The 62,292-nt window shown below is 39.7% G+C and overlaps 3 protein-coding genes across 5 annotated transcripts in view; all 3 read left to right on the forward strand.

Annotated features, from left to right (window-relative positions):
* The first annotated feature begins 1,519 nt into the window (after positions 1–1,519).
* On the forward strand, positions 1,520–38,691 carry SGMS2 (sphingomyelin synthase 2). 3 transcript variants are annotated; one of them, XM_058839005.1, is made up of 6 exons: positions 1,520–1,599; positions 26,130–26,762; positions 27,589–27,706; positions 29,393–29,546; positions 33,475–33,641; positions 34,435–38,691. In XM_058839005.1, exons 2-6 carry the CDS (start codon positions 26,308–26,310, stop codon positions 34,636–34,638), a joined length of 1,098 nt encoding a protein of 365 aa, XP_058694988.1. In that variant the 5' UTR covers positions 1,520–1,599; positions 26,130–26,307; the 3' UTR covers positions 34,639–38,691. The 3 variants fall into 3 exon arrangements, with proteins under 3 accessions (XP_058694988.1, XP_058694987.1, XP_058694986.1); XM_058839004.1 differs by lacking the exon at positions 1,520–1,599 and adding an exon at positions 5,258–5,341; XM_058839003.1 differs by lacking the exon at positions 1,520–1,599 and adding an exon at positions 5,275–5,829.
* Positions 38,692–46,164: 7,473 nt separating this feature from the next.
* LOC131578518 (cytochrome P450 2U1) lies at positions 46,165–60,413 on the forward strand. Its single transcript, XM_058837274.1, has 5 exons — positions 46,165–46,690; positions 51,848–52,480; positions 55,750–55,911; positions 56,875–57,042; positions 57,456–60,413. Exons 1-5 carry the CDS (start codon positions 46,252–46,254, stop codon positions 57,632–57,634), a joined length of 1,581 nt encoding a protein of 526 aa, XP_058693257.1. The 5' UTR covers positions 46,165–46,251; the 3' UTR covers positions 57,635–60,413.
* Positions 60,414–62,169: 1,756 nt separating this feature from the next.
* HADH (hydroxyacyl-CoA dehydrogenase) overlaps positions 62,170–62,292 on the forward strand; it is a 17,118-nt gene continuing 16,995 nt past the window's right edge. Inside the window, exon 1 of the mRNA XM_058837275.1 lies at positions 62,170–62,292. This exon is cut by the window's right edge and continues 60 nt beyond it. Coding sequence (XP_058693258.1) covers positions 62,224–62,292 — 69 coding nt within the window. The 5' untranslated portion in view covers positions 62,170–62,223.

Below are 62,292 nucleotides of genomic sequence, written 5' to 3' on the forward strand. Positions count from 1 at the left end.
AGCAGAGGGGCAGAATCCCCTCCCTGGCCCTGCTGCCCACGCTGCTCTGGATGCAGCCCAGGACAGGTTTGGCTCTCTGGGCTGGGAGTGCCCATGGCTGGGTCGTGTCCATCCTGTACCCAGCAGCACCCCAAGGTCCTTCTCAGCAGGGCTGCTCTCACTCTGTCCATCCCCAGCCTGTGCTGGTACCGGGGGTTATCCCAACCCAGCACATGGTCTTGTTAAATCTCATGAGATTCCCACTGGCCCACTTCTGGATCCTGTCTAGGTCCCTCTGGTTGGTATCCTGTCCTTCAGGTGTGTCATCAGCATCACTCGGTGTCATCTACTTTCGTAGAATCACCTTGCATGCATATAGAGATGATAAATTAGAATTTATTTTCCCATTTCCTCCCTACAGCCTCTGTCAAGGAAGTAACTCCACTCTTCTTCCTATTTCTGCCAAAGCCTTGCTTCATACAAGAAAAGCATTTATTGCAATGCCACAGTTGTGTATAGAAACCTCTCTGAAGCTGGAGACAGTAATTTTGGATGCAGATATTTTAGACAGAAAATCAATTTTTGGCTTCAGTTTTTAAGGAAACTGGTTGAAAGAAACTGAACCAAGATCTCTTATTTCACAGCTTCTAAGGCATGTCTGATTTAATATAGTTTGAATACTTAAAGAATTACCAAAATCAAATAAGAAAACACCCCCGTCTTTCCCCTGCTCTGTCCCATTCCTAGTTATGTTAGGAAAAAAATTCTTCCCTGTGAGGGTGGTAAAGCACTGAACAGGTTGCCCAGGGAAGCTGTGGATGCCCTGGGTGGGGCTTTGAGCAACCTGGTCTAGTGCAAGGTGTCCCTGCCCACAGCAGGGGTGTTGGACCTTGATCTTCAAGGTCCCTTCCAACCCAAAACCATTCTATGATTTTATGATTCTATGATCCCACAATATATCCAAAAGAAAAAACGGGATAACTTTGAGGTACAGATTTTCTGCTTATGAAAGTGAAATAGTGAGGGAAAGCAAAAAATTTCTTTTAACTTACTGCTTTGTGAAAAAATCTGTAGTCTAAATCAGTTTGGTGTTTTTTCCCCACATGCGCTTTAGCAGGGAGTATAATTCCACAAAGCTTCATTTTTTTTTTCCTCTGAAACTATCCAGGGACGTTCTCAATAACACATAAGCCCTTGAAAAAATAGTTTAAAAAACTAAATATCTCTGCCTAGCTGGTGGTTATGAAAACAGCTAATATAGCAATTTTTAAGGAATGTAAACTGTGTAAAGCACCAAGGTTAGGCAAACGGGAGGCAACAATCACGGACTTGTAAGTCTCGGAGAGGCGAAAGAGAGTGGCCGGAGGAAGCATCTGCTGTCTCCCGAGCCGCCTCCAAGCTGGACCGCGCTGGGAGCGGAGCTGGAGGCGGCGGGCGCTGCCTGCCGAGCCCGGGCGGGCACCTGCGGGGCGGGCGGGCTCCCGCTGCCATTGGCCTGGCGCCGCTTCCCGCCTCCTTTGAAAGCTCGGGAAGGGCGGGCGGCAGCCGTGCCTCGGCAGCGGGGCAGCGGGGCCGGGCCAGGCGGGCACGGGAGCGCTGGGCCGGCGCAGGAGGCCGCAGGTAACCCCGGGCGGCCGGCGGGGAGCGCTTCCCCCGGCTTTTCCCTCGTGGGGACTGGGTCGGGCTCCGCTGGGCTGAGCGAGCATCGGTGGGCTTTCTTTGCTCGCGGGCTCTTCGTGCAAGCTGCTAGCGCTAAAACGATGTTTGTGTGCTTAGTATGGCAGTGCTTGGCTTGGCGGCTTAGTGCTTTATAGTAAGTAGTAGTCTTCCTTTTTTATTTGGTTTTGTTTTTAATTATTTTTGAGGGGTTGACCTGTTAAGGTAGGCTTTAAGCAGCTGAACTTGTGCTTGATCCAGCTCTGGCAATTTATAAACTTGTTTCTTAGGGCCCCAGCCTCTCCAGTTGTAGGGCAGGACTGTGTACTTTGGAACTGGTGCTCATAAAGGAGTGATGGAAAAACTTGTCTTATGATTTCTATAGTGGCTTATCTTTTCATCCACTTCTTCAGTTGCCAAAAAATAGTGACATTAATGGTGAGCTTACAAAGTAAGCTTTCTCCTTGTTCTAAAGCCCTTGATGATAAAAAATAGCTAGTAAATGGATCAAAAATAATAATCTGGAGACCTAGAATTCATGTCATTGCTGAAATGCATCAAATTCAAAAACTGTGGAACTTATTTTTGTTAGGGGGTGTTTAAGGATTGATGAAGAATCTCTTCGTGGTATAATCTATTTACATTGGGCTTTAGTGTTTTACTCTTTCATAATTGGGTGGGAATAATAAATAATTCTGGAGTTACTCCATCTGTTTTAAGGTAGAAGTATCAACTAGCACCTTCACGAATATAATGGGGCTGCCATGAGAACCAGGGTACAGAACAGAACATTAGACCTGAATAGGAGGAGTTTACAGGATTATCCTAATTTATATGCTACCTGAAGAAAAGGCAAGGAAGAATTATAAGTGACTATAATTATGTGAGTGTATGATACACTTCAATATAAAATATGTATGTTTTCATCTGCTCTTAACACAGCTGCAGTAAAGGCTACAAATGTACATGAGCTCCTTAGAACATGTGTGCTAATACAGTTAATTAGTTCTGAAACTACATAGGCTGAGCACTGGTACATAGTTTTTGCCTATCAAGTTTCTGCACAGAATTCTGCTATGGCTTGACTACACACAAAAAAAAGCTTGCTTTTTTTTCTTTTTGTAGTAGTAGTACTGTTCATTCTGTCTATAAACTGTCAAGTCAGCTTGAACTAGAAATTTCTGTATGGTTCTTGGTTCTCCCCACCACAAACCCAGTCTTGCAGCTTCAGTTCTCCCATGGTAGAATTAAGCAGGATTCTGGTGGTAGCTGCTTCTGAAAACTGCTCGAGTGTCTCTTTGGAAATAGTCAGAATTTTAATGCACAAGCTGGCTGTGTTCGTTTATAGAATCACTGTTTCCAATAATATCCCTGCTGATCTCATGAAAGGGGGAAAAAAAGTAAACAGTAATGAAAAAGATGCTGGGTTTGTTCCAAGTGAAAGGAACAGTAATTTTTTTCCCCCCTCAAAACTCTTTTTCTGTACTCTCCCTCTCGTCTGCCTCCCTGGGAGGTGAAGGGGAATGTGACTTGTATGTGAGTCTCACCATGGAATTCTCGTCTGTGTGTGCAAGGTTTCTTTTTCCTCAAAATAACTTATCATTTTGTAAGTCTTCTTGTCTTTCACATAATTCCTGTATGAAAACAATCTTCTGAAGTTAGTTTAGTTTAAAGTAAAGATCAAGAGATGTGCTGCTATTTCCTCTGGCAAGTTTTGTGACTTCACAAATTTGCTGCTTGCTTTCACAAGGTTTGTTGTTATGCAGGACTTGCAAACAGTTCTTATCAGATTAAAGACCCTCTCCTGCAAGCTTTTCCTCACAGATCCACTTCTGAGCTCTATGCTTCAACCTCTCCTCTGCATGGATGGGCTTGTGGGGTTGGGTGTGAAGTGTAGCCTCGAACAGTCAGAAAATGTACTGCTATTTTTTACTGACTCAAATGCAGTGCTTCAGAGACTATTATTTAAGAGTAATGCCAGTGTTTCAACTTACTGATCTGTCTAAATAATTTGGAAAATTGCCAGTAAAATTTCCAGACTTTGCTTTTAACCTTTCTTCAGTGGCTCTTTTTTTATCATGGAAAACTAGGGGAGGCCTCTGTTTAGCCTTTGCTGTACCTATATGTATGTTTGCCTGTAGTTACTTTTTTTTTCACTTGCATTGCTATTTCTACTCTTGATCTGTTACTCTGTCAGTTATCCTCTCTGTATAACAGGTTGAAGTATGATACAATTCTGCAAAGGCATGCATGTGATTGTGTATGCAATAAGGCATAGGTAGATATCTTTGTAATCAGTTAAAAACAAATGCCCTTCCCATGCTACCTTTTTTTTTTTTATCCTTCAGATTTTATTTTAAAGGATGCATTACTCACTTAGGAGAATTGAAGGGAGGGATCACAGTGGCAGGAAAGAGAGCTGTGAGGTTCTAGCAGCTGTCTTTGGCTCAGCACTACAGGTGTGTATTTGCATTCACCTAGCAACAGGAATAGCAGTACCCTTGCTGAATTGTTTGTCTGGTTATAAGAGACTGTTTGCATTAAGCCTACAGGAGATAAAACTTGGAAATCCTGGCATTCTGTCTGTAGCAGTGCCCTGGCTGTCACTATTGGACCAGGGTAGTTTCTCTGTCCCACAGAAATCTGAGAGTGCGGAAAATTTTTCCACTCTGTGCTGGAATAAAGCAGATTCTCTCTTCCCTTCCCCCAAGCTTTTGTGGAAAAAAACAAAGTGTGAGCAACCCAAGCAGAATAGCCAATAGCTGGGTGAAGGGGGCTTTCCAGGGGTGTGACGAACAGAGGGTCAGGTGCCTTCCTCGAACCCAGGGTTGTGTGCCGGGCCGGCGCTGTCATGTGCCCGCTGGGCGCTGCAGCCGGGTGAGTGTGGCAGGACAGGTGTGTATCGGCCAGAGCGGGTTTCGGTGAGGATGAGTAGACACCTTCCTCCCCCTCCCTTCCTCCCCCGCCAATCACGTGTTTCTTACACTGGAAAACTCCCAACAAAATCTGGCTGCTACGTAATGATGGGGGAACTCTTCTGAAAACAAAAGAGGGAGGGGGGTGAAAAAATACCCCTCCACCCATCGCAAAAAAAAAAAAAAAAAAAAATAAAGCCAAACAAAGCCCCACCAAAAAAAAACAAAACCCCGGGGAAAGGTAGGCCCAGAGGAGGGGACTTGAGAAGCAGGGGGTTTCAGTGACAGTCATCCGTCATGTGAGCAGTTGGGGAAATCAAATCCCCCGGCAAAACCGGGAAGCCCGTCGCTGCGGAGGGCGGCGGCTCTCGGCTGTGGCCTGACTGCGGGGGCGGCCCCGGCACCTGTCCCCGCGCTGGCTGCGGGGGCGGGCGGTGCCCTTCCCGTAGCAGGCGTTTCAGGGGGGCAGGGGAGCCCTCCTTTCGCGGGCTAACGTGGCCCTTGCCCGGCGGTGAGCCGTGCGAGGGAAGGTGCAGGCGGGCACGGTACAGGGGCTCGGGGCGGAGGGGAGCCCGGCCCCGCCGAGTCCCCGCGGCCCCGGCAGAGGCGCGCGCCGGGGCGGTGCGCGCGGCCCCGCCGGGAGGGGGCGGAGGGCGGCGCGCGCGCAGAGGCGCGCGTCGGGGGGGGGGCGCGCGGGCGGGCGGGGCCGGCACCTTGCGCGGCGGGCGGGGGCTCCGAGAGGTCCGGCCGGTCCGGCCGGCCCTGCCCCGGACAGCGGCGGCAGCGCCGGGGTGAGTCACGGCTTGGAAATGGAGTGGGCGGGCGTGCGCGTAGCAGAATGAATGATGTCAGGGAGAACCGCGGCGAGCATGAGGCTCGCGGCAAACACGGCGGCGGCCGCAGCCCCGAACGAACGCTGCCCCCGGCGCCCCCCGGCCCGGAGCCGCCCTCCAGCGGGAGAGCCCTTCCAGCTGCGGCACTGCTGAGGCAGGAAACCTCTGCGAGAAGTGTCGCCTCCGCCGACGCCCTTAACGCCCATCCCTTTCGCCAGGAAGGAGAAGAGGCTGAGGCTGGGAGAGGAGAAAATTGCAGGGGAAGGTAGAGGTTGTGGCAAACTTTCTAGCTGCTTCTGCGTGCTGCTGCCTCACTGGTGGGAGTGTCTGCCCATAGGAACTGCAGAGCCCAAACCTAAGAGCCCTGAGGCTCCAAGAAAGATTTCCAGCCGCCTTTGGAGGAGGAACTGCCAGCAGTGCAAGCTTTTGCATATACGGCTGAGTAGGTAAGTTGGGAACAGCATAGGTGGATTAAAAACGTGGCATACCACAGGTACAGGCTTGGAGAGTCTCTTTCACAGAAGACCTACGCGTGTCAGCTGGATAGAGACTGGGAAGAGCAATTCCGCACTTGTGGTCTCTTCCATTTCTAGACTTTGAGACCCCTCTAGCTAGGGAGGGCACCTGCTGTTTTGATTTCTCTTGCAAATAGGTGATTTACAGACTATACCTAGTTTGCGAGTAAAAATCTATGGTTTTGGTGTGGGCAACGTGTACGTAGCCCTTAGAGTGGTACCACATACCTAGCTGCTCAGGAGGGGACTTCAAAATGTGGGGTTTCTCAGGAAGATAAAGTATTACCAGACTTGTAAGGGTGTTGTAAAGGTGTTTTGTGGTACGTGGTTTTTTTTTTCCTTGTTGCATGTCTGATCTGTTCAAGCCACTCTTAAACTTCCTGAAGTGCTGCTGAACTACTTGACTTAGTGGCAGGTTGCATTTCTTTTAATGTCGTATGGTTTCTGGAGTAAATTTAGCTTAAAATCCTTGTGAAAAGTAGTTAATGCATAATCTTCTGGCAAGGTGATAAAACTAGGATACAATGTAGAACAGCTGTTGATGAGTTTAGTCAATTTCTAAACAAATTATTTTGTTTAATTTGGATACCTTAGGAAGGCAGGTGATCTGTCCTCACACCACTTGACAGCTATTAATTTATGCAATATTAATTACACAAGTGAATGGTTCTGTAGAAGTATTAGTATAAACTGAGGAGGTGCATGATACTTCCTCCGAGACAGCAGGCCTTACAGGCGTTTTGGCAGGCTTCACTTTAAACCACATTTATTAAATGGTTTGTCTAAAATCAATTTCTTTTTTTTTCATTATGTTTAGTGTAATTGCTTAGGTATATTATTATTTGACAAGACAGGTTTTTTGAGGCTCTATAGCCTTAAATACTTAATCGCTGTGAAACCAGTAACTTTTATTCCTTGTTTTGCCCTAACTTAAATAATCTAGGGCTTAATTTGCTAGAAAGGTCAATGTGCTTGCTCCCATATTTCTTTCCTTTTAGGCTGTTTGTTCAAAATCAGACATGGATTATCACTTTCTACTGAAAAACATGTACTTGTCTCTGTCCTTTAGAAAAATACTCCAGTGTACCCTGTTTAGTATGTCAGTCTTAGAGGGTGTTAGACAAATCAAGTGGTGATCGGGAGAAACTTTGGGTGAAAATGTAAAGGGACAACGATAGTAAGCTGATAAAGACCCTTAATAAGGTAGATTTCTATGCTGTCCTTGAAGCAAATTTATACAATGGAGAAATGACAACTTGAAGAAAGCAGGTTTTTTTGGAAGTTTTTTTGTTTGTTTTTTTAAATCTCAATATAGAATGCCTCTACCTCCAAATTTTAAATATTGAGCCATGGATGGCATGTTGATAAGCGTTTACTTTTTGGCATTGTAAAAGTGTGTTTTAGTTGTAATACTGTAAGATGAAACATTAAGTTCTGAATTAATTTCTAAGTAGAGATCAGAAATGTTATATCAGGGATACAGTATAGTGAAAAACTGAAGATGTCCTTATCAATGCAAAAAACTCAGTCCACACACAAACCTCCCTGTCTCTGGAAGAGCTGAATAAGAGACTTAATCTTGGGGATTTTTAATTCTAAAAACTGGAGTTCTCTATTTACATTGTACGAGTATAACATACTAAAGGTATGAAGACTAAAAAAGTAGTGTATTGTTTTTTACGGATTAACAAAATAAGTATTTAAACGAATGATGGATTTAAAAGATGAGTAGCCCTTTTTAAGGAGCAGAAAATGTAGGGTTTTTTTAAGAAATGGCTCTTTACACCGTAGTCTCCTGGAACAGAAGTAGACTTTGAAGATACAGACATCTGTAATAATATTGCATGCATCTTCTGTTTGGATTTTTTTTTTTTTTCTGATTTTGGTGGGCTGTTGGCCTACGATGTTATTTGATACCGTTTGTGGCGAGTGGACAATACAGATGTTGTGACATATTATTTAGTATGGCTATGGTATTGCACTAGTCCAGATAGATGCTGCGAAGATTAATGTAACACTAGGTCCACTGTCTTCAGAGATCTCTCCCTGCTGGGAGAATTGTTTGTACCATGGACACCACTGTCCCCAAAGATGCTGTGCACATTAAGAATGTCAGGCATCCAGGCACCACTGTCCCAGCAGATGCTGAAGACCTTAAGAGCTGCTTATGGGAAGGTTTTATGTAACACAGATAGCTCTGTCTTATATTTCAAACAGAAAGTCTATTCTGGATATTTCTTAACTATCCTGAAATCCAGCTGTTCTGGTGAGGCTCCAGAATGTTAATAACCACAAGCGACTCCTGTATGAGGATGCTTGCTTAAGTTAACAATAACAGTTTTCACTGTTTTTTCTTCCCAGAACAGATCTTGTGGGGATACGGCTGATGCTGAGAATGAAGCACTTCTTACCAATATAGTTGGTTTTGGAAGTCTGTGGCTGTTGATAGGAATTTTAATAGGACCAAAATATATAGTAAAAGTTGAAGCGGCCTTAGGGAAATATGGTACTTACCCTCTAGCTAACATACTTGCAGTATCTGTAAAACAAGGAGACTACTGTGCCTTGAGGTCATGCTTGTGGTTGCTGAGTAAAACTTCCTGATTTACCGTGTGTCAGGTGGGTCCTGCTTGCAATCTGATGGCATTTAAAAATGTTGGAGTCTAATCTGTTGTACAAATGAAGAAACAGCTTGTCAGAGTATCTGAGGCTGTTGAGGTGATCATTGCAAATAGAATGGTTCTTAATGAACCAGTGTTTGGGTCTAGATCCTTGGAGAAAATAATGAGCATCATTAATGAGGAGAACTTCACTGCATTCATTCTGACAAGAGAATTTTATAGCAAAAAAGCATGTGTTCAAGATTCGACTACTTATTTTTTCTAGAAAAAAGTTTCTCCAAAATGTAACTCTAGAATGGGAGAATGGCCTATTCATTTGAACAAAAAGTCAGGTGTCACTTGCCCGTGCTGTCACTTACCCTCCCCAGTTGATAGAGGTTAGTTTTCAAGTGCCATGTATAAATTTCAAGGACATCTCACTTATTCTTGATAAAGTTTGTGTACAAAATGAAGTTGCTGATATTAGTAGACCTGTAAGAATTCCAAAGTTTGAGTTTTGCAGTCACACACTGCAATGTCTTCCTGTTCCTGGTTTTTCACCTGGCCTATAAAGTTCCTCTCTTTCTGCTCTGCCCTGTAGTCTTCTGTTTCTTTTTCTTTATATGAAGAGATTTTCACAGGCTGAATCTTACTAGGATCCTTTGCCACGTAGTAAGCTTTGTATTAAACTTTGCAGTGTTGTTATGTCTCTGGTTACTGATGTAAATTAGGATTAGGGTTGTACACCTGTTCTTCCTTGGGGAACTGCTGAGCCTCTTGGGCACAGCACTGGGTGTTTTCAAAAGTTGCATCAGCTTAATTTGGTTGATTTAAGCTGAACTGGTGCAGAGCACTTAGGAATATGTTTGCTTAAGAATGGCTAAATTTAAAATACATTCCCTCTGGATTATTTTGGATTTAGCGGTAATCTAAAATCTTAAATGGAACATAGAGAGTTTGAGTCAGTTTTTCAGATAAGATGTAAGCATATAATGGGTGAAACTAGGTAAAAAGTTTGAAGTACAAATAATGATTAACTGTATCTTCAATTACACTAATATTACTTTGATGGTGGAAGAGATGGATATCACAAAAGAAATCAATGGAAGTGAACAAAAAACCCCAGGGAGCTATCTATATTTAAGGTGTTTTTTCTAATCCCCCATCTGAGAATTTGCAAACTGCCTGCATCAGTTTATGATCACTGGTTTTCAAGGGCCCCCAGGCAATTGGTCATGCTCTTAGTGAAATGTTTCAGAGGCCGGTTTACCTGTTAGCTGTCATAAACCAGTATGGCCCATGTAAAATTTCGTAACCTCCTTGTATTTGGGAAAGGTCTTTTTACCTAGACTGCCTATTGATATCTTAGGCCTGTGTCAGTCTTGCTGCTACTGTAAGCTTAAGCTTTCACAGAGTGAAGTTTTAAGTACTAATATGGACTAAATCCATATAAGTAAAAAAACCCACTATTAGTACATTTATTCTGACTAATTATTATATTATTTCTGTCTTTATGCAAGTTCTGATAGTAAATAGTAACTGGAGTTTGTGTTTGTAGTGTGTAACTTAGAGAAGAGTGGGTTTCTTGTTTTGCTTGATCATACATCTAGGATCATAGTTCATGCCTCCAATACTAGAACTTAAATTTGATGGGGTTTTTTTTTTGGTTGGTTGCTTTTAGTTGTGGTTTGTTTTGTTGTTTGTTTAAACCTGAGTTAACTATAAAATAAATACGAGGCTTTAGTCGTATCAGAGTGCAGAAGTCTGTCCAGCCTCAAAGAACAGGCCTCTTGGATCTTGTAAGACCTAGCTTAAAGCCCGAAGCAAATGGTAATTTTTTCCATTTATTGAAGTATTATTACAAGTATTTTGGCATATGTTACCTCCCCAGAAAATCTTTAATAGAACACTTGTGTCTGTAAAAGTCCTTTATTAAGAATCACCTGCTCTCACTACTTGTTTTGTTATGTTGAAATATGTTTGCATTTTCTAATTTTTATCTTTGTAGAGTGTGTGTTTTGCTTAGCCTCCTAAGGTCTTAAATTGTTGTGTGGTGAGTACTGAATGACTCCTCACAGTTCGTTTCAGCCATGTGAAATGTACATAACAGTGACAAAATGTTTACTTATGCACACACCCAAGTTCCTGCTTATGTTCACTCTAGTGCTGGACGGTTGGGTAGTGGAGCAGAGCTAAATAAAGAGGCAGTCTCCAGACTTTTTTTTCCAGTTTCAGCTATGTTATGCTTATGTCCTATCCAAGAAACGGAATTCAACTCTGTATGCTCCATTTAATATTCCAGACTACTGCTAAATCAGAAATAATGAGACAGTCTCCTTATTTAGGTGACATAATTTGCTGGAGAGAAGCAGCAGTAGAGAAGGTCATGCCTCATAGTCATTAATTCTCTCTTTTATCTGGAGGGCATGATATAATCCTTTAGCTTGTTGATAGCTCTACTGTGCTTCTACAGTAATTAGTTTATTTGATTATTTTTTTAACTTCTTTTTTACTTCCCCACATCAGCCTTGTAAATGGGAAACTGAACTTGCTGTCTGTAGTTGCTTTATGCCAAATATCACTGCCCATGTCTTGGTTTGAGACTGAACACAGGCTCTACTGGAACAAAGTGTTCCCATCACTGCAGTCACTTAAAAAGGATATATTAAAACCTGTAATGCTGTGTTACTGTATTAACAGTGCTAAAACAACACTTAACATAGAATTGTTTCATTTTCTGATAGTTATTCTGGTTCAGATTTATATACTACAATTTCAGTAAAGTATCAAAAGTATTTAAACTGAAATTCTGAAAGCCCTGTTTTGTCATGGTGGGATTTTTTTGTGTTATACTGAGAGGTACTAATTCTTATGACTCCAGTTTGGATTAGTTCATAGGTGCTGGTTTTTTCTGGTAACTTTTTCGGGAATGTATAGAAACTATCAATATGTTGTAGCATAAAAAGTTAACTTGTGTTACTTTTAGTTCCTGTGTATTAGGAGCCTGACAGAAGTCCTACCACAGCTTGTGGTTTCTTCTGTTTCCATAATACTGTACTAATCTCTGAGGATTTTAGGTAATAGTTCCTTACAATACCAACCAGTCTCAGAACCACGAGCTTGTCTTAATTTGATTTTACTCAGATTTTCTATGTTATTTTGAGTGTCACATGTCAAGAGTTCATTCTTGTCTTCTGGCATACCATCTTGGTCTTTTAGAGGCTAAAACTTGTCTCTAATTTATAAGTAAAAATTAATACACTTGCTTAAGCTGCTGTTACTGAAATGCAGATGCTGTTTTTCATGGAATTGTTTGCAAATTGCTTTGAAAGCATGTGTATGCTTTGCATGCAGCTATGGGGAATGATCTTGACATTTTTGGGGAAAAAAAAAATCAACTCCATCTGGAAAATGTGCCAGAAAGCTAAAGGCTGTCCTCCAAAGTGAAACTGTTTATTTCCATTCTGAGACAGCACATTAGCTGAAATGGTTTGAATCCTATTATTGACTATTAAATAATGCTCATGCACTAACATAGAAAAACAACACTCTGGTGTTTTTGTTTTCCTAGAAATTTAGCTTTCATGGTGGACCTGAGTCTTGAGAGGAAGGGCTGCGGCATCCTGTTTGGCATTGAAGCAAGAAGTATTAAAGGCATTGTTCCTTCCAAGGTGCCATGGTGAACTTAGAAGTTAATTTGGAAGTTAATGCAACTTGTTAAAAAGTTTAGCATTATGAGTTTAAGCTTCTGTGATAGTATCCTGAATTTTCAGATTATTTAAATTCATCTTTTTAGCAATAACTATGACTTGGAAACTGAATACTACACAGTTGAATGGCAAGTGTTTTCCAATGAGAAAAGCATTCTTTTTGGCCTTTTTGTTTTCTGAAGTATGGGCATTAGCTTCTTCCATATGGGTCTTAAATAAATGGCTCAGCTATTTCCATGTGTGCAAACAGGCAAAAGTGTTAAGATATGCAACATTTCTTTGTTCTGTTTGGAACAAACTGTATAAAGTAGGGTGGACTAATATATATCTCTCTGGTAAAGTCAGTAACTTGTGCTGATTTTTGAAAGTTAAGATGGATGAAATAAACCTCAGCTGACCAAAAACATCACAAGGCACAATACCTCAACTAGCAAAGCTCAAATAGTTGGGCTAAATAATTATGCTTCTTGCTCTAAAAATATTCTTCTTGATATGAAGTGTTTGGGTTTTTTTTAAAGCATAATTTTACATATTGCAGGCAGTTTATGCTTTCTTGTATACATTACTTCCTAGTCACTAGACAATCTGAAAAAGATAAGGTGCATGGCTTCGTTTTACTATGCAGAATGAATGTTCCCATAAAAAGTTTCTTGTTTGGGGTTTTTTTTTCCCCTTAATTTGTATTAAGATAAAGTTTAATATAAACTCTTAAAGATCATAGTTTGACTAATCTGTTTGCTTGTCTTACATTTGAGAAGCTCAGAACTGAATGACTGAATTTAAAATGGGGTACTATTCCCCTTCAAAGGTCTGTAGGGCAGAGAAGGGTGGCAGGAAAGCAGAAGCTCTCTGTTCTGTTATGCTGTAGTAAGGGCAAACACTAGAACCACGTTATTTTACCTTACCTGTTACTCTTTCTGAGTGTGCATGCATATGTACTTTCTTCCTGTTCTCCCTCTGCCTCCCATAGTAGTAGAATCAGGAACAAAGCTTTTAGCACTGCAAGCCTTTGTAGAACATGTGACAGAGGCAACACAGCTTAGTCAGAATTTGACTGTGATGTGTGTAACATGCACATCAAGTTTGTTCTTCCCAAAGTCTCTATTGCAGTTACAAGGACAGCTACTGGAGGAATATTGTATTTAGGCTTCCATAATTTGCTTGGAGAACCCTTGCCTTGATTAATTTTCCATAGCTCTATTCTGAAGGTGCTTCTGATTTTAATGTTTTGTATTGCTTAGCAGGTTTTAGACTGATACTGTATAGCTTATGATTTGGTCATGCATTGATGAGAATGTAGCATGAAAAATGTCCTGACACATGCATTTATAGTGATATTCTGTAGTGTTTCCAGTTAGAATCAGAGAAAAAGGCTTTCTCCTTTCATCAAAAGCCTTATAAACGGCAAGATGGTATTTTTAGTGTTATGTATTTGTCATAGTGTGATTTGGAGTAAAAGACAATTAGTGGACAGAAAATGTATTGTTATTTAGGATGACATTTTTATCTTGTCACTATTATGACTGTTTTATAACACTGTTTCCACACCTCTCATTTCTTTTTGTGAGTCCTGTAGGTGTAGGACAGTTGAGAAGTCTGAGAGGACCTTAGTGTCTATTTACCTCTTAGCCAGGCAGCACCCACAGAGTGATTACCCATGAGATACATTTGTGGATAACCAAGCTGCTTGTCAAATAGATTTTTATGCTGGTACATGTCAAAGAGGATGTAGCTTTTTACCCAACAGTTACTAAGAGTCTGTGGGTGTGTGAGCTGCTTGTCTTGTGTTTTTCTATCTCCTGTATATGTTAAGAAAGTGGTTTGTATAGTTAGACTGAATAGTACCTGTTCCAGTAAGGTTTTTTATTTGGTGCTTATTGGAAGGTTTGTTTTGTTTGTTTTTTCACTTGCCTGCTGTGAAGTAGCTCAAATGTTGAGGCTTAGTGGCAGTTCAAGTTCTTCTTGGAAAGTATCTCAGTATGTGTCTATGAATATTCAGTATTCTGGTGTCTGAATATGCCAAAGGAATTTTACTTCAAGTTTTTATCGTGGACAGTTCAGATGATTGCCCTGACTGCCTCCTTGCAAAATAAGAGATCAGTCTGTGCTCTTGCCCCATAGAAGGAGAATTGAACAAGTGTCAGTTCTGTCTAAATCTGTTTTTTAAATCTTACTGTCAGACATGAGGGAACTTTGGGAAGCCAAGAGCTTTCTCTGAACAGTCCTTTTTAGATTAGGGTAGTTACTCATGCTGTTGGAATGAAACTATTAAACTTCAATATTTAACTTGTTTGAGTGTGTTCTGTAAAGCTGTCCCAGGAATATAGGAAAATGTAGGCTTTGGCAGGTGTCTTCATTCTAAAGATGTAGCATTTCTCTTCTGCATAAGACCCATGCATCTGAGTATTCAATACTCAGTGTCACAGTGTGCATTATCTGAAAAGGCAATCAGATTTGTTCAAAGGTTGGACTTATTTTTTGGGTTGATTTGTTTAGTCTTTGCTGGATTAGAACACTCTTGTGTATAAAACTTGTTTTTGTGTTCTTTGTCTTGCATGAGATATGGAGCTCATCTGGAAAGTTTCAAGGAATAATATATCTGCTATAGGGCATAGATTCTCTTCTGAAGGCTTTAAACTGAAGTTCTAACTCAATTTGTGTCTTATGCTAGAACAGTATTTTGCATTCCGTGTGTTAAAAGACTTCTTTAAAACAGTTGTTTTACTTTTTTTTCTAGTTAAAGTATTGGGAAGGAGAAAAAACAGATCTGCTCTGGGATTTCAGATAAATTTCTTCTGTTCTTTAACAATAAAATTTACCAATGTATGGGTAACTTATGATCCATTATTTGTTTATACATATGTACAGTACGGATAACTGCACTTCATGTGGTTTAATGAAATTAACGCTGACCTGTCATATAAGTTAAACATGCATGGCCTAGATTGTTTGCATGAACTTAAATAATTACTTCTTCTGCACTGGGAGTGGAACAGCTTAACATGGACTGGAATGTGCTAGTATCCCTGCCTGACTTTTGCTTCCAGATAAATAAAATACACCTTTCTGGGTGGCAGCTTTTATGGCCTGTCCTGAACCATCCCCATCTTTGTACGTTGTCTTGATAAAGCAGTGTTAAGAGCTGGGATTGGTGTGGAATGTTTCAGGCTATCTTGGTCCACCCCAGCTGTCATTAACATCCTAGCACACCTCATGTGTTACGGTTGTTGCCTAATGAAAAGTGGATTTTTTGATTTCTTCCTGATTTGCTTGCATAAGTCTAGAAGGCTGCTGCCTCTCTCCTCTGCAGACCTGTAATTGCTTCTGTGGGGGTGTTTCTTGTTCTACAGTGTCTGTCATGCAAGGTGTGGCATTCACGTGTTTAATATTGCCCTTGTCATGTGAGTGTTTTGTGCTTCAGTTGTGCACCTCTGAAATGGTGAAGTTACCCACCTTTTAAAGTGCTGCTCAAGTGCAACTGGTGTGGGGACCTTCTAGGATAAATCCCTGTGAGACTTAATTTCCTTTGCCATATCTCTAGAATAGATATAGGGTATGAATTTAGGGTATTCTTGGTGCCACTGATACTTGGATATGACTACTCCTGGCAAGACGATACTCACCCAGAGGAGAGTAGTTGAGAGCAAAGACACCTGCAGTGGCTCTAGCTGCAAAATGGCCATGCAGGAGCAGTTCTGCAACAGCTGATTTTAGTAGAGGCTGTGTTGTGCAAGCCCTTGTCCTGGCCTGCATATTTAACTAGGTAAATACCTTAAAAAGTGGCCTGGCTTGCTGTAGTACTATGTTAATGAAACTATTGTCTCGATTTTAAGCTGTGCTCTAGACAATAATTATTTCAGATGGTGCCCATTTGTCCTAAATTTAGAAGGTTACTTATGAAGCCAGAATGTTACCTGTCCTTGCTGATAGATGCAGATCTCTTGACATATTTGGTATTTTGGAGGAAAACTTGTGCAGGAACACAGCAGAAATAGCAGTATGTAATAAGATAGTGCCCTCCTTCATGGAAAAAGACAGTTGGTAGACCAGAATAATAGTTTTTACTGTGCCCTAATTTTGCCAAGTTCTTCATTCTCTGCTTTCAAAACTGATTGGCACTATTTCCATTTGAACACTTAGTTCTGACCTTAGATTTTTGTTACCAGTTGTGTGGAATTAGTTGATTCACCACTTATTTACTGTAGACCATGGCTACTTAGCACACATTCACAACATCACTAGTCTCAGAGAGTCTAGGGATGACTGACTTTTTCCTGAACAGTTTTGTCAGCTGCAGTTCTGACTCGGAAGCATTTTGCAGAATCTGTCTGGTCCTCCATTTTCAGCCAGTCTACATGGCACTTCTTTGGCCTCCCTTCCTCTTCCCAAATCAATGCATTTATAGACATCTGCTGGAAATTGGGATAAGAAGGCCATAAAATGCTTTTTGGAAAATTTAGAAAATACTTTCTATTTTAAAGTGAGGTGTAGAGCTCTAGAACCTTACATGAAAATGTGACCAAGAATTATGATGCATGTTTGTAAATCACTTTTTCCAAATGTCCTTCCTGAAATGTCTTTCTTGATCACAAGTTCTTTATTTCCACTGGCCCAACATTTTTCATGGACAGTAAGACAGAGGTGAGAAGTGGTCCTGGTACCAGCCTGTGCGATTTTTTTCCTGTGGAAATAATCTCTTCACTCAAAATTTAAAGTGACAGTAATGTTACTTAAACAAAGAAATGAAAAATAAATGATGCTCAGTGCAGCACACTGTGCTGCTGGTATGAATGCCATTTAGCAGGCAGTTTGATTGGCCAGCTTGTATTTCCACTTGACATTCAGGCTTGATTGGTTTGAGTGATCATTTGCTTGCCTTTGCTTCTGAAGATAACAGGTTCAGTGATGACCAGAAGCCTTCTCTGAGTACAACACATAGCTTAAGGTGCAGCAGTTGCTACTTGAGGTACATGATGATACAGTGTAATATAAATCATTCTGTGTAGATTGAGAGTCACCTCACTACTTTCACACCAGATTTTACCAACTGGTAGGATAAGATCAATGTAATTTCAGTCATTAATTTAATTTGTACCTTTTTAGTTATGCTGTGTGTGCATGGGCAAGATGTAGGTGTTACAAAGCAGTTGTGTGACATTGCAATGAAAGACTCTAATGATGACTTTTTAGGAGCAATGCTGAAGATGCTATTCAGCTGTTTTCTTGCAAAAATAGTTTTACTCTTATATTTTTAGTAAGTGGGAATTTGAACATCACCAACTTCCTTATTTAAATCCTTTCTGACAAAGTTGGTTCTTTAAATCCTTTTTAAAAGCTTTTAAAAAAGCAATAGAACTCTCAAACTATTAGGGCAAGATGGGGAAGACAAATAAATTAAAGTACTGATGTGAACCGTGAAAGCCTCTGCTGAGTCTCATGAGCAGCTTGGCATAAAGGAATTTCATTATTGTCCTGGTGTTCAGTGCAGGATTGTTCTTACCAAAGTCTGCAGTTCAGCAGGGAATAATGAAGAGAGGTTTGAATTATTTTCGAGATGTTTAGATAGGTTCTTAAATAGTGGCTCTGTGAGGGGCAGTAAAAACACATTAATAGGATTCTTGGCCTCTTTTTCTGACCTCTAGGGTGAGGCTGAAATGGAGTTTGTGAAAGGTATTACAGAAAGGTTTTAGATTATAGTTGTTACTATTTTATACTGCTGCCCACTGTTACCATCCTTTCAGAAAATTTATTTAACATTGATAGCTTGTGTTGTGGGGAGATAGCTTGCCAGGCAGGAGAAGTGATTATCCTAAGGAAACAAGTGTTCTGTTCATCGGTTTGTGGCAGAAACAAAAATTAAGAAGGAAGCGTTGAAGTGCATAGTACTTAAGTGCTTAGTATTTGAAATTAAACAGTGTCTTTTCTGAACTAAATAATATAAAAAGGAAATGTTTTTTCTTGCCAGTATAATGTGGAAAGTATTTTCTTCTATTAATAGGAAGCTTTGAGCTAATGGAATACTTGTTCAAGTTTAAAGAAAACCATGGGACTGCATTGCAAGCTTAGGTTGTGATGCCTTTTTTTTAACTATGTAGTGCTTCAGGTTGGTGCATAGAACTTCAGTGGGAAACCCAGTTACATATAGAAAGCTTGATATAATTTTGGTTTATGCAAACTGGAGGCTAGTATATTATGGAAAGGTTACTTTCTGCTGTTCTAATCCTGTAAGTAAACACTGTGGTAATTGCTGAAATTGCTCAGTAATCTTAATTTCTTGGTGTTAGAATTAAATTTACTGGGTTTTAATTCTGAAAGTGTGTCAACAGAAGCTGGTGTGGGGGGAAGTGGGAAGGAAGCATCTAGTGTATGAGCTGGATGTAGGTTTGGATGTCTGAGCCTGTAAACAAACAGCTTGAATGAGGGGTCTGTGTATCAGCCATCAGCAGCTTCAACTTCCTTAGCTCCCAAAACCACCTTAAAGGTAAAGCCACCCCATGACAGTTCCCCATCTCTATTTGACTGGGGGTGCTGATTATGATGCATTAGCCTTAGGCTGTTGCTGCTTGGCAAGAAGGCCTGGCAAGAAGGTAAAGGGGAAGACCAAAATAGGGACTACATCATGTTTCTTGGTGAGTTTTAGTCACTCTGTTTACTGTGAGCGGTAGATGATGTGTTATGTCAGCATCATTCCTCTTAACTAATATTCATAAAGCTTTCCAGGCAACTACATCAACAACAACAGTTGAGCAAGCTGAAAACTGTTCTTAGAGAAGAGAGAAGAAAGTCATTGATTCTTTCCTGACCAGTTTTAACAGTGTGGTGTGCTAGACTTGTATTGTTGGCACAAAGAGTAAAACATTGGTCAGAATACCATCAGACAAAGGGGTGTGGGTGTGCAGATATTGCTGTTTCTGAAAGGGGATGTTTTCGCTGCTTGAGCCTCTGAACACAGCAAGCGTTGCTGCTGTGTACAGAGTCACAATTTGTAATGTGCCACATGAACTGAGGGATATGTGAAACCAGCTTATAGTATAATACTACTTAGTTTTAAATATGCCCCGTCCTAAGAATTCATGTGGGGTGAGGATTACAGTCCTATGCTTTGCAAGGATATTGTCTGTTTCAGTCTTTTTAAAAATGTGAGCTATGAGGTAGGAGCCTCTGTACACCTCACTGCTAAAGTAGCTTTTCTCTGGATTGTGCGACTTTGATATGTATTGCTGCTAATATGGTAAAATGCTCTGCAGATTTAAGCAACTACTGTCCTCTCACTTTAAACTTCCAGGAGGAGGGTTCTTGCTGCAGAAAATGCACAGATGTTCTCATAAATGTTCTCTTATTTTGGAGTTGGTATCGCTGCTTTTTGGAAGTAACGGGAAAGATTTGACAGGCATTATCTGTTTAATAATTATTCAAATACTTTTAGGGTATATCACTGATAAATTTACAGAGCGTGTGGCTTCCTCTTCTAGCTGCCTGATGGCTGATAAGCTGTAGCACAGTCACTTTAAAGCACACATTAGTCACTGTGACTCCTCACCGCCCTGTACTGAAAGTGGTGACTAATCTCTGGGTCTGACTTTCCATTATGAAGTGCAACCTTTACCCTCAGTAACTAGGTGGAGGATTTCACAAAATAGTCTAAAGCATTCCTGCCTCCTGTGCTGGGTCCCTCATACCTCACAGCCAGTGTTTGCAACTTCTGTGTCAGCTAGAAGAGATTTGAGACATCAGATGTGCTGCTGGGCTCTTAACAAATCCTTAGACCTTGCTGTCTCTTTAGAGAGGAATCTTGCTCTGGGTAGTGGCTCTTTAGCAGTATCCGTGAAGCTCTAGCAGAATGAAAGGAGTTAGCAATGAGAAGCCAGACTGCACATAAAAGCCTGATCCAGAGGCTTATTTTAGCACTCGTTTTTGGCATTATTTTGTCTGATGAGACTGAGGTAGTACAGTGACTTCCATACTTTGTACAGTGTTTATAATGGTCTTTTCTAATGAATAGAAGAAGGTTATGAGCCAATCACTTTTTACAATGTTACAAAATATGCAGTGATAGAGAACCTTTTTTGCCTGTATTCAAAAGTAGCTGATTCAGAGCTTAAATATCACTTCAGGTTAGCAGATCTTTCTGTGCAGATCTGAAATACTGAAACAGTCCCATTTTGGAGAGTATGGGTTAAGCAGGAAGAAGCCTTAATCTTATATTTCTGGTAGAAAGAAGTTGCAAGGGAGTCTTTAGGTTTTAGACTTTAATGTTGGAATGTGAATACTTCTTTTGGCTCCCTTGAAAAGGGATTTAGCAGTGTGCATTGACAGTGAAGGCAGCCAACATTGTCCTGAGCTGTATTTAATAGGAGCATAGGGAGCAAATCGTTATTTGTAGGGAAATGATTATTCCTTTCTGCTCAGTACTACTTAGCTGTGTCTAGAATACTGTATCTAGTTTTTGGTCCTTGATCCAGGCAAAACATGAACTGGTAGCAAGCCCAGCAGAAGGACCATCAGGGTGGTGAGGAGGCTGGAGCACAGGCCTGGGAGGGGAGGCTGGGGGAGCCTGGGTTGCTTCGGCATGAAGAAGAGCAGTTTCAGAGGCACCTGACTGCAGCCCCTTCATACCTACAAGGATGCCATCAGGAACACTGGGGCCAGGCTCTTCACAGCAGTGGGAAGATGAGATACAAAGGCTGTAACTTTTAATAAGAAGTAGATACAAAGCCACTAGGTTTAACAATTAAAAAACAAACTAGACACCAAAACAACAAAAATAACAGTCCAGCTTTCACAATGAGAACAACCATGCAGTGAAACAGGCTGCACGGGGAGGTTGTGCATCTTTGAGGCATTAAAAGTACAGCTGGATTGAAACCCTGAGTCATTGCTGATCCTGGCCAGAGGCCCAGGGATCTCCTGAGGTTTCTTCGAACTTGAATGATTCTGTTCATTCTGCTGGTTCTACAGATGTATGACTGAACATTCTCAAAACTTTTTTTTTTTTTTTTTAGAAAAGAAAGACTGTTGACCTGCAAACAAAACTGACCTTGTCATGTAGGTGTGGATTATTTCTGGAATGAGTTACAGTAGCACTAAAAGATAAGAAATATTTGACAGCTATTGTGATCTTGTTTCTTGAAAGATAATGGTAATAATAATCACAAAGAAAATCTAGCCACGTCATGGTGTCACCTTTAAAGGACATCAGCCTCTTAGTTACCAAATACAGTCCTTTGGAGCCTGGGGACCAAACATTTCAATAGTTTGAAGATGCCTTCATGCAGTTAATGCAAACCTACTCAGCAGTGTTTGAAATGTAAAAGAGCTTAAAGATACTTTTTCCTTGCTTGCTTAGTTACTGGGAACAGGTTGGATGGGGCTTTGAGGACTTGGTCTAGTAGAATACATCCCTGCTCAAGGCAGGAGAGTTGCAGCTAGATGATCTTTAAGGTAGTTTTCAACCCAAACCATTCTGTAGTGCTACAAATGGAGGGGTTTTTGTGCTTTTTGGGACAGAGTGTTTCAGAAGCCTGACACTGCTGCATTGACATCCCAGATAATGAATTACTAGGAAAATAGAACCTAACATACTTTTTACTATTAAGGGGTATGAAAAAACAGAATTCCAGACGACTGGTAAAACTTGGTTGGTATAAATGGATAATTTGTAACTTTGAAGCTTTTGTCCTCTATTTAGGCAAGTGTAGGGACTTAGTTCTTAAAGACGTCTTCTGTTCGTATATTAGTAATCCCAAATGAGGGACTTGCAAGGTAGAGGGAGTAACTGTTCTGTTTCTACTGCTGGAAAGAATTTTATATGGAATAAGTAGTTAATGCTTTTTGTAAAATGTTAACATTATTGCAAGTGATAATGTGATGATAATTAATGGATTAATTCTGTAATCCATTTACATGTAATACATTTACTTGCAGTTCTTTACCATCACAGCAGTTGTCTTTTGGAGATTTTCAGTGGTGATGGGTATCTTTTCCTCCCTTCTAGCAGTCTGCATGCTGTCAGATGTACATAATAGCCTGGAAGAAGGGATACTATAAAAATTAACTGAGACCTGGAATGCTTTTAAAAATAAAAATTAAAGAGATATCCCTAAAAGCAAGTTTTTATTCACCGCTGTCTAGATAACATCAGTAGCCTTGCTTCTTTTTTAGTTCTAGTTCCACAGGTAGTCCTAAAAATTTAACTGACCAAACTGCAAGGTACCTAACAATTTTTTCCCAGTAACTGTGATATAGATAAAATATATTAAAATGTTCTCTCATGTTACTTCAAATTGTACTTTGTTTACAGACCCTTTTTCTGCAGCAACCAAATACAAGAATACAGCTGTATCAAATGTTTGAGCCAGCCTTAACGAAAGTGTATTATGCTTCAAAATAGTACTGTCAGAAATCTTTTCCATTTTGTATATGAAGGTATAGTTTCTCTTAATGTCAGAATAGATCAGTCTCAATGGTTTGGATACTCTTGTTCAAATAGTATTGAAACAGCAGGTTAAAAAGCTGCTTATTTTAAAACCCTGTGCAAAAACTATTCAGTCCTTCATAAATTATAGAAATGAAAATATTTTGAGAAATGTTGAAGTTCCAATACTGGATGAGAAATACCAGTTGGGAGCTAACTTTATGTGAAAGTGACCTTTAGATGAAAATCGGATGACTAACAAGCTAAATAAAACTCCATGTTATTCTTAAGTTCTAGCATAAAGAGCCAAATGCAGACATGCTTTCTGATGCTTGCCTCAAAGCCATGCCCCCCATCAACTATTTTCTTTCAAAAGACAGTCAAGTGGGGATGCAGAAAACTAAGGGAGCTATTTGCATGGGAACAGGCAGGAGCTCAGGATAAAATATTAGGATCATCTTCTTTTAGAGTCTTTTTACTTAAGATTTTCTTTGAAATATGTTGTTCCTTGAGACAGCTATGATTTCTGCTGTGAAGCTGCTGGTTAAGAAGCTCTGCTTCTTGATGAGGTAACATTTATTTTTAGAAGGTACAGAAGTGTTTCCAAAAAGAAAACTTGTTCTTAAAACTTGGAGGTATCCCTTATAAGAATTCTATTTATCATTTTGGGTTACTTGGCCAGTTTTTTGTGAGTTTGAGACTTCCTCAGTAGCTGGTCTTTCATATCTAGGTGTTGGCAAGATGGCCAGATCTAAGAATTGCTGCCTAGTTGCTGAAGAATTCTAAGGCCTTCTACTAGGCAGTTTGTGGGCATCTTCTGGTTTTGATATGGGGATGTTTTGGATTTAACAACAAAATCAAACAGATATTTATCTAAAGGATCATAAGGACAAGATGAAGCTAAAAGGAACTACACCACTTATGGGTATGTGAATGGATATTTGAATTTGGGACAGGAACTTGGCAGAAGAACCTGTGTACTTCTGAGGAGTTCCTTTTACAGCCACTAGCAGAGTATGATGAGGCTGTTGGTGCTCTGTATCTGTCATTTCTCTGGCCAGTCAGATTGGCAGAAAGTGTCTGGGAGCTTCAAGAGGGACTTTTGTCTTTTTCATCAATAGAGTTGCTAATTTCTTTTAGAATATGGGAGAAAGCGGTTGAAAAGGTACTATAAAGGGAAGCACTTACCTTCTTACAGATCACTCATCAGATGATATGTAGCACCTTTAACTATCAATGTAAACAAACTTTTGGCCACAGTAAGCACTCTGCTTGAAATAATCTTGATGAGCCATCAGAAGTGGTAGATCAATATGCTTTACAATCCATACTTTCAAGTACCAGGAAGGAACGCAACTTTCTTCTGCAAGCTGTAGCTATAATTGTTTTGCTTAATAAGTTAATATGAGAACATGAGCACCACTCTGCTTTTTAGGTTCTTAGGTTATTGTTCATCTGTACTTCAGATACTCTTTGATCTTTAAGGCTTACTTGGATGTCATTAATCATCTGAAAGTAAGATCTTTCACTTATATCACCAGGCACACTAGGTTAGGTGTTTGTGGGGAAGAGAAGGAAATAACTAAGGTAGTTTGCTCTCAGTAAATGCTTAATTCTAATAATGTTTCAACTGCACAGGATGTAAAATTTACCAGGTTTTGCTGATTGCTGCCTCAGTGACTGCTATATGTAACATAATGGTGAGAAGTGGAGTCTTGACTTAGTAGATGAATGTTATGTATATGCATTCCCAAACATAAGCAATTAGGTTCGGATTTTTTTTCTCTACTGTCACTAAAGTGTTCTGTCTTATGCTTAACTGTAGTAGGCAGAAGGCATAGAAGTGTGTGTGTGTTAAGAAGACCTGTGAAAGCTAAAATATTATTCTGTTATAGTTTTGAGTAAGGCTGTTGCTTTTGTAGATGCTCTAAAAGGGTATTTTTAGTTGTAGGAAGCATCAGAGAAGTTGCTGCCTGGCTGATGGGTTAAACAGGCCCTTTTCTTAGAGATGCAGAGATCACAATATGATTGGTAAGAGGGAAAAAAAGCATCAAAAATCACCACTTGTTTTCTTGGGTGTTTGTGTGTGTTGTGTGTGGATAGTTATAATACACTTGTTGACCAGGAATTTAGAAAAGGTCAGCCAATGACAATGGATTTCAAGAAGCACTGCTGGGGGATAAATTTAGAAATGCTTCTCGGCTATTTCAGGATTATTTTTATGAATCTCATTTTTCACATCTGAACTTTTATCTCTTCTCTTTTTTGGTGGTTGGAGCAGCACCCAGAAAATCAATTGAATTTATGTGCTGACTATGTTAAATGTCTTCTCTGTTTGGGTGGGATGAGGGTGGAGGGACTAAAATACAATCACTTGACTTTCCAGGCTCTTTTTGATTTAGATTGTCCTCTAAGCAGGTTGCATGTTCTTAAGCCAAGTCCTGTGGTGTATGGTTAGGGAGACTGTCAGTTCTAGCTGCCATCATGATGACCTAATTGTACGCAAAGCATGGCAGACTGGCAGCCTGTGCTGGCATGCAGAGACTTGAGGGGGTTGCAGTGCTGAACTCCTCTTGCAGGAACCACTAAAATAAGAGAGAATCACAATTTACTGTAGATGGGGAGCAGTTTATACATCGTAATACTATTTTTGCCATAGGAGCCACCTGTTTGGTTTTTTTTAGCTTACAAAACTTTTATGAATTAGCAAATGCAGCCTGAAATAAATCCTGAGTAATAATGACTCTTTCTATTTGTTCCTGCTTAAAAACCATCAAAATAGATTTTTTTCTCAAAGTAGCTAAAGGACAAGCACAGGTTCATTTGTCATCTGTTCTGTGTGTAGTGTACCAAAACTAAGAATTGAATCCTAGGGGTATATGTCTGTTATCTGAAACTTCAGACATTTAGTGGGTATTACAGTGGCTATATAAATGCATTTTTGACCTGATGGAATACTCATTTAGATCTAATATTTAATGGAGCTATCTATTGAGTAGATTTTCTAGATGAATCTAAATTAATTTGTGCCCTACAAAATCAAATTCTGTACTGCCCGTCTGGTTTTTGTCCTGTCACCTGAACTGACAAGATTTGTCTGATCTATATGGACAACCAATATTATCTGTAGCAACCCTATGGTCAAAACCAGGATATTTTGCATGGAATATCTCTAAGCAGTAAAATTCAATGTTGCTGCAAGTATGGATTAACCTTATTTTTGATAACTAATAAAGCAAGTGATGTAATGATCATTAAAGTCTGTGGATCTTGTCCTTTAAAAAAAAACCCAAGCCTAAGCTGGTACTAGTTCTTAAACTGGTATGAGATTTTTCAAGTAGGACTCAGCTTGAATTATTTCACAGTAATTTGCCTTTTGACTGTGTTTGTAAGTAGACTTGGATGGAATTTAAATACTTAAAAATGCGTATTCTGAGAATATTTTGTTCCCTGTCACATTACTAGGTAATGAAGGTTCTCAGTATCTGTTTTGGGGTTTTTTTGCAGATGATTCAGCTCTAGAAGAAAGATTTGTCTTCACAAATTCCTTTGGAAGTACAATGAATGCATTTTAGAGTTCTACAAAAGTCATCTAGGAACAAGAACAGTGGACTTTAAGGAATAACGGTTCAGAGAGCCCAGAAATTGGTCACAAATAAAGCCTCTTTGGCCATACAGCTTGGAAATGAATACCATTGAGACAGCAAAGCTTGAGGAGCATATGGAGGGTCAGCCAAATGAGACTTCTGCTGGCTACTCTCGACCTACTCTCTCAGTCAGTGAAGAGAACAAAAATGGCACTAGCAAACCAAAGGGCTTGTCTAATGGCTTGCGAAAAACATCAAAGAAGTATCCTGATTACATCCAGATTGCTATGCCTGCTGAATCTAGGAACAAATTTCCTCTGGAATGGTGGAAAACAGGCATTGCCTTTATATATGCTCTCTTCAACTTGATTTTAACAACTGTCATGATCACTGTGGTCCATGAGAGAGTACCTCCAAAGGAGCTAAGCCCTCCCTTGCCTGACAAATTTTTTGATTACATTGATCGTGTGAAATGGGCTTTTTCTGTATCAGAAATTAATGGAATGATACTACTTGGATTATGGATATTCCAGTGGTTATTTCTTAGATACAAGTAAGTTACCGATATTTTTTTTTTTCTCTGCTGTATATATGTTGGTCAGTTTGAATAGAAGAAATTGTACGGTAAGATCCATAACAATATTGTAGAATAGGGCTTGCAGGAAAATAGCAATGGGATGGCTTGTTTACAGAATGTTCTAGTGTCCATGCCAGGTATGGAAATACTAGTTTTCTGATTATTGAATAATGATTTTGAATTCTGGATTTCTGACAATTATACTGTAGTAGTCAAATTTATTCTGAGGTTGGGCTTTTCAAAGTGTGTTCACTGACCTGGGGATGTTTAAACTGAGGAAGTCATGATGATGTAATAAAATCTCATCCAAATTTGGGGAAGAACCCACTGTCCTCTACAGCAAAATAGAAGTTTTTGCCTGTGTCTTTGTTTGCTTAAGCTATATATATTTATAGTATATTTATATACTATTTATATTATACTATACTATATACTGTATACTATTTATATATAAATACTAATATTTATAGTGTATATATATATATTTAAGTCAAGAATGCAGTTATACTGTGGGACTAAAAAGAAAAGATCAGAGTTAAGGAAAACTGTCTGACCCCACCTGTAAGTTAAATTGAAGCCATGTTAAATTGGTGGGAGTTTCACACTATAAGAAGCTAACAAGACTAAAAGCTGAAGAGGGGTGTTTTAATATTTGATTCAGTGAAGTGTATGATGAAGAGCTGGGATGAAGCTGCTCTTTCATTTTAAGGATTTAACTATCTAATGAAGCTAGAGCTCTGTAACTGTTGAATATCCTGCATGTAAACTTTGCACTCTCTTTCCCCCCTTTCCTTACTTTCAGATCAATAGTGGGACGCAGGTTCTTTTTTATAATAGGAACTTTGTATCTATACCGCTGTATTACCATGTACGTTACCACCTTACCTGTGCCTGGAATGCATTTTCAGTGTGCGCCAAAGGTAAGAGTCTTTGCCTCTTGCTTCTTGCCTTAGTCTCTGCATCAGTCCTGATGGCTCCTTAGAACAAATAGAAGATAATGTATCAGGTATTACTGAATACACAAATTACTTTCAGTTGATGTCTTCAGAAACATAGGTAGTGGTAAACCAAAACTCGTGTGATAACAGAGCCTCAAGTTGCTAATACAGTTGCGTGCTCCCTTTCAGAGCATCTTAGGTTGAAATAGTGTTGTCCTAAATCAATCAACCTGCTTCTGAGGCTCAAGCTAATCACTCTTACTATGGTAGCAATATTTTTTCTTGTACAGTAGGATACCCAAGGTCAATATTGTAATTCATAGGCTGATATGCAAGCTTGTGTTGATGTATCCCTTTAAGAACACACACTGTTATGTGCTTTGCCTGGTTTCTCACACTATTAGGTCAAGAGCTATTGCAATACATGAAGTCAGCTGCCTGTCTCTGCTTCCAGCCTGCAAAATGTACAGGAATGTGACTTAAACAAGTTCAGCTGAGTAAATTAACGGATACATACAGAAACATGGATATGCTGATAGTTTTATAAAAATATTTTTAAAATTTAATGACACCAGTTAAGTGGTGATATAAAGGAGCTGTTACTCCCACTTTAGATTACTAATAAAAAGTTAAAATTCCTCAGAATAAACTCTGTTGTGTTGGCTGTACTGAAAAAAAAGTACTGCCAACTTAGTGGGGGGATAATTTGTCACCTCTTGGATAAGATTTCCAGTCTTGAGTTACAGCATCATGGCTGTTGTCTTCTATGTTGAGACAACTTAGGGATATAGTGGATGAATTACTTCTCTTATGAATCTGTGTCTTTTTGAAAATGCTTTAACTGCTGCTATTGTAAAGATATAATGGTTTTGTTCTAATAGCTTGGGGAGTGACTATGTAGTAGAATGTAGTACTGAGGAATGAGAAAAGGTAATCAAAGGAAAATGCAAATATCTCTGCTGAAAGTGCATTTTGCTAGCATTAAACCAGGATGAATTGCTTGAACTCTGGAAAAACCCTTGATGCTAACATTTCTGGATTTTTTGTCATAGATGAATATTTTTCTGATTATGGAAAATAGTTATATATACAGTTATCCATTTTTCTTGGGTTTTTTTTCCTAGACTTAATTTAAAACAGCTAGATAAAACTGCCTAGTATCTATGAGAAATCAAAAGCTGGTTCTAATACATGCTTTGAAAATGTGCATCCTCCAAATATGAGTTAAGTCCTGACTGAGTTTGTAACTAAATCTAAAATGAAGTGAGTTGGAGGTTTTTATTCAGTGGAAATACTGGTCAGCTCTGAGCAGAATAACAGAATAATTGTTAATGCAAGGTTGTACCAGTTTTTAATGGGTTTTGTTCATTCTGTCAACTGCTGTCATGAGAGATCTGACCTTAAAAATTTGTAATGTTTACCTTTCAATATATTCTGCATCTCCTTCTCATACAATGCATATTTTAAAATAGCCTGGGAAAGCATAGACAGAATGCTAGTGTTACCAAACTGATCTTTGTCATTTGTCAACTTTTTGTTTAAGAGTAAAATGCAAATAATTTGTCCTTTTATCCCTTGCTCTCTGACTCTACATGTTTTTGGGAAAGAAGTTTACTTGAGTCACGGTATATCTCAAAATTTATTTTCTACTTCTTTCTGGTGTTACAGTTGAATGGGGACTCTCAGGCAAAGGTTCAGAGAATCCTGCGACTGATTTCTGGTGGTGGTCTATCCATAACTGGATCACACATCCTGTGTGGAGACTTCCTGTTTAGTGGACACACTGTAGTATTAACGCTGGTCTATCTGTTCATCAAAGAGTGTAAGTGATTGTATTTCAATGCACTTTCTTGTTCACATTCATTGTACTGGGAAAAAGAATTACAAAAGTACATGTAGAACTACTGCCCTCCAAAAATTACTTGCCAGTTGTATGCAGACTGTATTTATATGGGTTTGAAACACAAACTGAGTGGAAATGGAACTGTGGCTGTAGTCAAATCATAAAATGATTAAGGTTGGAAGGGACCACTGTAGGTTATCTAAGCCCAACCTTTCTGCTCAAACAGAGTTCCATAGAGGACATGGCACAGGACTGTGTCCAGACAGATCTTGAATGTTTCCACTGAAGGAGACTTCACAGCCTCTCTGGGCAGTCTATTCCAGTGCATGGTCACCTGCACAATAAACAAATTCTTCCCACATTTAGATAGAACTTCCTGTGCTTCGTTTCCTGCTTGATGCCTCTTGTTCTATTGCTTGGCACCAATGGGAAGGGTCTGATTCTGTTCTCTTGACACCTTCCATTCAGATATTTAGACACACTGATAAGGTTTCCTCTCACACTTCTCCAGTCTAAGCAGGCCTGTTTCCCTCTATTGTTCCTCATAAGAGATGTGCCCAGTTTCCTAATCATCCTCATAGTCCTCCACTGGACTTGCTCCACATATGTCTTGTACAGGGAGCCTGGAACTCCAGATGTGCCTCACTGGGCTGAGTAGAGGGTCAGGACTACCTCTTTGAAGCTGCTGGCAGTGATCTTACGTATGCCCCAGGCTGCTCTGCCCTTCTTGGCTACGAGGGCACTGCTTATGGACAGTTTGGCCACCAGGAGCCCCAGGTTCTTCTCAGCAGAGCTGCTTTCCAGCAGGTTGGCCCCCATCCTGTACTGGTGCACCAAGTTCTTCCTTTGCAAGGGCAGGACCCTGAACTTGCCCTTGCTGAGTTTCAGAAGGTTCTGCTCTGCCCATTCCTTCAGTGTGTGAGTTCTTCTGAAGGGCAGTACAGCACCACTCCTCTGAGCTTTGCATCCTCAGCAGACTTGCTGAGGATGAACTCTATTCCTTCATCTAAGTTGTTGATGCGCAAGTTAAACAATACTGGGCCCAATATGAACCTTTGAGTTGCACTAGACTGTGACACTGATTAAAAACCCTCCAAGCCCTGCCATTCAGCTAGTTCTCAGTCCACCCTAATTGTCCAGCCTTGCCTGTGAGGTTATCATGGGAGACAGTGTCAGAAGTCCTGCTTGAAGTTCACATAGACAACATCGGTTGTCTCTTTGTTACCTATCCAGCCAGTTGTCCACATTTTAGAGGCAATTAGGCTGGTTAAGCATGACTTCCCTATGGTGAATCCATGCTGACTACTCCTGATCGCCCTCTTGTCTTCCACATGCTTAGTGATGGCCTCAAGGGTGAGCTGTTGCATCACCTTCCTAGAGATTGTGATAAGGCTAAGTGTGTTGTGGGCTTTAATTAACGGCCAAATGTGGCTAAATATGTCACCTCTATCTTTATGTAAGTGTTTATTGCTTGATTAAAACAAGATAGCCTTTCATCATTTGTTGACAGGTTATTTAAATTTTGGGTGGAACAGGCTGTAATAATTGTGCACACTAGCTCTGCGCAGGTTAGCTGCAGGGCTTGTAGGGAATTTTGTGGCTTGAACACAGCATCATTGCACACTTATACTGCATTCAGAAGCAAAATTACTTTTCTCAGGTGTATTGCTTATTAGTTGCTGCAAGCAATGAAAAGCTAATTCGTGCTCTTTGGGTGTCTTGTGCTCAAGTCTCCTACATAATGCTTCTTGTAGTTGATGAGAATTTGACAGTCATGCAGAAGATGATGGTTATGGTTTCCCCGTTGGCTTTATATTGCTGTGGGGCATGGGAGAAAAAAAACTTCTGTGCTGCACCCAGAGCATCTATTGAAGTGTTAGAGAATTTAGCACTGACTTATAAATCTAATATATGGTAAGCAGTGCTTCTATCCTGGGAGCTTGGACACTCATGAATATGTAGTGGGGAGTTCCCTTCTCAGTTCAGGTGTTTGGAGTTGGAACCTTTCCTCCTATTGTTGTATCCCAAATTATGCAAATGCTAGCTTGGCTCATGGGAATGTGTAAGTCTCACTGAAACAAAAATAAGACTAACCAGCATTAGTTTGATGCCTTCCTTTTTTTAAAATGATGAGGGAACAAGGTGCTGTGGTGCTGCATTCTGCCTTACACAAAAACCACAGTATAAAAGGACCTCTTGAATAGTCCTTGATAGACTCCAAATTGCAGATTTGAGATGTTCTTCTTTGAACAGAAATTTAAGATGCTGATTATAGTCTGATGATTTAGACCTAGGTCTTCCCTGTGATGTGAATATTACTAGAGGAATGGCATTTGTAACTCATCAAAATTACCAGAGCAATATTTAAAAAGTAGTCTAATAACAGAGCTATTGTTTGCCTTGTTTTGTCTGTTACCTTGTATTTTAATGCTATTCACCTACTCGATTGTTCCAGGACAGATGAAGACAACCCAGTATTTTCTGGGCTAGTTTCTTCTGTACTTTATACTATAAAGGATTGGAGCAATTTTATCATACAAATTTTTGTAATAAGCTCTTTGCTGCCTAATTGTTAGGCATGTATTTCACTGATACTGTGCTCTATAAGTGAGAGATTTATAGCTTTCCTTTTTTTTACCTCCCATATAATGATCAAAATGTTATCTGGACCAGGGCATAAGCCCTAAAATTGCTCTTAGAGGCTGCTTATGGCAGTCTTTTTTGCTCTTTTGATAACATCTTTGGTGTAAGATTCTGAGGTTTTTATGTCTGGCTTAGTGGAGTTTTTGCTCTGATCTTCTCTTCCTTTCATACTCTGCCATTTTTTCCCTTATTCTCTGCACACCACATTTTTCACTGGAATAGTTATTGATATTTTTAGTATTTTTAGCTGTGGTCTGTCTGTCTTGCTCACTGCTGTTTTCATCAACTTCTTGAGATTGCTTGGGTTCTTATCTTAAAAAAAAAAGAAAATAAAAAAAAATCAGTAGGTGGATATCTGTCTTCAGTGTTTTGGGGAAAGTTAAGAGGATTTATTGTTTTGACACTTGCACCAAAAAGTGATGACCCTACAGTTATTATTACAGCCTCTGAGATCCTACTGGGTAGGCTTGTTGAGATCAGTAACATTTCTGCTGGTATTGTGTGGAAGTAAAGGCTGACCGTTGCCCCACAAGGCAAGAGGTGCCAAAACCTCCTACTATGAGTGAAAAGAAGCCAGTTAGCCTGTCAGAAGTTATGAATGGTCACTGTGACAGTCAGGGCGTTTTTTCAATGGGGAAAGAAGTACAGGAGAACTTTTCCACTGAAATGACTGAAATGCATTGAGTGGCTTTGCTCCCATTTGTTAAATCTTTCATTAAAGAGTATAAATTCACATACTTTCTTTTCTGTACAATGTATTTTGTTTCACAGAACTGAGGCTTCATGCAAGTTAATTAAAACCAAAGAATTAAAATTAGTGTCTTTTTCTGTTTAATTTGTGATCTCTGCTCAGGTTGTATCAGTTGTAGCGACTTGAGCTTACTTGAATATAGACTGTGAAAAGAAAAAAATTAAATACACCCAAGTTAATGAACCAAAGTGTATGTTTTACCTCATTTTTTCTCTGCACCCCAAATTCCTAGAACTTATTTAACTGGAAAACTTAATCTGATTAGAAAATGGCTGGCAGTGTTGATAACATCTTGTGCTCACTTTAAAGTAAGAAGACCTCAGTAAATTTGCGTAATTAATTATGTAGATTCATCAAAATCAATCAGGAGGTCTGTACCAGTGTGATATGAGTTATGTTTTCAAATTTAGTAGCCTTAAATTAATTTCATCTTTTCCCCTTCCTTTTGTGGAATGTTAGAGTAATAGAGATAACTTTTTGCTGTGCTTTCCCTGTCACCTCCCTGTCTCACAGATTCACCACGTCATTTCTGGTGGTATCACTTAATCTGCTGGCTGATGAGTGCTGCTGGCATCATTTGTATCCTGGTTGCTCATGAACACTATACCGTGGATGTCATCATTGCCTACTATATCACCACGCGGCTCTTCTGGTGGTACCACTCAATGGCTAATGAAAAGGTGAGTGGCAAATACCTTCACAATCAATGTGTAGCCTGCATTTGTTAAAATTGCCTAAAGGTAAAAGTTAGTTCTTAATTTCTAATAATAAAGAATAAGAATAAAAATAAGTAAAAGAATTTAAGAATAAAAATAAAAATAGATGTTCCATATTGAAGTTTAAACAGAATGAGCAAGGAGTTTCACTTCATTGTTATTTAAGAAATTAATATTTGTGTTAAAAATTTTTTTTTAGCTTTTGAGGTTTTAATGTTGTAGTTGATGTATAGACTATCCCTTCTTTGTCTCAGCTTATGAATAAACAGTAGTTGAGTAATAAAATTTCTGGCCAACTGAAATTACATAGACAGTCCTACAATTCTAGTGACAATTCTTGTGTAAATGTCATTAAGGGTACACTGTTCAGAAGGTTGCTGCTGCTGTTGTTTCAACAGCACTTTCAAGTAGAAGCATAGCTCTTAAGCCCATTTAATCTAATTCTCAACTGTTACTCATCAGTATAAACACAACATGCCTGAAGGCATTCATATTAAAAATGGCTTGAGTGCTTTGTTGCCCCAAATTTTGCACAGCAACAGAGTATCCCTTTGTGGTAAAGATGCTCAGTTTGTAGTATGCATTTAGACTATAATGTCTGTCTCAATTCTGTGTTTTCTAGGCTAAATATTCAGTCTTTGCAGGAATGCATGCAAATGCATTGTATTTTTTGTTGTTGTCTTGACTCAATATAATAGAGTATAAGCCTTTAAACTGACAGTTGCCTTTTCCTCTTTACATGCTTGTGCCAATACAGACTCTAAAGGTGTCTTCGCAGACGAATTTTCTCTCTCGAGCATGGTGGTATCCAATATTTTATTTCTTTGAGAAGAATGTGCAAGGCTCTGTTCCTTGCAGTTTTTCCTGGCCAATATCTTGGCCTCCCAGCTGCTTCAAATCTTCATGCAAAAAGTATTCACGGGTTCAGAAGACAGGAGAGGACAATGAAAAATCTACCTGAAGAAAAGAAGGAAAGCATCTGCTCTGGTTTTTTCGTTTTTGGTCTGTTTTTTTTTTTTTTTTTTTTTACCAAAACATTAATGCTGTAACCAAAGTTCTTAAGAAGACTGTAACTGAAGAGGTGGACCAAGCTGTGCAATTGATGGAAAGACAATTGTAGATATGTATTTCATTTCAGAGGTTTTCCTCTCATCAGGCTGTACAGACCTATTCTACTCTTCAGTGCTAATGAAATACACCACTGATGGGATTTTTTTATTAAAGAAAAAATGGAGCAGGACTTTGCTTTATTAACGAGATAGAGGTGCCAAAGACCACAGTAACACTTCCATTACTATCACTTATCCACAGAAGCACCCAAAAGTCTCATCTTCAGAGCTCTGGAGTGCGTAAGGGCAAAAACATGCTAAAATGTAAAGGCACGATATTGGTGTACTGAGGTTTATAAAAAATAACACAATTGTGGGAAGTGGTTTGTTGCATTATTCTTGCTAATGAAGGTAAGGCCTTTGTGTGACTGGTACAGCTGAAAGCGAGTCTGACTTTTTTTACACGCTGTGGGTATGAATATCTTATGACCCTGAAATACTACTTACCACCATTAACTCCCATGTATTCTACTATATACCAATTTTTACATTTTTATTAGTAATTTTATATTTAAACAGTTGTGCTACCTGATGAAATTGTGAATTAGAAAAAGCTGCTAACATCAGAGCTCAAGGAGCCTAAAATTTTATTTTTAGTAAGGGGACACAGTTTCAACATCTAAATTTTGAATTGCAGCTGGCCTCATGTATATAGCTATACAGTGCCTGGCAGTGTATATAGATGCATATATACACAAAAGCACACATCTTAAACTAAACTATTTACTGGAAGAATGATCGTAGAGTTCTTGATGCAGGCAAAAGTTGTACAGCTCTCACCTGCTTGAGGAATGCAAGGCCAGGTCCAAAATGGGGCTGTGTTTAAAATAAATATTTTAATTTTAGTAGCAATCTTATGCTGAAGCTATGTAGCAGGTTTGCTTGGGAGCCATAGTTCTCCATTGAATTTCTTTTTTTTTTTTTTTCTTTTACCTCTTGACACATGTTTCTGTGACTTACTTTAAAAAAAAAAAAACAACCAAACAAAAAAGTGCTAAGGTGAAATATCTACAACAGCAGCGTTTCTTCAATTACAACCTAAAATAATTTCATATTAAATGACACTGTGGTAGAACTTAAATGTAGATTCCCTTTTTTTCCAAGGGTTTCAGTCCAGCTAAAATGGCTGTTTAAACAAGTTTGCTGATAATGGGGAAAATTACCATGAGGTGAACATTTAACAAAACCACAGATTAACAGCTACCTGTTTCATGTTGGTTTATGTTGTTTTGTATTGTTGTAAAAGCAAAGTAGAAAATTAGCACACCATGTTTAGCCTTTTATATTCTGTATTAATTTCTGCAGTTAACTCAATATTCAGATCTTCACTAAAACCTAATGAAAATACAAAACTGCATTAAGTGTTGAGATGGTACAAATATAAATGATATGCTGCATATTTTAAGAATGTCTTGAACTGAGTGACAAGTGTGAACACAATTTAATAGTGACAACTTATTTTTAAAAAGTCCAGTTAAAGTTATAAAATAAAATACAGAGTATTCAAATATAGTAATTTTCAGTTAAGGGGATCATTGCTCTGAGTTGTACATGAGACTATTTTTGAAGTGCATTTCAAATATTTTTGTGCATTATCAAAATAATACAATAAAAAGTGTTCCTTTCAATACATTTTTGGAAAAACTTAGTTACAAAAGAAATTCTGATCTTTGGTTTTGTTATTTCAAATGAGCTCAGTAGACTCTGATAATGTGCCCCTGAAGTTGTGTGTGTATGGACATATCTGTGCTTTCATTTGCTTGCTTCTAGCAGACCATGAAGAGCTAAAAAGCCAGTATCAAAAAACTTTTGAATCTTTTTTCTCTATCATATAAATGAATATGTTCCAACACCAGTCAGATCTCCCAAGATACTAGTTATATCAGTACTACTTCATAGATAATTTTTTCAGCTAAAATCTAAGCTTTGTGATACCTTAAATATGGTCATGTTAATCCACTTGTAGTAATGCTATCTTTTAGGAGTTATGAATGGATTTCATTAGTGGTCACCGTGCCTTGGAAATAGCATGATGAAAAGCATTACCTCAGGAGCTTAAGCAGTGGTTTTCATCTGGTGGCTGCAAAATAACCACTTTGATAGTCGAGATATATCTAATTGTCTGCATAACCACCACCACACCTCAGTGGGATTTCTGTAATAGATCTGCAAAGCAAGCTTTCTTCACGCAGGATGAGGTGTTTGGGGTTTTTTACTTGTTCTTGCTTCTGAAAGAAAAAAATTTGAAAATTTATAAAATAGAGCCAAGTAAAGACTGCTTTTGTTGGGCTGTGTGAGCTTTTATTTTACTGCTGAATTTGATACAGACTTCTATTGTAATACAGAAGGAAAGTCTAAGTAGCAGCTCTAGCTCAAAATACTTGATTCCTGTTCTGGCTCAGTCCTCCCTTAAGTGCTTAATATTTATCCATTGTATGAAAGCTCTCAAAGGGCTATGTCTGTGTTTGTTTAATTAGCAGAAAACCCCAATTCTCTACGCAAAATAGCTTTTAATTGCTTTTAAAAACTTGGATGGTAAAACTGCATTTGATGAGTCTTTAGACCTATATGTAAGGTGATAAAATGGGGTAAGTAATGGTATATTCTAGTTCTTACTGCTATGCTAGTTTATCCAATACAAACCACAACTGCTACATAAAAATTACTAATTTTTAACATCTTGGTGATCATTGTACACAAACAGCATGAGGCTTAAAGTATAGTTTCATCCTATGAGGCAAGAGATTGTAGGCCTGAGCAAAGTCCAGGTTTCTCCCTTTTACCTACTGCAATCAAGTGATCCTATGTTATTTGGTCAGTATGTGCCAAATACTTTCCAGTGGGTCACTAATTATTTTTTCCTAGTTACAGTAATATTTCTCAGATGTCACATGAGCTGCCCTTTTACTGTGTCTATAACATGCTCCTCTCGACTGAAGAGCATTTACATGTTGAACTTACAGATGCTTAATGAAAAAAACGACTGCATTTGTACACCTGACCTATCAGTATGACTTAAATGTTAATGGGCTTTCTTAAAATGCCGAATGTAAATTTAAATCTGGATTTAAAACGCTAACTTGAGCATTTAAAGAAATGTGCTAAGCGGTCATTCTACAGATGCTTAGTTCTAATGCCAGAAATTGTTAATGTCTACTTGAAAGCGCTGTAAATGGACACCTTTTTCGGTACGTGCTTAGCACTCCCTCGTGGACATAAATGGTACTAACTGTTAATCATCCTTCACTGCTGCTTTCTTGAAAAGATCGCCACAGGTGGCGTAGTAGCAAAAATAGCTGTGCTAAACATTGCTATGAACCCTAGTACTGGATTTGCTGCCCTCCTTAAAATAAACAGTTGGGAGAGAAGGAAACTACAAAAAAAAATTATGTTAAAATACACTGCCATCATGTAATAGAGAAATAAAGCTCAGCAACAGAGACATAACTGGGAAGTCTTTAAAAGACATGAGAGACCATTCTCTTTATTGGATTATTGCAAATCCACTTACCAGGGTCTTAAATCAGAATCTGTTCAATCTCTGGCTTTCTCCTATCAGTAGAATGTGGCTAGACAGTTTATCCTAAGTTATTTGGTACTAACTCAAATTCTTTTTCTCATTTCATTAGATGTGATTTACTGTTCTAGAGACAGACACATTAACTTCAGTGCAAGGTGAAGCCTTTCCATTAACTTTAAATGAACTTTCCCATAGCTGTTTGTTGGTTTTTATATTTGTTTGTGGGCATTTTTTTCTTTGTTAGTGGGGTTTTTATTTTTTGTGGGTATTTTTGTTTTGTTTTTTGGGTTTTTTTTTAATCCATAAACCTTGGATCTTAAAGATGGGGCAATTTTGAAAATGGGTCCAAGCTGCCAGATGGACTGCAACCATTTTGCCTTACTGGCAGATCTAATAGTTGTCAAGCTCCATTGTTATCTTGATATTTTTACAATATATGTGTTTTGGACTTATTTAGAACTCTTACATGGGCATACAAAATTAATGATGCTATAAGATTGAACACTTCTGTATTGCAGTGTTCTATTCCAGGCATTGTAAAATCAATGTCTTAAATTCAATTACTGAGAATAGGGATCTTAAAAGTAAATACTCCTATTAGGCTTCATTCAAATGTTGGCTGTTTAAGTGCACATGAGAAAAATATCCTAGTATGCCATTAAAATAGCTTTGCTTATAAGTAAGCCTTCGTGTGCCACTTTATAAAGCTTCTTAGAATCCAGGCAGAAGTGCTGTGAAACAGAGAACAGAGACATGGACTTTTGTTGTAGTATTTATAAGGAAAAGGAAGGAGGATGAAAACGCTGAAGTAGATGGTGATGATATATTGCTTTTTGCATGAAATTTAGCTTAAACTACACCTAACTTCTAAGAAGTGTAGATTTAAATTGTGTAATAGTTCTGCAAAAAAAACCCCAGACCTATAAGGAAGCAGCTGTATTAAGCACATCATTCTATGGTACAGCTGTGTATCTGTGCTGGCTCTCATCTGTAAGTTAAACTACAAGAACAAAACCTAACTCAGTGAGAAATGCTTGGAGATTAAAGTACTTAAATATTATTAGGAGTTTTTTATAAGTTGTTCCTACAAGCTGCCACTAATAGTTTCTAAAACAAGAACAAAGTACTGCAATGCTTAAACCATACTGAAGTTTTATTCTAGTTGGCTTCAGTTTCCATGGATTTAACCATATGATTAAATCTTATTAACGTAGAAAGCAGCACATGAGAATGTCAGGCTAGATACAGGTAGCTCATGTATTGCAGGGAGACTTTCCAGTTCTGAACTCATCTTTCCTAACTAAACACTCAATGCCTGAATGATTTTTAAAGATGAAGTAACAATACTGTGCCGTCACTAATGTGTATATGAAATACTGGTGTTGAGGATTCATTCTTTCAGTTGTAAACCAGTGATTAAAAACCCACAAAAGTTTGACTTGTTTTCAGTGAAAAATTTTTAATTTCTAAGGACTTGGAGTTGAGCAAATAGCTAGCTAGTTTTCTGTGGCTCTTGGCTGTGTACTAACCTTTAAGGTGCAAGCTAGGGAGGAGGAGAGGGCAGACCACTTCTTACTAGGTGGAACAGTATGTGACTTTTTGAATTAAAATTGTGTTGTCTGCATGTTACATGCAGTCTTATTTGTACTACAGTTGACAAAAGATGCTGTATTATGCTATTATAGTTAGTGTTTGAACTTTTTCTAATGATTCTGTAGTGGCTGACCCAGTTCTGCTGGATGAAAAGTGAGTGTTTTTGTCCTTTACTTGCTGTCTGTATAGTTAAACATAGCTGAATTTAGTTCTGGTAAATGTCAATGGAAAAATTGCAGATCCCTTGGAATACAGTACCTAAGGTGTTTTAAGGTATCTGTGCATGGGTTTCTTCTAGGAAAAATACTCCTTTTTCAAGCTGTGCCTAAATAATAATAGTGTCAGCTCTTGCATTTTCTCTCAGCATAACATGGTCTTTCGGAGGTTAGCATTGGGGACACTGCAAAGAATTACTACAGAATAATCTCCTTTGTGCCAACTGAGATCAATTTTCAGAAAGTATCTTTGCTGAAATATGTTTGAAGATGACTTTTGGGGATTTTTTTGTTTGTTTTTTAATTAAGAGGAAAAGTGGTCAGAAATGAGTCTGAAATAAAAGCATCTCAAGCAGTTGGGGCCAGGCACCATGCAGGCACATGGGTGTGGAAAGAGGTTTCTCTGGCATAAGCAATATTGGATTCAGTACACAGTGTCTTCCCTTGGAAGACAAACCAGGTTGTACTTGTACAGTACAGATGACTGTGAGCCATTTTTACCCATCCTTTTGAGCTTCTTTTGGACCAACAGTGCAGTACTAAAGGTGGCAGTAGCTAAAAAATGAAGATCACTTGAATTCAAAACTATAAATGGGGCTGAAAAGGCATATCTCTATAAAACCAATCATCAGAGAGCTGCATTCCAGCTCAATGGGGAATACAGTTGGGTGTTACTTCAGCTGTGTGAGTTGCTTTCTAAATGTGATGTTTGCTTTCTAATTTTTTTTATTCATTAAAGATGGCAGGTGGGTTGAGAATGCCAAGAGGAAATTTATCTCCCTGCTTACTTTTACCTCTACCATTGAAGTGTTTGTGTATGAATCTTAAACAATATTACTGAACTCCAACCCCTCTTACATTTTGAGTAATTTAGCAGTGCTTTGTGACTTCTGTAAAAACTGGGCTTGCATTCTACTTTTTTTCAGTTTGTTGCCACTCAAAATGCTGCTTATGCTGAAGCCTGTGCTGCTTTAGACTCCTGTCTAACTACATCTGTTTCTACTAATTGTCTTTTCTATATGGCTCAGTACAGAAGAGTAAGATTTACATTTAAGAAAGCCTCATAATTAAGCCTAAAGGCATTCTTGTCAGACAAATCTTTGCACAATTAGTACTTGAAAATAATTTCAGGTTTCAAAACCTAACATGCTAGGGCATACTTATTTTGCCTCAGGAATCAATTCTTGGATCTTAAATGTTTAGCACATTTGTTTGTGGTTTATTTTTGTGAATCAGAGAGATGTGTGAGATGTGAAAAAGGTTCTGCTAGCTTTTGAGGTCAGGGTTATACTTTCAGGAACCTGAAAGTAAAAGCAGCAATAATATTTTGATGGCTGTGGTTCTCATGCTTTCCATGTGACTTTGAAAACACTCAAGACTTCCCTAAAAACAGTGCAGGACCTCACTTTGTCTGTAACATGGTTTCATCTTTGTCAGCTGACAGCTTTTCTTGCATGACTTCTCCTAGGTTGGATCCTGTGTGTCCATAGTTCTGTATGTTAGTTGGAGCTGTATATCCAACCTTGGAAAAACTAAGCAAGAAAAAGACATTGGCTGCTGGGGAGCCCTACATGGTAATATAAGAATGCTGTAATGTGTGCACTATAAGAAGCTGATAGATAAGATGGCATTGTCTGTAGCTTTAGGGTCCAGTTTTGCAAACACCATGCAGCAGACTACTACAATAACAAATCGAGAAACCTTTGGTACTGTAGTTTCTATTCGTCTTTGCAAACTGGGTGTCATTTTATTACAATTTTTGTATGAATTCTTCACAATTAGAGTAGGCTTTTGCGTTGTAAAACATTCAGGCTGACACTTTATAGCTGATACTTTGTTAGATAACTGAGTGTTATGGTTTGCTGTATGTGTGCAAGAGATACTAGAGCTGGAGTTGTGATTTGTGCTACAATCTGTTCACTGTGTTAAACCCAAACCAAAACCAACTATTGCACTAGCTGTACTTTAAAAAAAGCAATAACAGGAGCATCTTGTAGCTTTTCTCTCCAGAGGTGCTGTCTGTCATGATCACTTCACTGTCAACTGTGAATTTGGTAAAAACATTCTTAAAGGAATTATCCTACGTGGTTTATTTGGCACATACAAGTTGACATTTTTTATGGTCAGCCTGTGTACTAATGAATACAGCTGGACTATTTACATAACCACCCACATCTTTAAAAATCAAAAATGTTATATCCATTTATGGTGCTAATGATCTCCAATATTATAAAGAGCTGGTATTCTCTTATTACACATAAACACTAAGGAAAGCTGTTGTGACACCTCTTCAATAAACAAAATTTCTCTACATTTTAAGCTTGTTCCAAATGCTTTTTTATATACATAAATCACTTTTCTATTTTTTTTATATAAAAACTACAAAAAAGTTAGTATTTTAATGCAGGAAAATAGTCAGCATGTATATTGTTCTAAATTACATCTCCAATTCTAAATTTTCTGTCCAATTTAAACATTTTAGGGTAGCTAGTCTTCTGAAACTCAGATTAAAATGAAGGAATTGTACTAGGTAGGATTAAGGGACAGACTAGTAGTTTAAAGAAAATCATTCTCTGGTTTCATCATCAGTGTTGAAGCCTTGGAGACAGAGGTAGAGGATGTGAGATGGACAAAGATGTATTAGGAGGACACTGACTCTGCAGTGTAGATGCATATTTTGCTGAAACTTTAAAAAAACTCAACTTGTGATGGACATGACCATGTAACTACCTAAAGAACAGAGGTAAAACAACATAATTGTCAAAGCAGTTCACAGTAGGACATTATAATAACAACAGGTGAAAGAACCTTAAACTAGATTGTTTAGATTGTGAAACAACAGTAATTTTCTAGCTTTGTTTAAAAGCTTCACAAGCAACTTTTTCTGAAGATGAAAAACTATCTTGTGCCTTCTGTTGCAGAAGCTCTTGTTGCCTTACCCCACCCCTGCCTTTGATTGTGATTTTATTGTATATAGTGGACAGCGCACTTTCAGGTGTTTCAGAGAGGCATTTTTGGGCAGCAGTACCTACACTTTCTATCCACAGAGAATATGGAGCCTTTGATTCTTATTAAAGGCCCCTTACTTGGGAGCTTACAGTTGTGAAAGTAAGTCACATACCTGTGACAGGTATGTCAATCCTGCTGTAGTCAGCTCTTAAATGAGCATGATGCCCTTAATTCATCTGGACACGTGACTGTGCGGAGCGGGTGACATGTCCAGGTGCACTGGTGGCACTGCAGCACACTCCTCTGCTCTGAAGTGGTTGTACCCTAAGTTGCTATCCTTCATATAATAAATTCTCTTAAATCACTTCCACCTAATACTTCAAGTAAATGGCCTTCTCTAAGATCTATGTGATGGAACTTCAGTGTCAGTGTGAAGAATATTCCATGTTTAGAGTAACTTAATTTGAAGCAGAAACAAGCCCACCATCTAGGATGGAACCAGGGCTAGGTGGGGATTTTGTTGTGTGAAGGTGGCTAGTCTAATAACAATAGTCTGGATTGTCTTCCTACTTGTCTCAGTGCCTGCTTTAATAGTAGGACACTCAGAAAAGCCAAAGATTGAACAAAGTCACCCATAATAGTCAGAAGCCACATTGAAATATAACTTTCCTATCTTAATTACTAGATGCTTCAGAGAAAATGGACTATATTTTTTTTAATTTACAAAAAAAGGTGCAATACTTCCAGAAATATTAGAAGGCAAATGGCTGCGTGTTTCAGTACCCTGCAAAAACAAAACTTCTGTGAGCATGTGACACGCACTTGACCAAAAGTGGGTTTTTTTAGCTTTAGCTGCTGTGTTACAGAAACATGTTTCAGTGCACTAGTGTAACTCAGAACTTTCAAATATTTTCAATGTGCTTTTGATGAGGAGAGTGTTTTTTATGAATAAAGTGCCTGTGGAAATAGGCAACAAAAGTTGCCTGCAAGCTCAAATAAACCATATAAAACCACAACCCGTAGTTGAAGAGAATGGGTGTTAAGTCAGAAGCTACAGAGAACAGCTGGTCAACAGTCCTAAGTGTTGATAGGATTCAAAGATTAAGTTTGCGAGAAGAATATGTTGCTTTTGAGAGTTTACTGTGTTAATTAAACTTCCAATGCTTCTGCTTGGGCCTTAACTTGGTTATCTTCAAGGAAAAATTATTTCCTTTGAACTATTTTACTTTTAATGCTTGCTTTCATGATAGTCTTTACTCTGATGGGGATTTTTGTTTGCTTGTTACGTAGAGCTATTTTTTGGCCTGTTAAAAGTAGAGTCACCAAATGCTTTGATTCTTCAGTTAGGGGTAAAAGAGTTTGAAGAATGGTTCTTCCTTAAGTGCAGAATTAAAGGGGGTGTGGTTTTTATTACACTGATAGAACTGAAGAGAGGATATTAATGGAAAGTTCTATAGTGCTAAAACTTATATATGTACTTACCTGGAGTATGCAGAATATTATTTAAATACTTGGATATGTTTTGCCTTTAATTTCATGCTTTAAAAAGAGGCTATTTGGTTCTAATTTAAATTGGATAAAAATCTGATTTTAATGTTGTAGAAACTATTATTTTAACTTGAAATATCCACTTGTGTACTGGTCTGTTAGAGCCAAAATAAAATTTTGAAATTAATCTCATTTTTATCAAAACTAATGTGCAATTTAATCTCTGGACACTCTAGAATTGGCCATATGCCACTGAAACCAATCTTTCAACTGCATACATAGGGAAGGACGGCATTATTTTTTTTTTAATCTAGATTAGCTTCTTGACTAGACTGAGAAGAAAGTGAGGCTCGATTACTGTTGTACAAAGAAAACAGGCAAAAACAGTAATGTGTTTCAGCTGTGCTGAATACCTTAGCTTCTTATTTTCCCACTACAGAACCTAAACTTTTCTGGAGACTCAGATTTAAAAAAAATCTTTAGTTCAGCTAAATTTTCACTTGTTTTTACATGTTTTTTCTAGTAGATGCATTTTATTGGTATACATTGTAATTAGCCACTGAATTTCTGCCAATATAGATGAATTCTGTTTTGCCAGTATAAATCTGTTCTTAGTTTTTCTCTTTTGTTTAATCCATTGCTGGTAAAATGTCCACTTGCTGTTTATATTGAAGAGACAGTTGCCTTAATTGCTCAGAGGAAAACTGACCTTGACCATTTAAAGCTTTATGTATTTCTGAAATTGCTGTAACTTCTGTATAATTGCAATAAAACCTTTTTAATACAGTTCAGCCACTATTTTTATGAGCAGCTTGTCACTATCTCTACTAAATGTACAACTGTTTAAAAAAATAATTTAACAACCCTTTTTAATGGATAAGCACCCTTTATTCTGTGCATTTTTTATTTTGGGGGGATCACTTTAAAGAAGGAGCACTGTGGGAAAAACATGAATACTTTTCTCTGGTAGTGAGGTGATATCAAGAGCACTTACAAAACCCACTGGTGCTGCAGCAAATTATTGGGAAGACCAGACAGTGGCATTTTTCTATGTCTAATAACCTCTCTGGGAGTTAATTTTTACATTGCTCATCAGCTGGGAAATGTGTACTAAAGTGTGTACTCAAGGGAGAGGGAAATTACCCTAAAAACCAGTTCTGGGTGGGTTTGGGGAATGGGGGTGTTTGTGTGTGTTCTGGGTTTTTGTGTGTGTTTGGGGATTTTTATTGCCATTTCTATTTGAGGGAAGGGAGGAGAGCTCCACACCTTTTTCCTCTAAAATTTATGTGCCCCTCTTCAAAGCCTCTCTGTGCTGTTCTGTATTTTGCCAAGGAGGGAACCTAGAGCTGGGACATAGTTCCAGGTTCGTCCTTGGCTCTGGAAACAGAGGAAAAAGGATCGTCTCAATTTCCCTTCTCAACAGCTAAAAAAATAGATATTTTTGTAAGGAGCGCTTGAAAGCAAATCCTGTGGAGGGTGGAGTCTTGTTGTTTTTACACGAGGAGGACATGTGGGCTACTGTTTAATCCTTTATGAACTTGGGCTCAGTCACTCTTGTCGGGGCCCGGCCCCGCTCCCGCCCACAGGCCCGGCGGGACGGGGTCAGGGCTCCGCCGGCCTCGCCTCCCGCCCGCCCCCGCCATCTTAAACCGCTACGCGCCGGCAGCGAGGCCAGGCCGGCGGCGCCGCTGCCCGGGGAGATGGCGGGGCCGGGCGCGGAAGCTTGGACGTGGCTGCTGCGGCCGCCCACGGCCACCGAGCTGCTGCTGGTGGCCCTGTGCTGGCTCGGCTGCTACTGGCTGCTGCGGCGGCGGCCGCGGGCGCTGTCGGGGCTGCCGCCGGGCCCCGCTCCCTGGCCGCTCGTGGGTAACTTCGGCTTCGCCCTTCTGCCGCCTCCGCTGCTGCGCAGGTGGGCGGTGGATGTGAAGGGCGAGCGGCTCTCCCCTGCCTTCTCGCCGCACGTCTTCCTCACCGGCCTCACCAAGACGTACGGCAGCGTCTTCCGGCTCTTCGTGGGCAGCCGCCCATTAATCATCCTCAACACCTTCGGGGCGGTGCGGGAGGCGCTGGTGCAGAAGGCGGAGGTGTTCAGCGACCGGCCCTCCGTGCCCATCGTCCTCATGATCACCCACCACAAGGGTAAGCGCCCGGGGGCCCCCGGGTCCCGCTCGGGGCGCTGCCGCACGGCCCGTGACGGCCACGGTGATGATGCTTACGAGCGATACCGAGCGGGAGCTGCTCGGGACCGTGGCTGCTCTGCCGAAATTTATAAATAACCCCCACGAATTGCGGGCAGAACTATTTACTTGCTTTTTGCTCCCCGCCTGTGTCTCTCGCCCTGCTGCTGACAGTAAGCACTCAGAGAGAAACTCGCCCTGCCTTGAGGTGCAGCATCCCTGGGAAGCTGGCAGTGCTGTGCCGAGCATATCTGGGTGACCGAAATGCCTGGTCCCTTTAGCTCTGTGTACAGTAAAGGGACCTGAGGAGCTGCTGAGCAAGCTGGGGTGGTTTAGACTGGGGAAGAGGAGGCTCAGGGGAGACCTTGTCTCTCTCTCCAGCTGCGTGAAAAAGGCTTATAGCCGGGGTCGGTCTCCTGGGTAATAAAGGATAGGACAAGAGGAAATGGCCTCAGGTTGTGCCAGAGGAAGTTGAGGTTGGGCATTAGGAGGAATTTCTTCACGGAAAGGGTGGTTAGTGGAATGGATTGCACAGGGAGATGGTGGAATCACCATCCCTGGAGGTGTTTATGGAAAGGCTGGATGTGGCACTCAGGGTTCAGGAGATGCCATGGTCCCTTTGGTGTGTTCGGTCAAGGGTTAGAATCAATCTCAGAGGTCTTTTCCAACCTCCTTGTTTCTATAACTGGCATTTGTGCAGGGGGTTAAGGCACCTGGTCTGTCACCAGGGGCTTTCTGATTTTGGCTTTGTGAGGGGAAGAAATTTGGAGTGCTTGGGCAGTGGTAGGAAACTGAGCACTCCCCCAGTTCTTACTAAGGTAGCGGTGACAGAGATCAGGCTTCTGTAGAGTCCCGTGGCTGCACTGCCTGCGTGCAAGCTACTGTTGCTGAGATATTTGCAAATGTGTTGTTCTGCTTGTCAAAACCTACTGAGCATATTTGGGCTTGGTTTTTTTTTTTTTTTTTATTTAAGAGTCCAAAGGAGAGTTACTAGCTTTTGCAGGAAAAAGGCATGAAGAGTTTAAACACATGCTGGCAATACTGCAGGTAGAATTTCTTCATGTTTAGTTTTTAGGTCATTGCTGATCTCAGTGTTCATGGAAATATACTTACCCTTTTTTGGTTTAGGAGGTGTACCCCAGAAGGCTTTTTAATGTGATAGCCTGTTGTGAAACTTACCTTTTTTTATTATTTTTTCCAAGGCTAGGGAAATATGTTTTTTGAGTGCATGAAACATTTATCTCTTTATTTTTATTTTTTTTCCCCTATACCAGAATTGCCCTAGTAAAGAGAAGAAGAAAGCGAGGGACCAAGATCATATTTATTAAAATGCTATCATGTGCCATTGCTGAAATCAATTTAAAGAATAAAAAAATAAATGATGAATTGTGTTGGTTTAATGATATTGTTCCAAGACAGATCTTACTGGCACATTGTTATCACGTGTGAGTATTTTTAGGTACAGTACTTCAGTGAGAACTGGAGGAGGAAAGGGGAAGTGGAGTTAGATAATTTTAGCAGTGCTGTAAAACCTCGTGTTCAGGCTCATGGTAGATTTCTTTCTTCTTGAATGCTGTGAATTTCATGTTTCTTGTTCTCTGTCAGGCTTTTTTGAATATGATGAAGCAAAGAGTAGCTAGGGCAATTGGCAGCTTCCACCAGTGGGTGCTCCAGGAGAGTTGGAGGTGCCAGGAGCCTGTTGTCCATAGCCAGACCATGCTGCAGCCAAGCCCAGGGATGGTGCCTGTCTGTGTTGCACTGTGGCAGGGACATTGTGTTACTCTAGGTTTGATTTTATCTGGAAGATGACCATAGCTGTGCTCAGGCATGAGGACTGCAGCATCAGGGCTGCCCAGTGGTCCATAAAACATCCCCAGCTGTTCCACAGTGCTCACGTTAGCAGCACGCTGAATTGCCACAGATGTGAGTGTTCACTGTAGAGTGAAGCGCAGGGCTGGTGTGTTCTGAGTGTGCAGAGGGAGAAGTCAGTGAATATGGGTGGTGGGGCCACTGCCCCCAACAAGGTGGCTTTCCAACTCCAGTGGAAGTTACAGATGCTGTTCCTCTCTGGCTTGGGTTTAGTGGTGGTATGAGATGACTGAGCCTCTAGGATGCTGCATTTGTGCTAACAAGTGTTGCTTTTTTCATGTCTGGTTCATGGGGGAGGTAGATGGGTTACAGCACTCACACTGGAGGCCTCTTAAATTGGTTTGGCAGATAATTTCAGGAGTTCACGGGTGCGATGTGGCTGCAGGTCAGGGCAGTGGCACCTGTGTTAGTATGTACTAGGAAAGGAAACAATAAAGGCAGGATGATGGGTAACTTAAGATCTGCCACTCACAATTTGAGTACTAGTGCTCTGGGAGGTTTAGTGTCCATTTTGTCCTTTTTTCAGTAAGTGAGCTATTGTGGTATGAACTTACAAAGCTGTTTTCTTGTAAGCTACATTTGCTGGTGTAGTTTTGTCTCTACCTTGAGTTGCCCTGCCAGGTATGGTATGGAAGAAAGAGGGGCTTATTTCAGCTGTGTGGCTCTATTGCATGTAAGATGGAAATAAAATAATTGTGCCTGGGGGAGAGCAGATAGAAGTATCAGAAATGGCAAATACTACATTTCGGCAAGTTGATTAGCAAGTGAGGGAGTATCCTTCTTGGCTGGATAGAAAGTGCCATAAGAACTTAAGAGAGAAGGTAGTAGTCATTTCTTAATTCTTAATTAATCATCACATATGTCTGCAGAAAGAGAAATAGTAGACTGTTGAGAAACAAGGCATTTCTGCAGTCTAATTTCAGTATTTTAGTTTTTTGTATTCTATAGCTGCAAGAGGTAGCAAAGTACATGGAGTCAGAGTGGTTGTCTGCCTTTATAGCCCCACCCTGTGCATATCCACATGTGAACATCTGACAATACAGAAGTTGAATGTTATTAAATGTCATGACTGCTGTGTTCCCGGTATTGTAGCAGCACTAGAGCTAGCAGTAAAAAATGGGGGGGATGGAGGAGAGTAAGTAAGCCTTTGCCAGAACTTGCTTCTTGTGAGGATTTGAATTTTTTTCGTGTAAAGGTGGGGAATAAAATGAACTCTTGGGTTTTGTGAGTTTGTTGGTTGTATTGAAAGAATTTCATTATCAGCTTATAGAAATTAGGCCTCTGTAGTGAGCATGAAGTCCTGGTTATTGCTGCTTCAGAATTTATTACTGTATGTCATTAATGTTGTTTTTGTTATTGTTATTTGTTTTGTTTTGCTTTAATTTGTTTGCAGGGGAGGTTGTTTTTGTTGTTTGGGTTTTTGGTTTTTTTTAAGAGTAGAGATGTCTGTGCTGAGTAATTTGGCTTTTTAGGGCAGACAGATTTTCTTTAAAATCATCAAAGGACTATTCCATATTTGTAGTTTGGTAGGGATGCAGTTGAGAGTTTGCTTTCTTCTCTTACCTCTGTTGTTCTATCTTTATGCTCCTCATCTTCCTTAATCTGTCTCCTATGTCATTCTTTCCCAAGTTACAAGTCAGTTATTGGTATTCTGCAGCATTTTGGGGTTCAGGGGACATCGGAAAACACCCATGCCCTCTGCAGGACTGGTGGAGAGGTTCACTGGGTGTGGGGAGGTGTGTTGTTGGTGGTAGCTTTTTCTAGGCATGTATCTTTTACATTCAAGACAATAGGTCTGTTTTCTTTTATGAAAGTATTTGGATCCTAAAACTAATTTTCCTAACAATAAAAAAGGGAAAAGACTGTGGATGCATAGCCTGTTTTGGAGATATTTGTTGTGGGGTAGAAAAAAGCGATAACTTGGTTTTGTTCCAAGAAATCCATGTTTCATTCACAACCCAGCCACAAACCCTGGAGACCAAAGTTGGTTCTTGGCCAAATTCAGCCCCAAACAGTCCTGTTTTTTCACTTAACCTACTTGAGGACACCAGTGCTAACAGGAAACAGTTGAGAGAGGAAATCTGGAAAGTTTTTGGTTCTGTTTTTGAAGGGCCAGGAAGTGGGCATTTGAATAGATTGTCTGAGGAATGTCTTAATGTAGAGAAGATGAAATTCAGCTGATTCTGGACTTGTCTTGACTCTTCCTAATGTTCTTGTTTAGGATGTTTGAAGCTAGGTCATGTGTTTGGACTCTCTTAGGATTAAGAGCTAGGAACATCAACTTGTAATAGAAATGTAAGTAGTGTTAAGTGTTGAAACATGGTGCATCTTCTATTACTTACATACTACTTCTATTTTCTTATGGCCACTTCTTCTTTTAAATTCAACCTTAAGGTTTGCAGCTGACAGAGGAATTGAAGATGCCTTTACAAAGTAACTTTTCGTTTTCAGGAAAGAAAAGAAAAAGTGGTGTGAACTAGGTCATGTTTGATGACTAAACTTCCTCAGGTTAACCAAGGAGTATTAGAAGTCACAGGTTGTGTATTTGTTACCCTGTGGTGTCTTTGGTGTGGTCTTTCAAATCAATTTAAGAGATGTTTCTGTTTGAAAGTGAGTAATAGGGATTTAATTTAAATGGTGTTTCATAATGATACAATCATGCAGAACAAGTGCCTAGGGGCATGAAAACTGTTGAGATGCAAATCAAGCAGGGTTTTGCCAAGTGTCTCTGAACTTGTCTTCACCTTTCCAGTTTTCTTGCACTGTGAGTATCCTGTATTTTTATTATAACTTAAAGATAAAGCTTGCTTGTAATAGGCACACTTGCAAAAAGTATTGAGAATTTTGTATAGCACAAAGGGGAAAAAATGCAAATCAGTTTGTGTTTTAATGTCTTCTGTTATGTCTTGCTGAGAAGTTCATGTCTCAGGACACTGGGGAGCAAAGGCTGTATCTAACATATGGCCCAGACTAACTCTTCCCTCTTCTCCATCTATTAGTGTCTTGCAAAGTCTAATGAAACTACTGACGTAACTTGAATATTCATTTCGGTGATGACGAACAGGAGGGACAGGATTTCCAAAAGCTATAATAAAGAACCTAGTGGTTATCCTTTAGCTCCTAGACAGGTGTGTGGGAGAGATTTGCTGTGTATCATTTTCTTCTCTTTTGGCTCTTGGGTGGCAGGCATGTTCAATTATTTCTGTTTGAAAATTGGGCATTTTTGTTTCAGTCTCCCTTTTTCTTTCAGGTGTTATTTTTGCACCTTATGGCCCTGTCTGGAAACAACAGAGGAAATTCTCTCTCTCAACACTACGTCATTTTGGAGTAGGGAGACACAGCTTAGAGCCTAAAATCATTGAGGAGCTGAACTTTATAAAGGAGGAAATGCTGAAGCATGGAAAGGAGTCATTTAATCCCTTCCCAATCATTCGCAATGCAGTGTCCAATGTTATCTGTTCCATGGCCTTTGGCAAGCGTTTTAACTATGAAGATGATGAGTTCAAGACGATGCTGAAGAACATGGCCCGCGCCCTGGAGCTGAGCGTGAACAGCTACATGATCCTGGTCAACATCTGCCCTTGGCTCTACTACCTTCCCTTTGGGCCTTTCCGGGAACTGCGGCAAACTGAGTTAGACATTACTGCTTTCCTGAAGAGAATAATTGCCCAGCACAGGGATACACTGGATGCAGCAAATCCCAGGGACTTCATTGATATGTACTTCATCCACGCAGAAGAAGAGAAGAACAACAAGGAGAGCAGTTTTAATGACGATTACCTGTTTTTTATCATTGGTGATCTCTTCATTGCAGGCACAGATACTACTTCCAACACATTGCTGTGGTGCCTGCTCTACATGTCTCTTTACCCTGAAGTACAAGGTAAGATTGCTTTTATTCTAGCTGATTTATTCCAGACTGTAAAGCTCCAGATGGATGCTCAGAAACAGAAGCAAGCAGCGACAGTGAAAAAATCGTTTGGAGTGCCAGTGGTTTGTGTTGTATGTATGATTTGAAAGGCTGGTATGTAATCAGGCATTGTCTATCCTGCTGTTTGGTGATGATTTCTGTGTTAGTGCTATATATATCTAAAGTGCTAAATGGCCCTTTGATCTGTGAATTTCTTCTGGTTTGGGACAACTTTATTTTTCCCAAGCAATTCCAGAGAACTTTAGCGTGTTTGAAAAACTTGGGCAGTTGTGACATTCCAGGCATATAGTAGTGATATGAGATGTGTGAAGACCATAGTGCCAAGGTCTGCTTTTATGGCTCTCTGGGCAGGGAGTTTCTTGAGCCTGGGAACAGAGTCTGGGGAAGTGAAACACTACCAGCTGTAGAGGAAGATCAAATCAGAAACAGCTTAAGCAAGCTGGACTTTCACAAATGCACAGCACCAGCTGCCCATGTCATTAGAGGGCCTCTCCTCATCAGTCTTGACTGCTCTTGGCAGTCAGGTGAGTTGCTGATGTTCAGGGGTAGGGGGAGCAAAACCAGAGGCAGAACAAATTGGTCTTGTTCAGTGTTAGGGAAGGAGACTGAGGGGAAACCTTATGCTCTACAGCTATCTGATCAAAAGGTGCTAAGAAGATGGAGGCAGACTCCCCTCAGGTGTGCAGTGGAAGGAAAGGAAGCAGTGGAAACAACCTATAGCAATAAAATTCTGATCAGATGCTAGAAAAAGAAATTGCCCTGTGAACATGGCAAAGGAGTGACATGGATTGCCAGAGTTAACAGAATGTCTGGGTTTGGAATTTTTCAAAACTAAATGGGTCATGACCGGTAGTAGTCTCATCTACCCTGAGTTGGATCTGTTTGGAAAAATCTCTTTAAATAGGTCAGGATCATAGCTTATTGCACAAAGTCAACCAAACTGTTGACCAAAGATTGCAAAATAGGGTACCAGTTCAGTACATGGGAGAGAGAGTTCACTGGAGACAAATCTAAAGTAAACCTTTATTGCATAGGTTTATTGTTCTGTTTTTTATTTCATGTGTTATCACTGATTGACTTGATATGCAATTACATGGATTAGATATATTCTTAATTACACAAATGGAATCTAGAAGAGTTTTGTGTTTGTTTTTTTAACCTCTTTTCCTTCTGCCTGGTACTGTATGTGTATACTGCTGATCTCTAACAGTTTTATTACCTCTCTCTTGGATTCCCCCTTACGCTGTGGTCTTGTGCTCTTGTCAAGTAATTTAAATATGCTCAGTAGTCCAGACTGTATCTGGATTTTAGTATCTCATTCTTTATATCCTGATTGCCTTGGAGTTATGTATGGGCCTCTTTTTTTTTTTTTATTCCTGGTAATAGGTTTCTCTTCAATGTATTTCCTCCTCAGAGAAAGTACCTGAATTGTGTATCTTTTAGAAGTAGCAAAAGTTACTTGCAGGCATGGAAAGGCAAACTGAGGGCTATCAGAGGAAAAAAAGAGTACTTTTCTCCTTAGAAAATGGTTTTGCTTTTTACAGGGAAATAGAGAATGATGTAGATGGACAACATGGTGAAGCCATGGTGATTATTTGGTTTGTTCTGTTCCCTGACTTTGTTTTGGTCCTTGACTTCTGAAGATCTGTGAGATTTTTAAGTATGTGAAAAGTAGTGGAGCAGTTCAAATAACATGCTGTTGCAGAAACTGCTGAAATTTACATTTTGCAGCTGGTAATGTGAGCAGCAGTTTGGCTGCTCTCTGTATAGTTCCTCATGTTTTTAGAATGAATAAATGAGTTGTTCACAATAAAGCATTAGTGTGATGTTTGGTATGAGACAGTCTCCTTAATTTGTAAATTTTTTTCTTTATATGTTGAAAACTTTATGTGGTTAGATTACTGTGGACATGCATGCCTGAGTATAGGGCTATGATATGTCCCTAGTAAAAGTAGCAAAGCCCCACAAAGAAGGTCCTGGAGAGCCCCACCGTCAGCACATCTGCTGTACTTTTTGTGTTCTTTAATATTCCTCATGCATGAGCTTTTCTTCTGGGACAAACCCAGTAGGTGGCAGCAGCGGCTCGTTACACACGATTCAGGCAGCACTTTGGGTTGCTGCTCGGGAAACTGGGACGGTTTTTTTGCATTGAACTTTTTCTTGTATCACTGCTGAGGAGAGAAAAGAGCAAAAACTCATTCTATCAGCATCCTGGTTGGAAAAGGCAAGCAGGACAACCATGAAGCATGCAGGAAATAAAGGGTAAAAAATGAAAACTGGCTTTTATTATTTTTAAAAGTTAAAAAGTTTTAAAAGTTAGTCTTGAGGTCTCCTTTTTAAGGATTGTCTTTTGTTGTGTAGCCAGATTACAAGTTACCTGCAAGAAAAGGCACATCATCCTTTATGTATGTAGATGAAGCAAATCCTGAATCTTAGAAACTTCTATGAAGAGAATTACTTGTATGCTGAGCCTTCAGTGAAATGAAAGGAGCAAACAACTTGATATTTTTTTCTTCCCATGAATGAGAAAGTAGAGAATATCATGACCTTTTTTCTCTTTTTCTCTTCTTTAATTTTTTTTTTTCTTTGCAGAAGGGCTGTGTGGGAAAGGAGCACCTGCTGCTGCCTTTGGGGGAAATGGGAAATAGCTGAGTTTAGGTTCTGTGAATAGAAGGTCGGAAAAGAACAAGTTAAATGGCTTCGATGCTTACAGTAACAGCTCCAGAATTCCTGCTCCAGAATTAAGTATCTAAAGCAGCTGCATGAAAAACGTTACCATATCTTCATGCTCAGGCACACACTGCATGCAGTTCTCTTACCGTTCAAGTTTTTAATTGCAGAGCAGAAGCTTGATGTTTTCATCATTCAAATTACTGTATAATTAAACCCCTAAAGTAAGATTATGGATATGTTTGGAGTAGCAACAGGAATTCTCCTGTACTTTTCCAGTACTGAAGTGCTAGCAATGTCTGTCATCTTTACTCTTTAGTAGCTTTACTCTTGACTGTTGTCAAGATTGTGCTTGGTCATTTTCTTCTTAGCTGAGTCTGTTCCTAAGGCTAATGTTGGCATACCTGTTTCAGCTAGGAATCACATCTTGAAGTGATTTTTGAGAAATCTATGTAAACAGTGAAGCAAGCCCTGTCAGATGAAATTTAAATTATGTCTTCTCACATTTTATGTCTTTTGACTTCTTTATTTCTCTTGCTCCCTTGTAATAGAGAAAGTTCATGCAGAAATCGAAGCAGTTCTAGGACGTGACAAAGTTCCCTCTCTTGCTCACAAGGCTCAGATGCCCTTCACAGAGGCAACCATTATGGAAGTGCAGAGGATGACTGCGGTCGTTCCCCTTTCTATTCCTCGAATGGCCTCAGAAACAGCTGGTAAGCATTTCTAGAGACTTGTTACTACAGCTTGCCTCTGGGGCTGGAGATCTGATGGGACATCTAGTGATAATTTAAAAAGACCTCACTTACTCATTTACAAAGACCTGTAAAACAAATATATAAAATGTCCTTTACAGGGAGCAGGAGGCCTTGACATAGTTCTCTATGTAAGCAGCATGTCTGGCCTGACGTGCAGCAGTTCTTCTAATCTCAAGTGATTTTCTCTCTGTACAATTCCTCAATACAGCTTATATTGACTAATGTGCTTAGTCAGAGTTGGCAGCTGAGACTCCACCTTCGTACCTGAAACAGCAGAGCTGGTCTTGGCATTCTGAAACAGAGGTCTGAAAACATCAGTTCAGAGTAATTGGTTTGCTAAAGGCTTGTACCATAGACTTCCACATGTACAGAAAACATTCAAAAATATCCGCTTCCAATTCATCTAAGTGTTTTTGTAAACATAGCAGAGCACTGGTCCAAGTCAGTGTGAGAGAGCAATACTTGGCTTTTAAACCTGTTATTGAACTGATCTGCCTTTTTAAATGTTCTGATTTGCAGGAGAGTGAGCTGCAACAAGCTGAAATGAGACTAGTCATTTCAAAATCCTCATGTCACAACAGTTCAAAATCCATCCTTTGACTGTGGTGGGGCTCTGTGACAGCACAGGAGCAGGAGGAAAGTGGGGTGCTGCAGAGTGCATTTCTGACAATTGCTGCTTCCTTCTCTTTGTAGAAGCTGTTGGTGTAGATTGGTGTCTTTCCAGCTGCTCAGGCTTATGGGATTCTGACTCAAGCAGGGTAGCTGAGATCACCTTTGCCCTCAGCTTTTGCTACATTTGCAGCCCACAGCTAGGGATTGATATAATTTTTTGTGACATTCTCTGGTTGTCTTTTTACTGGTTTTTTTTCCATGTTTTCTTCTAGCAACTTACCACATCTCTGTCTCTGTTTTTGTTTAAAGTGCTTCAGGGATATACTATTCCTAAGGGTAGTGTGATTGTGCCCAACCTGTGGTCAGTACACAGAGATCCTAACATTTGGGAGAAGCCAGATGAATTTCAACCATCAAGATTTCTGGATGAAAATGGCCATCTAATAAAGAAAGAGTCATTCATTCCTTTTGGAATGGGTAAGATAATCCACATGGAGTCATTAGCTGGATGGGTGGGTGGTGGTGTTTCAAGTGTAGGGCCTTGGGGGAGAGAGATGTAAAAGTTGCACATAGGACCAATTATAGAAGTAGATTTATTATCACAGCAAAATGCTGCAAAATGGTTTGGGTTCCTAAATAGGCAGTCACCAGACAGAAATTATGAATTGTCCTTTGATACTACTTTTGCTGTGGATGTAAATATTGTTTATATGAACTAATACAGCTGAGCAAGGCTTAGACTCAAATACAGGAGGCCAAAACTTCAGAGTTCATAGCTTAGTAGTAGCTTGAGCCTTTTTTGGACTATGGTAGTGCAAGAATTATGTGTGTGCTAACAAATAGGTCAACTGTATAAAGCCAGTAATACCTCTCTTCTAACTGTTCTTTAGGTAAACGTGTGTGCATGGGAGAGCAGTTGGCAAAAATGGAGCTGTTCTTGATTTTTTCAAGTCTTATGCAAAGTTTTACCTTTATGTACCCTGAAAATGCTGCAAAACCGTCCATGGAGGGAAGGTTTGGTCTAACTTTAGCTCCATGTCCATTCAACATAATAGCTTTGAAGAAGTGATACAGTGTCAAAAAAAAGATTAAGTAAAGAAATACTGCACTTTTAAAATACAGCTTTTTTTTTTTTTTTAATTATTATTATTTTCAGCTTATTTTGTTACTTCCTTTCCAGAAAAAGAAAACAAAAAACCAACCCAATTGTGTAGGCTTTCCTAGTCAGTGAGAATGATCCATTTAGACTTCTGGAAAGAGATTTTTTTTTGTCCATTGTTGCATTCCACAAATGAACTGACAGCATAGTTTTTAATTTGATGTTAAAACTTGGTGGGCTTAACCTCTGTCTATTACTGTCAGTTTGTCAAATGTTGATTATGGGAGAATGGTCCAAAACATTTGTTACTGTTCTTGCAAATAGTAATTGTAAAAAATTGTGAAAGCAGCACATAAACATTTCATTTACCAAAGGAGTGAAGCACATCATGTAATACTAGAAGTATTAATGAATGAGAGATTGTTAGCATTTTCTGTGAAAAAAAAGATTGTAACTGAACTTAAATAATTATGTATATTTTTTGGAAATTACCAAATGACATTACTTTTAACCTTGGAGGATTCTTTTTTGCAAGTAACTTGTAGGTGTAATAGATTGGATCCAAAAATCCTTGAGATTCAGGGCTCACTATAAAAGAGCAGGTACCAAGTCTTAAAAACCACAGTTTGAGGCCAAATGAATCCTTGAATATGCCATATTCTCAACATGAAATGAATCTGCAGCATCTGGATGCAGAATGTTTTCTCTCAGAATACAAACAAGAGCGGAATTCTCAAACAAGAAGCATCAGATGCTTTTCTTTCTGGTGCCAAACATATTCAAGACATCTGTGCTGCCTCTTGGCATTCATTGTTTCCCTCATGGCAGCAGTGGCTGCAGGCTGGAAGGGACCAGTGGCTGCTCACCGGGGAAAACACTACGTGTGTAGTCCTGAAGTCGGGGTTGGCACTCAGGTTTTTCATCCACAGGCAGTGTGGACAGTACTGCCACAACCTCTGGCTTTGGGAACTGGAGTCTTCAAATATGGCATCACTGCACCAGTACAGGTGAAGGCCTTATACATTTACCATGCAACAGGAGGAAGCTGACAAACTTGAGGTTTGAATATAAGGACTCTCTCTTTGTTATCTTTCATACAGAGTAAAAATATCTGTAGTTCATACAGTGTTAGTGTATAAGTATGCTGAATCTTAGTGCTGTTAACCACTGTCAAAGCAGCTGCCAAGGAAACCTCATGTTAGTTGTTTCAGAGCAGGCCACTTGGTCTTGCCATGTATTTCAAACATGGAAAGTGACCTTTGGGGAAGTATGTAACAACTACCCTTTAAATAAGTGTTCCTAATCATTCTTAAATCGCTTTGCACTTCTTTTGATCTATCAGAATTTCAGATCACATTAAGTTCTTATATACTCTTCTAAAGATTTTTTTTTTTCCCCCCTCACTGGATATCTAGAGAATACCCAGAGCTCTCCTAATGTCGAGTTTACAAGACTGGAATGTGAATTTGAATGTAATTTAGAACTGGGTATTCCATAGCAGAAACAAAACCTAAATTGTAAAAGAAGAGATAACTTTTTCAGTTTTAAATTCATGTGTGGTTTTGTCACTTTTAACATTGTAATTTTAAAAGCCAGGTAGTGCCTAACAAAGACTGTAAGGTAGTTATTTTGCATTTAAATTAAGGTTTTCTGTTACCTGTTTTGAATAACAGAGTGCCTTAATTTCTGAATTGTGTATTTGGTTGGTGAAGTATCCCACTGTTTGTGTGTGAACTTTCAATTCTTAATTAGGTTAACTTTGAACTATACAGGCTTGTGGGTTTGGAGGTTTTTTTGTATGAAGTTTTTGAAAACTTAGTACAATAAAAAGTTGAGTTTGGTACCAATGCCAGCGAATTTGCTCTAAAACCTGACAGTACTGGAGAATTAAGCACTTTATTTAATTTAATTTTTTATTTTCCAAAGTATAAATAGATTCTGTAGAATTGGGATTTTTGTCTGGAAATCCTAAAATTATGCTTGAGAAGCTAAAATTAAGTGCTGATAATATTTATCTTTCTGTTTAAATGCCTCTTTAAACAACATAATGATGTTGGTGTGCAACTGATAACTTGTACAAAATACCTGTCCTTTTAATCAGTGAGGACACATTTGAAAAGCACTTTAGTATTTTTTTTACAGATTCCAAAGAAGATGCAATTCACACAATCCCCTGGTATGTGAAACTGTACATATTTGTGCTTGTTTCGCCTGCTGAGTTTAGTTTAAAATGTCACCTTTGAAAACTATTCTTTGAAAATAATCCTTCTATAAATACTACTTTGAGAATGTGTTTTTTGGTGATACCTGTAATCAAATGCTGCAATGTGTGACAAGCTAAAATTACTGATGAGAAGGTCCAATCACATCAAGGCATGCTAGAATACAGGATGCTGTTGGAAATGACAATAAACACCTGCCTTTCATACCTTCCAGGTGCACTGAAATTTTCACCGGATAGCATGAAAATAGCTAAACAATAGCATAAAAGCAACAAAATCTTTCTGGTTTTCAAAGTGTATTGCCATCTTAGGCAAACTGTAAGGAGTGGAAGCAGATTTCATTTGTGTTTGTAAATGTGTATCTTCCCCCTCTCTTTTTTTAGCAGAGGAAGCATCTCAAATGCCTTGTTGAAAAATGTATGTTCATATAAGTGGGTGTCTGTTTCTGAATGCTGAAAATATCTTTATTTCTAAAATTACTTTGCTTCATTGTGGTTTTTATTTTGAATAAAGTAATTCCCAAGGAAGTGTTTCACAGCTTTGCATAGTCATTTCAATGAGTTCCGCTTACTGACTAAACTTGTGGTGTTTGGCATCTTACATCTTGCAGAAAAAACTTCTGAGTGAGAAAATGTTAAAAATGCTTTGGATGATGAGTGAAGGAGGTGGGGAAACAAAGTGAAATTGGGAAAATAACATTGCCAGGCATGTTATGACCAAATGATAGAAAGAGTATGTTTTAAAAACACTGTTACTTAGAATAAAAGAAGAGGAAAGCGTAGGGATGGGGGAGATAAAAGAGCAAATGAATTGTCAGCAGGAGGAGAGGTGCCGTCTGCAGGAAAGAAAACCTGGGCAGAAGCTGAGGTCTATTTTTTTTTGTACTACTGGTATCGAGGGATGCAGAGGGCAGAGGGGGAAATGGGTGCCGAGGGGGAGCCTGGGGGAGAGAGCAAAGAGCCCCCAAGGGGTTTCAGGGGAAAGCAGGAGATCCCTCTGGAAGAAGGGGGGGCTGAGCAGGAGCCAACTGAAGTGTTTGTGAGGAAGGGGTGGGTATCAGCACTGCTGTTAACCAGGAGCTGGGCACTCAGGAGCAACAGTAGGTGGAAATCTTGTGTCTTTATACCCTGGAGTTAGGTTGCAGGTTACTTGGCATACTGCTATTTTTTAATTTTTTTTTTTTTTTCAAGGGAAATTCATTAATTACCACTCAGCTGTCATTTGTATACCCAAAGATCATTAAGAGTGAGTCTCTGGGTAAAGCTGTTTCCACAGCCACTTCCTTGCTCCTGCCTAATCCAGGTGAAATTTTCAGTAGGTTTTTGGTACAAAGTGCAGAGATACACGAATACAACACATTATTTGAATAAAATAAGCTGCTTAATGTTTACCCCAATGCTGACTCAAGTAGTAATTGCTGTGTTGTCAGCTGCTGCTGAAGTGCAGGTCTTTCTGGTGATTAATTAGATGAAAAATCAGGGCAGACTGCATCTGATATGATTCAGCTGTTAGTGTTTATAACTGAAGAAATTTTTTGTTGTGTTTGTTTTATTATATTTTTTTTTATTCTATGTCTTGTGTTAACATGGAAATAAAGTCCCCTTCTAGTCAGGAAACAGTTGTGGAGAGAGCTTCTAATGATGTGAATAGGAAGGACACTGAGAGGCTGGAGCATGTCCAGGGAAGGGGAAGGAGGCTGGGGAAGGGTCTGGAGCACGAGTCCTGTGAGGAGCGGCTGAGGGAGCGGGGAGTGTTGGGCCGGAGGAGAGGAGGCTCAGGGGAGACCTTACTGCTTCCTACAACTTCCTGACAGGAGCGGGTCGGCCTCTTGTCCCACATAACCAGTGGCAGGATGAGAGGACACAGCCTTAAGCTGTACCGGGAGAGGTTCAGGTTGAACTGTGTTCACAGAGAGGGGGATTTGACGTTGGAATGGGCTGCCTGGGGAGGCGGTGGAGTCACCGTCCCTGGAGGTGTTTAACAAAAGACTGGTTGGGCCATATGGTGCCATGGTGGTGTCTGGTCGTGGGTTGGACTCGATGGTCTCGGAGGTCTTGGGAAGCTTATTGATTCTGTGAGCCTGAGCAGGGGCAGCGCGGTGACCTCAGCGGCGAAGGGCGAGCATCAGCGCCAGCCGGGGGCTTGCAGGCAGTGCTGGCCTTGGCCTTGCTGCTTGGATCCTAAGGAATGAGAGATTGCGGAGGTGAGAGACCCAACGCGCCTCTCCCTTCGTCGGGCAGCCGGGACCTTCCCCCGGGGCGGAGCGCGGTCCTCGCCCCTCCTGTCCTGGCCCGGCCCCGCCTGTCCCGGCCCCGCCGCTCGCTCCGTGCCTTCGCCATGGCCTTCGCCACCCGCCACTTCGTGCGCGCCGCCTCCTCCGACGCCGCCACGGCGGCCGCCAAGAAG

The sequence above is a fragment of the Poecile atricapillus genome, chromosome 4 (genome assembly GCF_030490865.1).
Source record: "Poecile atricapillus isolate bPoeAtr1 chromosome 4, bPoeAtr1.hap1, whole genome shotgun sequence".
Classification (NCBI taxonomy): Eukaryota; Metazoa; Chordata; class Aves; order Passeriformes; family Paridae; genus Poecile; species Poecile atricapillus.

Coding starts and splice junctions, on each gene's coding strand:
- SGMS2 (XM_058839005.1), top strand. CDS start 26,308: ATGAATACCATTGAGACAGCAAAGCTTGAGGAGCATATGGAGGGTCAG. Junction 26,763..27,588: donor TGGTTATTTCTTAGATACAA/GTAAGTTACCGA, acceptor CCTTACTTTCAG/ATCAATAGTGGGACGCAGGT. Junction 29,547..33,474: donor CTATCTGTTCATCAAAGAGT/GTAAGTGATTGT, acceptor CCTGTCTCACAG/ATTCACCACGTCATTTCTGG.
- LOC131578518 (XM_058837274.1), top strand. CDS start 46,252: ATGGCGGGGCCGGGCGCGGAAGCTTGGACGTGGCTGCTGCGGCCGCCC. Junction 55,912..56,874: donor AATGGCCTCAGAAACAGCTG/GTAAGCATTTCT, acceptor TTTTGTTTAAAG/TGCTTCAGGGATATACTATT. Junction 57,043..57,455: donor ATTCATTCCTTTTGGAATGG/GTAAGATAATCC, acceptor ACTGTTCTTTAG/GTAAACGTGTGTGCATGGGA.